We start from the raw sequence: 72,089 nt of genomic DNA, 5'->3' as shown, positions 1-72,089 counted from the left end.
TGCTTTGACGCTGGGTGCCGCCAGTCTGCAAAACCGAGCGGAGAAATTGCGTACATCAAGGTATGAGTTACCGTGGAAATGTGCGTGGCTTTACGGCAAGTTTAGGTTTTATGCATCGTGATTTGAGCGTGGAAACGGGAGTACGCAACATTTCCAGCAGACCCCCGTAACCCTGTGTTCGGATTCAGCGGGTTGGAAAATGGATGGATGGAAATATCGATCTTTCTTTTGCTAGCTCACATTTTTGAAAGTTGTACTTTTCTCTTCCATGGATTGAAATTTTGTTTTTTCATTCTTTGATAAATAATGAAAATTTCATAGATAGATAGATAGATAGATAGATAGATAAATTTGAGTGTTGTTAGAGATGCATTCAAAATTTGACCATGAGTTATGTAAAATCTTATAAATGAATGTTTTTTTGTTTTGTTGGCTTATAAGAACTTATTTTATAAAATATGTTTGTACCTAAATTAAAGGGTACATATTATGATATTGCTGTCAATACTGATGAACTGAGTTGTGTGTTTGGCTAAGACAAACTAAAAAAATCCTAATTGTGCATTTATAGAAGGATCAACAGAGCTTCAGGCTACCGTAATGTTCTCCATTCCTAGCAACTCTGCAATGGTTACAACAAATGTGAAAATGAGTGGATGGAAAGATGGCATTATGTGAGAGCGGACTCTATAGCCATTATACATTACAAAAAGTTGGGGTGCCTCTTAAGGATAGAAACCCATCTATTGACTGGTAAATACGAGGTTGAGGTGTATTCTTTAGTACACTTCAGGCAGTGACTATTGCACTGGAGAAATTCTCATCTGGTCACACACAGACAGTCAGGAGCTGAAAATCAGGTATTTTTAAGTTGCAGTGGTGAACAGAGTTATGTTGAGATTATAGTTCTTCTAATTCTTGGTTGGAAGGGCCATAATATTGACAAAACAAATGCAACATTTTTTTCATACCAGATATACCCAATCCTGTTTCCCATTATTATAGTCACCATAAATATACCCAAACAGTCATACTCCTGGCAACATCAAAAAAATATTTAGATGCAAATATATGATCTCTCCTACTGGCTTTGGAATGAACTGTTTTCATGATTATGATTTTAGTACATTTGAAATATTAATAATTACTCTATTACTACATAGTATGAGCATTAAAAAGGCATTGTTTGCATGTGTGTTGTTTAGAGGTGCATTCAAAATATGGACCGTAGTTTGTATATCTGACAGTGAAACCTAATTTGGGCTCCATCCAAAAATCATTTAGACACTCTCAACCCTTTTCATACATTAAACATTTCTCACAGATTCAAAGTATCACTTGAAAGTGTTTTCTAATAACAATTTGAATTATTCAGCACACATGGAAACTTATTTTTAGAAAAACTATGAGGTGACTTATTTAATAATTTTGTTTTTTAGATAAAAGGCTATGTATCCAATTAAAGACTTCTAATGGAGAAACGGCTCTCCCCAAACAATATATTCAAAATAAGTAGATGCTAAAATATTTATAAATATGGTCAAACAGAAATTGTCCTATGGGGAAGAGTTTTATCGTGTTTCACTCTGGAGGCAAAACTGGAAAGATGTTAATTTCACTACTCAAGAAATTATTAATGCTGTGTAATCCAAATAAATCTGAACACTTCATTTTTACTTACAATGCTTCTTCTATTCTCAGAGATTGCAGTCAAGCTGATATGCTTTTTGATCTCAGTTGATGTCAATGTTGGTAAGCTAAGCTTTAAAAAATTTCGTTTCAGTGCTTAATGGTGCCTGAGGCACTGCACTATAGAAGCGATGTCAGATGGGAAAAGGCTGAAGTGCTTTTATCTGACATGTAAATTGTATATGTTTTTGAACTGGACAAGATTCAAACCTCGTGGTTCAGTATAGAAAACCTTATATTATTATCAAATTTCATTTTTCAGTTTTTATTATTTTAGATACCCCGTCAAGCATTAAAAGCTCAATGTGGTGGATCAGCCTTACTACATTCTAGTAAACCTCAGAAATATGTTTTCAGAATCACTATTGCTCTGGTTAAGCTGTGGTGAATACGTCTGAAATTAATATCATTCTGAGTAAAGTTCTAAACAGAGTTACCACCGTACAATAGTTTCCAAAAACAATGATAAATACCAAATGGATATGCTTCGGTTTAAAAAAAACAGATGTAAATACACAAGCCTTGAAGAAATAAATCATACAGAACATAAAGAAATCTTAATCTATCCCCTTCGGCTTAATATCCAGACTTTGTATAATTAGTCAAGTGGCTTGACTATTTGTCCACTACTTCATTGACACTCTGCTATTCAGCACTTTGTACTAACTCACTTATAAGGTTAGGAACAAAGGACAATGTCTAGAACATTAAAAACTCCATTGGCAGGTTCTTCATGGCAAATCCTATAGCCATTATACATTATATATAAGTTCCTTCTGTCAGCCATAGAATTTTCTATATCCTGGTAAGACATGACATAGACTCCTTCCACAACTTCAATACTGCTGTGAAAATAAAGACAAAATGTTTGTGGACCAAATTTAGATTTCCTGTTTACTGCCATTAAAGCAAAGATATGCAATACGAAAAAATTTGGATGTGAGCATCAGTAGGCTTTGCGCCCTAGGAACCAAGTTACATAAACTATTCTATAACATTTCAGTAATTATTTACCACTCTGATGCTGATCTTTCTGTTCATAAAATTGGTCATTATGATAGCAATTGACCAGAAGAATTCATAATTTATTGCAGAATTACGGTATTTGAGGGTTCTTCTAAAGTGCTGCTTTCTCTTGCACAATTTGGCTCAAAAACTAAATGGCACATCGTCATCTCATAACAGCACCTAAATGCTATAAGAACAGTCTGTCCTCCCCCAACCCTAAACTGGATTAGACAGAATGTAAAATGTTGTGCTATTTTCCATATATACATTAATGGATAAATTAATTTTCTCTACAGTTTCAAAAGTAGGGGTTCGTTCTATTCCTTTCTTTGTAGAATAAGCACAAACACAGTACTAAAAGTAAATATTCAATACAGGTACGGTAGGCAAATCCATAACAGGTACTGTAGGCAAACTTTTACAGGGATTTTAATCAGGCATGTAATGTTATTATTTTAGCACGTGGATGCAGATTCAGATTTTTATACCAAAAGTGAAATTATCAGTTGTGTTGGTTGGTCAGTACTTGAGTGACACAGGAATGTCACCTCTCACTCCCTCTTTGACTATCTAACTTTCCTTTTCTACCTATAATTTCTTTGTCTTTTCCATCTTCTATGTGTCCAATCCAGGATATTCCTTATGCAGACTTGATAGACAATATTTTGTTCTTCCAGTTTTCTGTTAGTAACCTTTATAAAACTATCAATACTAGTGCATACATTTAAATTAAAATAATAATCCTTATTTCAACTATTGAACCTTATCCTGATACTGGCAGATTTACCCAGCACTGCCTGCATTAGAATAAAGTGCAAGTGTGGTCACTAAGTAAATTCCCCAGCATTCAGCTTTATTATGAGACTTCTCAATTTTCCGTTGTACCTACTGGTGAACCATTTCTAAAGTGGCCATATACCATGGAGTCATTAGTAGTCTTATAATTTATCAACACACACATTGTTTAATATTAAACATATATTTGAGCAGGAGGGCTGATCGCACCCCTAGAGGATACTGAAGCTCCTCTAAAAAATGCTGAAAGACATACCTTCATATTGTTCCCTTACTTGCTGGGCTTACTTGCAGCTGCTCTGTCACGCGATATGCTTCCCGCGCGGTACTTCCCATATTTAAAAGTCTGAACAGCGCCTATTGGTTTTTGATTGATTGCTTTTCTCTCTCTCTTTCTCTCTCTCTCTGACATTCTCTGCTCCTGACGCGCACTCCTTTGAAGAGGGAGATATGTTTGCATTCTTTTAATTGTGAGACGAATCTGTCATCTCTGTCTTGTCATGGAGCATGTTTAAACTTTTGAAAAAGTGACAAATGTTCGTTTGCAGTGTTTGAATGAAGTTCCTGTCTCTACACCTCCTGTATTTCTGTGCAAATCTGTGACCCAAGCGTGACAATATATACACCAACTGCATGTAATGACCGAGGGAGAGAGCATTGGCAGGGCAATACCTTCCCCGGGACATTTGTGGGCAGCTCTGCTGGTCGGCTGTGGCACCATGGATTCCTGCAGGGTATGCTGGGAATTGTAGTATGACACAGCCCTGTTGGGTCCCATGGGGGCCACCTGGGGGAGTTGCAGAGCCCTACATTGGACCCTCACCACATCTGGGAATGATTCCTGGTCTGATTAATGAGCCACTTGGAACACTCCCAGGGCCATCATAAAAGGATCCACCTCACTCTATTCAGAGAGCCAGAGTCGGGAGGAGGTGGATGAAGCTTGCCTGGAGGAGTGGAGGGGAAGGACAAAGAGAGGAAGAGAGAGAAGAGAGAAGATGTGCTCCGTGCTTTGTTACTGTGCTGTGGGGAGTAGAGAAAAGCACTCTCCAGCTGCAAATAATACGTGTGCTAGACTGGAACTTGTGTCTCCCTGTCTGTGTTGGGTTAGGGTGGCTGTATACACCCCGGTAGTCCACAAAATTATATATATTGTCATGCTTGGGTTACAAAATTGCACAGAAGACCAGAGGAAGTTGAAGAGACTGGAATTTTATTCAAACACTGCAAACAAACATCTTTTAAAAGGGTTTTCAAACGTGCTCCTTGAAAAGAGTTAACTCCTCTGCTTGTCATTTAAAGGCAACCAAGGACTTCTTCGGAGGAGGAGGAATACGAGCCAGGAGCAGGAGAGGTCTGAGAGAGAGAAAGAAGCAGATAATCAATTTAACAAACTGAAAGAAGCCTGTGCAGGCTTTTTGAGAAGGCGGAGCACTGTGCGAGAGGCATATTACATGACAGAGCCGGCCAGAAGGGAAAGGAGAAATGTGAAGGTAGTCTGTCTATGTTTCCTAGGGGTTTTCCCAGGGGCGTCTGTATCTTTTGGGGGTACGATTAGCTTCTCAGCTCACACCCCCTCCCTCAGCTTTATTCACGTTTTCGTGAATCAAGCGATTCTCCAGACCAGGTTCAAACAGACGTGACAGGACATCAGCATTAATGTGCTCAGAGCCAGGTCGATGCCTGACTTCAAAACTGTAAGGTTGTAATCCTAAGAACAACCTCATGAGACGGGAGTTTGTATCTTTTTGACGGTATAACCATTGAAGTGGAGCATGATCAGTTACTAATGTGAACTTTCGTCCCCATAAGTAATAGCGTAGTGCTTCTATAGCCCATTTAATCGCCAAACATTCTTTCTCAATAGTTGAATAATTGCGTTCTCTGGGGAGTAATTTCCTACTCAAGTATGTGATAGGGTGTTCTTCACCATCAAATACCTGGGAAAGGACCGCGCCGACTCCGAATACACTAGCATCTGTTTGTAGAATAAAATCTTTAGAGAAATCGGGATTTCGTAGCACTGGATAAGAAGACAAAGCTTTTTTTAAATCTGAAAAGGAACGTTCACAAGGTTCTGTCCATATAATAGGGTGGATTTTTCTTCCTTTAGTAAGCTCTGAGAGAGGAGCAGCCCTATTTGCGATGTCAGGGATGAATCTTCTGTAGTAACCAGCTAGTCCTAGAAAAGCGCGCACCTGTTTTTGCGTTTTAGGATGTGGATAAGCGAGCACCTCCTGTATTTTCCTTAGTTGTGGATGAAGTAAACCCCTGCCCATGGAGTAACCTAGATAATGAGTCTCAGACATACCTAGTTTACATTTCTTAGGGTTAGCAGTTAATCCAGCTTGTTTCAGGCTATCAAGTACAGCCTGGAGACGCTTTAAATGCGAATGTTAATCATTGCTGAAAATCACCACGTCATCAAGATACGCCCCAGAATATTCAGAATGTGGACGCAGTATCTGATCCATCATTCGCTGAAACGTTAATGGGGCCCCATGAAGACCAAACGGGAGTCTTGTAAATTCATAAAGTCCATCAGGAGTTGCAAATGCTGTTTTCTCACAACTGTTAGCCTCTAGAGGCACCTGCCAATAACCCTTTATGAGGTCTAGGGTGGAAATATAGGTCGCCTGACCCAGTTTTTCCAAGAGTTCGTCTACCCAGGGCATTGGGTAAGCATCGAATTTAGACACCTTATTCAAGCTCCTAAAATCAATACAAAAGTGAACCGAACCGTCCGGCTTGGGAACTAACACGACCGTCCTCCAAGTGTCCAACCTCCGACTGTCCGACGAAGAGATACCCAACAGTATGTTCAGCCTCCAAGAGCTACTCCAATCCCTCAACGGTATGTTCCGCCTCCACCACCACCGACTCCTGCACAAGTTGCTAGACAAGTTGTTCCTCTGCCTCCGCTTCCGGTAAATGCCAAGAATGTGCTGACGAAGATGGGTCCGTCTGATGACCAGGAGATGTTTCTTTTGGCTTTTGAACAAGTGGCGACTTTGTTAGGATGGGACAAACGTCATTGGGCTGTTATCGTCACCCCGTTCTTATCCGGTGATGCCCTTCTTTCATTATGAAATGTACCTGCCAAAAAGCTTGGCGATTATAGTTTTTTGAAGGATCAAATTGTTTTGCGGAAAGCCACGACCTTTTTGTCGAAAGGTTTTGCACTTTACAACTGGAGGCTGGATATGGACAGTTCCATCCGTGCACAAATACAAGATTTGATTCATAAAGTGCATTGCTGGTTTGAGGGAGATAAGATAGAGCGCATCGTGGAAAAGGTTGTTATGAACATAGTGCTGTTTGGAATACCTGCACCCATCCGGGATGAGTTTCTTCGTCACAACCTTGAATCACTGGATGCTATTTTCCAATGTTTAGAAGGCTCGCAGACCGCTTTGAGAACAAGCGGTGGCTTCGGTACTCCGTATCCTGTATTACAACCTATAAGGGATCGCTGAGATTATCCTCGTCAACTTGACCGTGGACCGGAACATCGTCAACCATCAGCAACTGATTATCGGATGTTGTCGGCTAGGCCTCCAGGGAACGCAGTTGGTGCAATCACAAATCAGATGCCTGCTTCTGGAGAAAGAGGTCGTGGTCGTGGACGTTGCCGACTCAGTGGCCGACCACTTCTGGTACCACTTGTCACGCTTGGGTTACAAAATTGCACAGAAGACCACAGGAAGTTGAAGAGACTGGAATTTTATTCAAACACTGCAAACAAACATTTATCTTTTAAAAGGGTTTTCAAACGTGCTCCTTGAAAAGAGTTAACGCCTCCGCTTGTCATTTTAAAGCAACCAAGGACTTCTTCTTTGGAGGAGGAATACGAGCCAGGAGCAGGAGAGGTCTGAGAGAGAGAAAGAAGCAGATAATCAATTTAACAAACTGAAAGAAGCCCGTGCAGGCTTTTTGAGAAGGCGGAGCACCGCGCGAGAGGCACATTACGCGACAGAGCCGGCCAGAAGGGAAAGGAGAAATGTCTATGTTTCCTAGGGGTTTCCTAGGGGTTTTCCCAGGGGCGTCTGTATCTTTTGGGGGTACGATTAGCTTCGCAGCTCACAATATATATATATATATATGTACAGTATATGTTTACATATGGTGGGCTGGCGTCCTGCCCGGGGTTTGTTTCCTGCCTTGCGCCCTGTGTTGGCTGGGATTGGTTCCAGCAGACCCCTGTGACCCTGTAGTTAGCATATAGCGGGTTGGATAATGGATGGATGGATGTTAACATATCAATGCAAATAAAGTGCAAATGTAAATTTTATTACTGGCTATCAAATGATGATGCATCTCTAGTTGAATATTGTTACATAGCTAAAACAATAGACTGGTTATCCAGTTTTTTTAAGTACTCCTACTCTATTCACTTAATTGACTGCTCTGTTAATTTGTAATGATTGGAAACATTTTAAACATTTTCTCAGCAATAATCCCATTCACTTCCTCACTTTTTCTTCCTGTTGTTGTTTTTTAATATGTGGAATTCATTTCTATGATGTAGTTTTTATTTTGAAATCATTATCTTACCTCAGCACCATTGTGTGACAGGTTTGTGCACTGTTCTTAAAGTCGTTTTGCCATAGTACAACCAGTGTGTGATATCACTGAGGTTGTGATATAAAGTTGAACTTCGCAGACTTCCTGGTTGTCCAAGTTTCTGAATAAACTGATCAAAACTTCTTGTGCAGTGATGTGTGTATAGTGATTCTAAAGCTGCAAATTGTGTGAGTGTACTACGGTTTCTGATTCTTGAGTTGCATTTTGGGCTTGGTAGTTTGGTTTTCTTTAACTTTGTTAATGATGCCTCAAACATTTTTTGATTTTTGGTCAGAACATGTTTACAGTATATACAGAGGTATATCATAATACAGAGGCTATTGTATGTAGCAAATTTATATCATTGGGAAAACAAGACTGTGTGATAATAAGCAACAGTGAGGAAAAGAAGTGCTGGACACTGAAGGGTTGAAAAAACATTATCTAATCTTATGAATAATGTTAAATAATTCTAATGGACTAACCAGGATCTTGCAAAAGAACTCCTAGTGTAATCTCATCGGGGTACATTAAAACCAGTAATGGTGCAGTTCCGAAAGTCTGCTACACTTGATCACCCCAGCAACACTAAACTGAATTAAACTTGATGAATGGACATTGGGTCACTCGATAAACATAGAATCACATTTAAATAACAAAGAGCATCTGAACATCATTGATGACGAGGTGCATAATGTACCAAAATTTGCTTGGTGAATAACATGTTCCTACAGATGTTTGCATGTAGAGATCAGTAGTCACTGTATCTCGACCTGTTGATTTTTTGCCACTTGTTTATTGTTTTTGAAATACTGAATATAAGAGAAAGAAAACAAGTCTTCAAATGCTGTCAGCATATCACTTGATGTGTTGCCAATATGGTAATGTATTCAATAAGAATAACTAAAATATTCTATAGAACAGATGTAACAAGCTGCAGAGACTTTAAACAACTTTCCTTTTAGATAAAGCAGAAGAGTCATCAAGGACATTAGCAATGTTGTTGTACTCCTTACATTTTTTATATTTCACCATATTAAAAGGACAAACCAAACTTGAAGTTAAAACAAAACTCCATTCAAAGCCCATGCTCTTTTTCCCAAGGGTTTTCCACATTACAATACAGTCTATATTCCTCAAAACAAACTTTGTTTCAAGATTGACAAAATTCAAAACTACTAATATGTTTTTTTTTTGGATTATTTGAATGCAGAGTTTCTCATGAAGGTCTTTACATACTTTGATCTAAGCTTTGCAATGCAGTGCCATCTTTTGTAGCCCAACCTGTCAGTGTCTCTTATCATGCCACACTGATCAGCAATGCACCGCATCTGAAACAACAAAATGACACCAACCAGAGTAAAACACAGAAAAACAGAAACAGTAAAAAGTAGTACTTTGCATATCAGACAGGGCAAAATGTCACAAAATTAATACAACCGGTTTCCATATGTACTGCAGACTGCAAAGCAAGGTGGTAGAAACTGCTTACTGAAAAAACTGTCATGGTGCCTAATGAAAAAAATTTTTTAAAAACCCAGCCAAAGCTCAGAGAAGACTTGACTAGCATTTGCAGAATGCATGTGAGATGTTGTAAACAAACTTTTTTTAACATAAAGCACAGTGGTGGAAGCATCATACTGTGGGTTTACTCTAAATCAGCGACTAGGAAACTTGTATAGAAAATGTAGAAGTAGAAAAAGTTGGATAAAAAAACAAAAAAGCAATGTTCTACAGTGAGCCATTTCATTCTTAGGCCTCATTCTAATTGAGAATATGTGGCAGGAGTTCGCAAACTATGGACCAGGGCACCAAAAGCCCTGAGCACAGATACACAGTGTATGGTTATGAGGACAACTTAATCCAGCTATTATGAATTTTTATGTAAACTAGCCCCCTGCTCGCTTTGCTGGCTAAGCCCCCCAGCCTGCGCTATGCGCCAGCCACTTCGCGTCTCTGCCGCTGGCGTATGTGGATTTCACCTTCACCAAACAACAAATCTTTTAATTCTCATGGATACGCCTCTTCATTGGGAAGAAACACTACTTTTCCCTGATGACAACATGAATTAGACAATCTACAAGTCTCTGACTTAAAGTTTAAATTCAAACAATATATTCGATCGCTTTTGGCCGAAGAAGAAGAAGTGGGTGAAGACGTGTCCAGAGGCAGGAGGAGAGGAGGAAAGTAAAGAGAGTGGACCTGAGGGTAGGAACTTTGAATGCTGGCGGTATGACTGGTAAGGGGAGAGAGTTAGTAGATATGATGGAGAGAAGGAAGTTTGATACATTGTGTGTGCAAGAGACTAAATGGAAGGGGAGTAAGGCCAGGTGGATTGGAGGTGGATTCAAATTGTTCTATCGTGGTGTGGATGGGAGGAGAAATGGGGTAGGAGTTATTCTGAAGGAACAGTATGTCAAGAGTGTTTTGGAGGTGAAAAGAGTTTCAGGCAGAGTAATGATTATGAAGCTGGAAATTGGAGGTGTGATGATGAATGTTGTTAGTGCATATGCACTACAAGTTGGGTGTGCAATGGGTGAGAAAGAAGATTTTTGGAGTGAGTTGGATGAAGTGATGAACAGTGTACCCAAGGGACAGAAAGTGGTGATTGGAGCGGATTTCAATGGGCATGTTAGTGAAGGGAACAGATGAGACGAGGAGGTGATGGGTAGGTATGGTGTCAAGGAGAGGAATGAAGAAGGTCAGAGGATAGTGGATTTTGCCAAAAGGATGGACATGAATGTGATGAATATGTATTTTAAGAAGAGTGAGGAACATAGGGTTACATACAAGAGTGAAGGAAGATGCACACAGGTAGATTACATCCTATGCAGAAGAGTTGATCTGAAGGAGATTGAAGACTGCAAAGTGGTGGCAGGGGAAATTGTAGTTAAGTAGCATAGGATGCTGGTCTGTAGGATGATGTTGGAGATCAAGAAGAGGAAGAGAGTGAGGACAGAGCCAAGGATCAAATGGTGGAAGTTGAAAAAGGAAGACTGCAAGGTTGAGTTTAGGGAGGAGGTGAGACAGGCACTGGGTGGCAGTGAAGAGTTACCAGACAGCTGGGAAACTACAGCAGATGTAGTAAGGGTGACAGCAAGAAGGGTGCTTGGCGTGACATCTGGAAAGAGGAAGGAGGAAAAGGAAACCTGTTGGTGGAATGAGGAAATACAGGAGAGTATACAGAGGAAGAGGATGGCAAAGAAGAAGTGGGATAGTCAGAGAGATGCATAAAGTAGACAAGAGTACAAGGAGATAAGGCGCAAGGTGAAGAGAGAGGTGGTGAAGGCTAAGGAAAAGGCGTATGATAAGTTGTATGAGAGGTTGGACACTAAGGAGAGAGAATAGGACCTGTACCGATTGGCTAGACAGAGGGACCAAGCTGTGAAAGATGTGCAGCAGGTTAGGGTGATAAAGGATAAAGATGGAAACGTACTCACAAGTGAGGAGAGTGTGTTGAGCAGATGGAAAGAGTACTTTGAGAGGCTGATGAATGAAGAGAATGAGAGAGAGAAGAGGTTGGATGATGTGGAGACAGTGAATCAGGAAGTGCAATGGATTAGCAAGGAGGAAGTAAGGACAGCTATAAAGAGGATAAAAAATGGAAAGTTGGTCCAGATGACATACCTGTGGAAGCATGCAGGTGTTTAGGAGAGATGGCAGTGAAGTTTTTATCAAGATTGTTAATTGGAATCTTGGAAAGTGAGAGGATGCATGAGGAGTGGAGAAAAAGTGTACTGGTGCCGATATTTAAGAATAAGGGGAATGTGCAGGACTGCAGTAACTACAGAGGAATAAAATTGATGAGCCACAGCATAAAGTTATGGGAAAGAGTAGTGGAAGCTAGGTTAAGAAATGAGGTGATGATTAGTGAGCAGGAGTATGGTTTCATGCTAAGAAAGACCACCACAGATGCAATGTTTGCTCTGAGGATGTTGATTGAGAAGTTTAGAGAAGGCCAGAAGGAGTTGCATTGCGTCTTTGTGGACCTGGAGAAAGCATATGACAGGGTGCCTCGAGAGGAGCTGTGGTATTGTATGAGGAAGTCGGGAGTGGCAAAGAAGTACGTAAGAGTTGTACAGGATATGTATGAGGGAAGTGTGACAGTGGTGAGGTCTGCGGTAGGAGCGATGGATGCATTCAACGTGGATGTGGGATTACATCAGGGATCAGCTCTGAGCCCTTTCTTATTTGCAATGGTGATGGACAGGTTGACAGACGAGATTAGACAGAAATCTCCGTGGACTATGATGTTTGCTGATGACATTGTGATCTGTAGCGATAGTAGGGAGCAAGTTGAGGAGACCCTGGAGAGGTGGGGATATGCTCCAGAGAGGAGAGGAATGAAGGTCAGTAGGAACAAGACAGAATACATGTGTGTAAATGAGAGGGAGGTCAGTGGAAGGATGAGGATTCAAGGAGTAGAGCTGGCGAAGGTGGATGAGTTTAAATACTTGGGATCAAGAGTACAGAGTAATGGGGATTGTGGAAGAGAGGTGAAAAGGAGAGTGCAGGCAGGGTGCAATGGGTGGAGAAGAGTGTCAGGAGTAATTTGTGACAGACGGGTATCAGCAAGAGTGAAAGAGACGGTCTAAAGGACGGTAGTGAGACCAGCTATGTTACATGGGTTGGAGATGGTGGCACTGACCAAAAATCAGGAGACAGAGCTGGAGGTAGCAGAGTTAAAGATGCTAAGATTTGCACTGGGTGTGACGAGGATGGATAGGATTTGAAATGAGTACATTAGAGGGTCAGCTCAAGTAGGACGGTTGGGAGACAAAGTCAGAGAGGCGAGATTGCGTTGGTTTGGACATGTGCAGAGGAGAGATGCTGGGTATATTGGAAGAAGGATGCTAAGGATAGAGCTGCCAGGGAAGAGGAAAAGAGGAAGGCCTAAGCGAAGGTTTACGGATGTGGTGAGAGAGGACATGCAGGTGATGGGTTCAACAGAGCAAGATGCAGATGACAGAAAGATATGGAAGAAGATGATTCGCTGTGGCAACCCCTAACGGGAGCAGCCAAAAGAAGAAGAAGATATTCGATCTCTTTTCACTGTTCCGTTATTTCACCGAGTAATAATTTCCGTTTGTGTGTGCTAATGCGATCTTTACTATCATTTTTTAAGACTTTCGGATTTTAGTACTTTCATTATCTCTAACCTGCTCTGCATGTGTATCATGCCAACATTTTTGAATTCTTTATGATGTTCTACTTTGTCATCTACTCTTTGTCTTTTATTTCCGACCCCGGGCATGGTTAAATCTCTTGTCACAAAGTCTCGTCTTGCAGGACATTAAAGTGTCTCTCTTCAAAAGATCATGTCTCATCCCATGCTAAAAAGTCTCATCTTGTTCCAGGATTTTTCTGTTATAATAGAGAGATATAGGATGACATTAACTTATTATTGTACATGTAGTTTGTGATAGTTTTGCCAGTATTTCATCCCTGGCTTTAATCTTCTTAATCTTTGTTTATTTAGATGTTTTTTGTGCATTACTTTAATAGATTTTTAATGAAAGAACCACACCATTCTGGTTTCTAAGCTCACTTAATCCTGAGCAGAGGAGCAGAAGGCTAGAGCCTATCCCAGCAAGCATAGTGCACAAGGCAAGACCAATCTCTGGACAGGGTGCTAGGGTCATCACAGGGTGAACACACACACATGCACACACGCACACACCCCAACATGTTTATGATGATTTCTTTCTTTTGGTGTTTACTTTTTAAAGTAATTATACTTTAGTAATGTTTATTAATGTGGATGTCTGCCCCTTTTTCTGTATGTGGAGCCTAAAGGGGCACCCTGATTAAGTTCCTGTGCTTTGTACATGGCGGAGTGGTGGCTCTGAGGTTAGGGGTCTGCACTGACAATCAGAAGGTTGCAGGTTCAAATTCCATAAATGCCAGAAGTGATTCCACTCTGTTAGGCCCTTGAGTAAGGCCCTTAACCTGTAATTGCTCCATCCTGGGTATGACATTAACCTTAATCCAGCCCTGCAGGCAGGTTCTCCAGTTTGCAGGGAGAACTTGGGGGTTGGTGGCAGGACTGACACTCCAGACACTGTAAAAAAACTTACGCTGTTCAATTCCATTCGAAGTGTGACCTGCTGCACGGCTGTGCTTGGTAGATAGTGATCCTGAGGTAGTTTGTTGTGTGGTGGGAGCAGCAATGTGCTGGTTTAATGACATCCTGCCGCGGTCACTCATGGCTTCTGGTAGAGCTAGAGGAAATAATAATCGTAGCAAGGTTTCTGTAATTGAACCTGCAGAAGAGCCTCAAGAGATGAGAGTTGAGGGCTGGTGTGTCTGCCCAACCCTGTCTGCCGCCCTTCACTCCTCCCCTCAAGCTGGCATCCTGTCCAAACCTAACTCCATTTTTCTCATTGCTTCAGTATCTGAGTTTCCATATATCTCAGGGCTTTTCAAGAAGATAGCCCACACAGATAATTAGAACTGCAGATTACCTGCATTGTGAAGCTCCAGAAATAATGCTGGGAAACACAGAATTGTGAACTTGGACAGCAGCAGAAAATAATACACAAAAAAACTGTCAGACAAATTTATGAGAATCTGATATGTACACAAATCTCATAAAGCACTGAAGCTGTCATAACAAACAGAAATATGTACATAGAAAAATAACATCTTGTTAGAAAGAGATAAGAATGTATTTTGTCATAAAAGCAAGCACAATACTAGAAAACAGACTAAGCACAAGAAATGTGAAAGAAGTGCAGAGCAGCTGCGAAAATGACCAAAAGCAACAATGTGACAAGATTTAGGGAAGTGGTAACAGTTTACTTCAGATGTGTAAGAAAAAGTAGATAGTGCACTGCATGAACTGTTGCTAAGCAATGAAAAACTGCAGCAGGGGCACAAGTGGCACAGAGCATTACAGACAGGCACCTTGCTACTTCAACCTGAAGCAGTTCAGATCTCTAATGTCAACAAACATCCTGTCATCGGGTATTTCAAGTTTTGAGATTTTTTTTCCATTTGTTAAATATTGATGTTTTCCATTCTATAGCTTTCATTTGGTAATTTTTCAAACCATTAACACATGGAATTTTTTGGGAAGCAAGCTCAATTTTACATGCAATGTTTTTAGGAGGAACAATAATAACTTCTGGGTGCGCAATGATTTTCCCTGTGCATTTCAGACACTTACTTATGACACACATTGGCAAAATATAATAAAGAAAGAAAGAAAGAAAGAAAGAAAGAAAGAAAGAAAGAAAGAGTACTGCCTGATGAATTCATAATAAGAAAAAGCCCACCAGCTGCTTCTTTTCTTCTGTCTCCAACTTAAAAGCACATATCTGCGTGAAGCTCCCATTAGTGAGAGCTAAAAGAAGTAATGCAGTGAAAAGAAAATCCTGCTGAGGTAAGGGTCTCAGCAGCTGCATAGCAGCAGCAATTCGTCTTGAAAATTTTTGGATTTCACTTTTACTAATCTGATGAATTAATACTCTTTCAATCATTTTAATCATATGCACATAATAATCTATAAAAACTATACATAAACAAATCTTACTTTTTATATTCTAAAAAATATGCCTTTATTGATAATAGTTCCAGCAGGGGTGATATTTTACCCAAGGTCAAATGGTATAGGACAACTTTTTCTGTGTTTAAAAGACTATATTTGAACAGACAGTGAAGGAGTTTGGGAAGTGTTTCCATAAAATACAGATGGATTGTGATTTTTTTCTAAACAGACTTAGCTGCCATGAAAGTAAAGTAATGTAATTAATTCTGCTAAGTGATCTTAGTTAACATTGTGAGAGTGGGGTTAACATGAAGTCAGGTGATTTTGTTATCTTTCTTAACCCTTACAGTAGCATTAAAAAGAGAGGCTAGTTGAGTGACCTTATTGTCCTTATAGTAAGTGTTAGCACTGTCTTACCCAACGATCTCCTTATGAATAAGGAAAGGCGCCACAATGAAGAGAAACAGGAGTCAAAGTGAAACAGAAAAACAAGCAAAAGACGCAGGAGCACAAAAAAAGAAAGAAGCTCAAAATATAATGCACATAGTGTGCCCACAGAGAGGGCAATTTTGATATATCTTCTTCTTCTTCTTCTTCTTTCGGCTGCTCCCGTTAGGGGTCGCAACAGCGGATCATCTTCTTCCATATCTTTCTGTCCTCTGCATCTTGTTCTGTTACACCCAACACCTGCATGTTCTCTCTCACCACATCCATAAACCTTCTCTTAGGCCTTCATCTTTTTCTCTTCCCTGGAAGTTTTATCCTTAGAATCCTTTTCCCAATATACCCAGCATCTCTCCTCTGAACATGTTCAAAAACAACGCAATCTCGCCTCTCTGACTTTGTCTCCCAACAGTCCACCCTGAGCTGACCCTCTAATGTACTCATTTCTAATCCTATCCGTCCTTGTCACACCCAATGCAAATCTTAGCATCTTTAACTCTGCTACCTCCAGTTCTGTCTCCTGCTTTCTGGTCAGTGCAGCCCTCTCCAACCCATAAAACATAGCTGGTCTCACTACCGTCCTGTAGACCTTCCCTGAAATCCGTCTGTCACAAATCACTTCTGACACTCTTCTCCACCCATTCCACCCTGTCTGCACTCTCTTTTTCACCTCTCTTCCACAATCCCCATTATTCTGTACTGTTGATCCCAAGTATTTAAACTCATCCACCTTCGGCAACTCTACTCCTTGTATACTCAACATTCGACCGACCTCCCTCACATTTACACACATGTATTCTGTCGTGTTCCTACTGACCTTCATTCCTCTCCTCTCTAGACCATATCTCCACCCTCAGAGCAAACATCACATATGTGGTGCTCTTTCTTGGCATGAAACCATACAGCTACTCACTAATCATCACCTCACTTCTTAACCCAGCTTCCAATACTCTTTTCCATAACTTCAGGCTGTGGCTCATCAATTTTATCCCCCTGTAGATACTGCAGTCCTGCACATCCCCCTTATTCTTAAATATCGGCACCAGTACACCTCTTCTCCACTCCTCAGGCACTCCTCTCACTTTCCAAGATTCAATCTGGTTAAAATTTCCACTGCCATCTCTCCTAAACACCTCCATGCTTCCACAGGTATGTCATCTGGACCAACGGCTTTTCCATTCTTCATCCTCTTCATAGCTTATCCTTACTTCCTCCTTGCTAATCCGTTGCACTTCCTGATTCACTATCTCCACATCATCCAACCTCTTCTCTCTCTGGTTCTCTTTATTCATCAGCCTCTCCAAGTACTCTTTCCATCTTCTCAACACACTCTCCTCGCTTGTGAGTACATTTCCATCTTTATCCTTTATCACCCTAACCTGCTGCACATCTTTTCCTAGCTCGGTCTGTCTGTCTAGCTAATCGGTACAGGTCCTTTTCCCCTCCTTAGTGTCCAACCTCTCATACAACTCATCATACGCCTTTTCTTTAGCCTTCGCCACCTTTCTTTTCACCTTGTGCCTTATCTCCTTGTACTCTTATCTACTTTCTGCATCTCTCTGACTATCCCACTTCTTCGCCATCCTCTTCCTCTCTATACTCTCCTGTATTTCCCCATTCCACCACCAGGTTTCCTTTTCCTCTTTCCTCTGTCCAGATGTCACTCCAAGCACCCTTCTTGCTGTCACCCTTACTAGATCTGCTGCAGTTTCCCAACTGTCTGGTAATTCTTAACTATCACCCAGTGCCTGTCTCACCTTCTCCCTAAACTCAACCTTGCAGACTTCCTTTGTCAAATTCCACCATTTGATCCTTGGCTCTGCCCTCAATCTCTTCCTCTTCTTGATCTCCAACGTCATCCTAACAACATTCATAATCACACCTTCAATTTCCAGCTTCATAATCATTACTCTGTTTTGATATATCAAATGTCTAATAGACAAGATTCTGTTATCTAAAGAAATCATAAAAGCTGATAATTACTATATATTTTCAAGCTTATTTAATGAGGAAAGCACCCATGATCAGGGCACATGTATGCTCACTCTCTAAGCACATTCACACATTGTCACAACAATACCACCACCTTTGCATTTCTGGGCACTGGGTACTGTAAACCAGATGAAATGGGAGAAAGAAAAAAATACAAAAACAATTATGTTACAAAAAAATGATACAAAAACATTTATGAGCATGATGACTGTTGAATGAGCCATTTCCGAGATCAAGGGCCAAACTGTGGCATGCCAGTCTTCATCACAATAAAATATTCAGAAGAACAGAAAAATGGAGCCAAGTTTACAAACTGGAGAGACTGGCTTAATCTACAAAAGAATATATTTTTGCCAAGAGTAAGATAAGCCTCTTCATCAGTGTGAAGGGGTAGACGTTTAAGCCTGTAACCTTGAAGGAAGTTGGAACCATCCCTAAGATTTTTTCCATTTCCATGCTCAATGCTGTAGCATTCCATAACATTTCCCCTTATTGCCCAGACTTTTTCCTGTTTTTCTCTAATAAAATTTAAGTCTCTCTTTACTACTCTTGGCCCTTTACTTACAGTATGCCCTTCAGGGGAGGGATGGTGCTTTGTTTTATATATTCCCAAAAATTCTTTAATGTTAAATCCTTGTCTAATAAAATTGTATTACAAAAAATGATGTAAGCATAAAAATAAGTATTTCCCTCCTTTGACATAATATACTGCAAGAAGAAAGAAAATAGCTACATCCCAGAAATACAAAATTTTGTTTGCAGCTAAATTAACATCTCTAAATGTTCTTCAAAAGAAGTCATGCTTTACAAATTCTTACAATTTTTTTTTAGATTTTCAAAAGGGCCATATTTATTTGTCTAGCACCATCTCTGGATAACTGACAAACCATAATTCTATTTTTCCTGTGGATAATTTAAAATTACATTTCTGTACATATAGAAGGAGATGTTTTAAATGAGTTGTTGTCCACAAGGAATCTTGTCCAGATGGAGTTTCAGGATGTTTTATTAGCTGATGTCTTCAGTGACAAGACAGAGAATCTATTGTTTCAGCAGAACAACAATTATTCCTGTGTCTAAGAAAACAAAAGTGGGCTATCTGAATGACTAAAGGCCGGTGGCACTCACTCCAGTCATTATGAAGTGATTTAAGAGGCCAGTGCTGAGACACATCAAACTGAATATTTCAATAAGTCATGGTCATCTCCAGTGGGCAAATCCTCAGAATCAGTCCACAGAGGATACCATATCCCTTGCACGTTACACCATCCAGACATCCTGGATAATAACTATTATACTAAAGTCATTTTTATAGACTACAGCTCAGCATTTAACACTATTGAAACCAGGAAAGCAGACCACCAGATTCCTCAATTTGGAAATTAGCACCACTTTCTGCAACTGGATTTTGGACTTCCTAACCTACAGACCTCAGTTTACTCTGATTCGTAGTATCACATCCTCCTGGCTGATGTTCAACCCAGGCAGTATGAGGAGCGTCCTTCAGCATCTCTTATTCACCTCTGACTGTGTGGCTAGACACAGTTCCATCTCTATTTTTAAATCAACATCATAGGCCTGATCACCAACAATAACAAGAGAGATGATAAAGAAGAGATCTTACCTGGTGACTCAGTGATGCCAGAACAACAACCAGAGGGGATACTATTGCAAGAATCAGTAGCTATAAATTTCTTGGAATGACTACCACTGACAAATTGAAGTGGGCACACCATTTCATCTCTTGTCAAAAGGGCTCACCAACCCTTCTATTCCACAGACCTCTGAGACAGCTTGGATTTCATTATCTGTTTTCATGAACTCCGACAGGTGCACAGTAGAGTCAATCCTCACTGGCTGCATCACATCCTTTTACAGCACTTGCTTGGCTTATTATTGTAAAGCATTGTAGAAGGGTAACAAAGGCAGCACAGAATTTTACCAGGAACCAAGAGCCATCTAGTTAGGACATATATAATGCTCACTGAAAGAACTGTTAGACCTCATTGAATGATTTCCTTCAACCCTGTATCTTCAATTACTTTTTAGAGATCTTCAGTATGATATGATCCATTGTACAACGGCAGTTAATGCCACAAATTTTGTTTGTTATGGATATAAGTTGTCATAGAAGACAAGGGTTAGCTGCCATCCCTATCGGGATGCCTTGGTAATATAAATGTGGGAGGACCCCCTCCACCCAGGGCCATGTGCTTCCCCAATCCAACAGGTGACAGCAGCGTGGGTCTCCAATGTACATACAGTACCCACAGGGCTTCATGGGATTTGGAGTTCCAATGGGCAGCCCTGCTGAGTCTCATGGGAGCCACCACAGGCAGCTGTGGGGAGGATGGCTTCCTCCTATTGCAAAGTTTCCACCTGACCCTGAAGTACTTCCTGGATGCAATGTGGTAGCACCAGAAATACTCCTGGGTCCGGTATAAAGGAAGCCACTCCACCTCACTCAGCGAGTCAGAGTCAGGGTGAAGAGGACGAAGCTCACTGAGGAGAGAGAGAGAGAAGGAAAGAAGAGGGAAAAAGAGAAGAGAAGGGTTTATTGTATTTAATGGAGAAACCTGTACTATAGAGGTATTTGTACAATAAATCATTTGTTTGCATAGGAGCTTGTGTTTGCTCTGGTCACAGAGTAAGGTTGTATTGTAGTCTACTGCTTAATGTTAGTGTTTTTAACAGCCACCACTGTTTATAAACCACCATTAATGGAATTGCTTAAATTAGGGGTTCTTGAACTCTAAGTGACCAAAATTTTCCCAAAATGTTGTAGCATCTGGTCAGAGACCCCACTGATGTAAAGCCAAACTTTGGATCTCAATTTCTGCTAACAGGAGTCACACTGCATGACTTTGCATAATAGTAGACCTATTAATTAAAGCAAATGTTTAACAACATCAGACTGTTGACATATATGTGATTAAATGTCACGAGGTATCCCTCGGCTAGGGTTTTCCACTTTTACCTTGCACACCACCTCCAAGAATTGAAATATTTTAAAATATGCCCATTTTCATTTAGTCTTTAGTGTTAAGTACTGAGCTCTTATTAGGCACAACTAAAACTGAAATTTCTTAACTTTCACCCCTCCATATTTTACTTGGGGATTTCAACAAGGGATTACATAGAGTTTTTTGTATGGTTGCGTGTGTCTTTTAGTTTTTCTAATGCTTTTTAAATGAATCGTTTTTTTAATGTGAGAACAGTAGCACGGTTTGATTAGAAATAAAAATTAGCGTAAAATTTCCATTTTTTAATTTACAAAAATTATACAGTTACATATTAATCCAAATTAAAATAAGCAGTATTACCTGGCTTCGCTTGGGAAATTTAGTAATAGAAAGGGCCTCAATTATAATGCTGTCAGTTAATTGGATGTATGAAAAGTACTATTTAATTAAGTACTTTTGTATATACAATATTTGTATTTTTTATTGGCATATTATTGACAGCTAGTGTGGTATAGTGGTTAAGGCTTTGAAGTTCAGACTTCAAACCCTGAGGCGGTGGGTACAGATTACACTACTGACACCGTGTGACCATGAGTATGCCCCTAGACCTGCCTGTGGTCAAATTTTAAAATCAAAAGAAATGTAAGTAAATGTTACAAATGTTGTAAGTTGTGTTGGTTAAAGATGTCAGTCAAGTAACATTATTCGGTCACTGGAGGTACGTACAATTGAACATGCTCTATATATTGTTTATGATATACATCTCAGTAAAAAATATTTGAGTTCAAGACGTTTTGTCAGGGAAAGCAAAATTTAAGGCTGGCATTCTTGGGGGGGCGCCTTTTCAAACTCCATAGATGTTTAGTTCAACGGAGTAGCTTGTAGTAGTCCTGAAAAGTTTAAACAGATGCTATTGGTTCTGCTTCAGTTGGATCTTAGGACAAAACTTTTGCTTAGGCTTCTTCTTACCTTCCTTTTTAGTTGAAGATAAGTAACTCCAAAGTTCACAGCCACAGCTACTGGCACCTGCACTGAAGCTTCAAAGCACTCTTGCTAAGTACATACTGTATTGTCTGATGTTTACTGGCCTTTCTCCTTACATCTGACACCTCATATTCCATGCGAAATGTGATGTAGTCTCTTTTTTCCTGACCAGCATGCCTGTTTTCACTCATCACCACACTGTTAATCAGTGGTGATGTTTATGTGGCATGTTGATTGTTTCTGCAGCACCCATTAATATAAAATCCTCTCCCAGCACAGTGCCATAAATGAACGTTAGCACAGCTACAGTTTTTACCCTGGAATAGTGATATATCGTTTTAAACATTTGGCTTGGGACATAGTCTACTGTCTTCCCCTGACCAAATAAGGGAGCTGTATAAATTTTGGCAGAGATTGGTCCAACAGTGTAGCACAAAGGCACAAAAGGTAAAGTGTTCAAAATAGGCAATCAAAAAGCAAAGCAAAAGTCCAAATACGAAATCCAAATATTGGTTAAAAAATCCAGTAATTCACCAATAATCAAATAAGAAATAATATACTAGATAGAGACCAGATTTTAACTGAATTGTCTACAAATAGGTCTCACACCAGGGGAGTGTGTTCATAGGAGATTGGGAGGCTTCAGGACTGTCTAGGCCTCAAAATAGAGAACAGGCTTCTAATGTTCAAAATTCAAAAGACAGTCTTAAATATCTCAAAATATGTCTCACAAGAGGGAGTACCACAAAATTCTGGCTTGAACAGAGACAAGTCCCACCAGAATCTTCATAAAAGAAGATCTAATAATAAAAATTGCAAAAAAAAAATACTCATAAAATATCAAAAAAAGAGGCAAAAGAGTTTAGTCTAAAAGGCAATCTTCAGCAAACAAGTTCCAACAGACAAAAATGAAATCAGAATCCTTAAAACAGAAGTAAAATCACAAAACCTAGTCAATAAAAAGAAGCAAATAAGCAAAATGAGAATCTAAAATGAGTAATGTGATACTGTATTTTCCGTAAGTCTTTATAGGGCTGGGATTTTGATGGGAATCACCCACAAAATACAAAGAACATCAGATGACATATTCTCACTTAGAAACGGCATAAAACTAAATAGAATAACATTAACAAATATTGCATAGTTACAAAAATAAACAAAAAGAACAATATTAGAAAAATAACAAGAAACAATGAAAAAAACACATGAAGACAAAAAGAAATACTTTAAACAGAGGCTGGAAAAGTATACTGGCTTGAACATAACATGGTGATTGCCATGCAGCCCACCTCTTGGGGGACTACCCACAAAACATAAGGAACATAACAGAAGATACATAAACAATAAAGAAAAGTGTTGACAATGTTAACAATAAAAATTAAAAACAAAGTGATAAAATGGACATTTGAATACAATCCGGGGAGATCCCTGGCTGAAACACAACAATAACAAAATCAATATTACATACGTGTATTTGACTGTTAAATTTAATATTTTTCTTCATTATATTTTCTTCTGTACTTGTCTGCCAATTTCTAAATCTGTTTGTTTACACTATAGTTTAGGTACTGTAAAAATGCATTTATTACTTATTTACTCATTTTGTAACAAGCCCTTAACAAAAGCTTCTTTTGGTCTTTATAACACTTAAAACATCAGTAGATGGGTTATTCATCTCTGGACAGTGTGGCATATTAGGACCCTTTGATATGCTGGTAAAATTACTTGTTAGAATGAATGACTCAAAGGTTTATACTAAAGAATGCAATATCAAGAGAAATATATCTCACTTAAGCCTCCTTGGACCTTTCCAAAGTGGAGTTATTTTAGTAGTTTGCATTGCACAGATGTATAAACACTTTATTGATGCTTTTGTAAGTGTTTTAATTTCTGAAGAAACCTTTGTTAAGGTTTTGTTGTATAAGAGTAAATGAGTAGTAGTTACATTTTTGCAGTACCTAAACTAAAGTGTTTTCAGTTATTCTAAAAATGATGGTACACCAAACAAGTTCAGCAAAACTAAAAATCTTTTAACATTAGAGTACAGGTCCCGAATAAGACACAGGTACACTGTGCAGGCTGCACGTGCAGGTGGAGAATGTAGGAAATAGAAAACTCATATGAGATGCTCTTTGGTCTAGGTGTGCGGTTCCCAAGCAATCTCCATCCTGGAATGGATCAGGTCAAAGAGGTATTGAAGCAAGTGGAAAATTTTCCCTCTGAGCCAATGTGGACACAGGGAGACTTCAAACTAATGTGGGTGGTGGACATGGACAAGGAGAATAAGGTATGTGAGACACGAATACCATCTTACATAAGTAGCACCATGAAAATGATCAGTGGAATCGAACCATGGCTGTTCAAAGACTCGGTTTGACTATGTACTTTTTCCCATTTTTTTTTTTTGTTTTGTTCACTTGTGTATCACCTGTCAGTTGTTTGCACACCACAGAAGTTCAGGACTGCTGCTCTTGTGTATATCTACACTGATATTCGACTATGTGACAGCTAAAGAACATTTTTAGCTACCTATATGTTTTTTTTAAAAAAAACTAGGCAATTTTAAGACAATCTTTAAAATTGGTATTGATTTTTTTTTTAAATGACAACGTACCTGGGGCCTTGGGTTTAGATAGCAAGTAATGTTTAACAGCATGATTAATGAAATTTGATGCATTAACTTTCACAACTGGAAACCTTAAGAGGTACCTGCCAGTTCCCTTTTGTAAGACTTAGCATAGAGATATATGAGGCTTGACCTAGTTTCTCCAGTAATTCATCAATACATGGCATTGGATAAGCACCAAATCTGGAAACCTTATTTAAGCAACTAAAATCAATACATAACTGAATCGAACCATCCAGTTTTGGGACTAATACAATCGTGCTCTGCCAATCGCTTTTTGCTTTGCGGATTACACCTAATTCGAGTAAATGTTCCATCTCGTTGTGCACCACATTGTTTTTCGCCTCTGGTAACCGATACGGGCGCATTTGGGGTCCGTTCAAATTTTATGTTCCGCACGTTTAGTCAGGCCAGGGAACAAGAAAATGACTTCAGTGTTTCTTCTGATCCAAGACAGCAACTCCATTTTCTGAGTGCCCGTCAAATCTTCACTAATAGTAATGTCAGTCTTGGAGACTGCAGCTGCAGATATTAACACCTTGTCCGGTGTTAACACCTTGTCCGATTCATACCATTCTTTTGAGAAATTAACATGTAAAATTTGAACTACGAGGACACCGGTCACAATATATACAGTATATGTATATATGTGGAATGCTATATATTTTTTTATTTATATAATTTATCATTTGGTATTGAACTTGAGTCAGCTGTTTTACGGAGACATGCAAGTAAGAAGTTCATTGCAATAATGCCAATAAACAAGACTTGACTATTCAATGAAGTGATGAAGCACTCCACATGGATAAAGACGGACCATGAGATTCAAACCCAGGATGCTGTATCTGTGAAGCAGCAGAGCTAACTACTGCACCCCTGTTCACTCCAATTAGATACAGAAACAATATTGAATATTTAAGATAATCAGATTTGCAATGATCTGGATGGCAAATTTAAAATCAAATTAAACTAACAAAATGTAATTATTTTCTACCTTTACAATTCTGTTTGGGTATTAGTGTTCAGTGATTTGAGCATACTTTTATATGAATAGATCATGTTACAGTAATATCAAAGACTATAAGACAAGTAAGTAAAAATATTATCCTTGTACAGTTCAAACATGAATAAAACAGTTCAACTTTTAACTCTTTTCAAAAATATAACAGAAAACGACAGTAAGTGACTAAAATGTCCAGATAGTCACTTACTGCTGCAAGAGAAACTGATGACATTTTTTTCTACAATTTACTCTCCCAGTCCGAACAAGCATAAAATAAATAAGCAAAATGAATTATTAAATTATATAAAGTACCTTTTTTATACCTAATATCTCACTGTTATGAATTAGTATAAACCTAAAATATTCATTTTGTATTTTCCTTATGCAATAAAATGTTTAAAATGTAGAAATCAAAGGTTAAATCATTCAAGATATGTAAGTCTGAAAAAGTCTAACAAACTGTTTGTATAATTAATTTGTTTAAATTGTAAGGAACAGTGTGCATTTCTTATAATGCATTATTGGAATGTTGCCACTAATATGTTAATTTTTTTCACTCTCCCACAATCTTCATGTTTAATATTATAAATCATTTTTAAAAGTTTCGCTTCAATTAAAAAATTGGAATCTTTTAACATGTGAATAATACAGGGAGCTTTTTTAATTCCACAAAACATTTTACTTTAATCTTTTTATCTCTCTGAACTGTTTAAAGTATGTCATTGCAAACTGTAGATGATTTTTTTTCTTTTTCATAACTTATAATTAATAAAGAGACGCATAACATACTATAATGCCTTACCTTCTTTTAAACTGTGGTGAGAATCAGCATGAATTCATCATTAACAAATACAAGTGCTATAATGTTATGATTATTTCTTTTCATATTTCTGCCCTTTTTTGTAGATCAGTCAGTGTATGTGGCAGATGCATGTGAAGATGATAAATTAAAATAATTTATGTGATATACATACTATTTAAGGCTAGATATTAGGCAGGTTAAGTGACTTACTCAGGGGGACCTAATGAACTGGTAACCTTGTAATTTACATCTCAAAAGCCCAGTCACTGCACCACATCGTCTCTCCAATGAGAATAAGTGAAAACAGCAGGGCCAAGCTGAGATATATCCTAGTTCCTTTTTTGAAGATGTTAGCAAATGCCTTGGGTTTTTAGGCTAAGAAGACCAAGTAAAGGAATAATGTCATGCCTACCCATGCATCTACTGAGGAGTTGTTTTACCTGTGACTAATGTCAAGTAAAACGATTCTATGGCCTAATGGGTGAATATTCTGTAGAAAAGCGAAATGAGAGCAAAATTCCCATGATACCACCATTTCCTCCACATCTGTAATAAGCCTTAGAAAAAGGAAAGATCAAGCAACTGTGATGAATGGGATTCATTTTAATAAGTGACACAGCTGTGGACCACTTATCAAATGAGTACATAAAAGCACATTTAGCCTTGGAACATGAAAAGTTTTATTATTCAGCTTAAAAAAAAGATACAGTATCAAGTGACAAGGGCTAGCTATGTTAGAAGAGTTCATTTGACAGGAAAGGAAACCCAGAAGATAAATGGGAAAGAGTAGATTCTGAAAGAAATCTACAGCAAGTTTTTTATGACAAGGAGAGTATGGGATTGCAATCTTTTGGTTTGGGGTTTCTAAGATGCTATGAAGTCTGAAAACAATTAAAGACGGGATCTTGAGTTGCCAATAAAGAACCTGGCACTGGGAAATGGTAAAATGGTGGGCTGTAGAGTTTAACTTTTGCAAATGAAAAAATTGAAATTCACAACTAATCTCACGGAAGATATCTACTTTGGCAATTACAATAAGCATACAACAATAAATATCAGTTATTTTTTAATTAAATACTGAAATTGTTAGTGGTTTGGAAACTGTTGAATAATTTATTTGAAGAATTGCTACTACTGTATATATGACTTTTGCTGTTATTGTCGGGCGGTGAAAGGACAGACTGGAAGCAAATGAAAGTTTGGGACGCCAACCAGTGTCGCCCCTTTTAATCGTTGTGAGATGAAACAAATAAAAATAAAAAGTAATGAAAAATGCGTCAATGCACTGTTCCCGATCAGGGATTCCTCCTTCTTTGAGGTTTACAAGAGTCATGTGGTTGTTCAGGTCTTCCAGCAAAAGATGCCTCCGGAAGGGGCAGGGTTAAGTGCCCTTATTGGACGGCTTCTCTGCACTGTGAGGGAAGAAGAAAAACAGGACAAAGTCAGCGGTAGCCCCCTCTCTCGTCTGGGAGGGTTATTGCATACCTTTCCCTAGCCCTTAAAGGAGTCCTCCGACACCCATGCGTGACACTGTTCAATAAACCCAGACCAGGACTGTACTTGTTTCAGGCTATGTATACTATATAACTCACATATAGACTTGACGTAAAAAATGAATCAATGTTTATGTACACTTTTAGGGCACTTTTAAATCAAGAGAAGAATACATTTCCAAATGACAAGATAAAATATAAGATCTTCAACACATATTTAAATCACTAGACATGTTAAAATATACAAAAGATGAGCCTTAGTTATAATAACATTGTAAGATTAGTATGTACAGTAATCCAAACTGACTCATTCAAATTACAGAATGCAGAAAGAAGAGGTTATGCTTTAATCCCAATATCAATATATCTGTTGATGAATCCTCACAGATATACATACAGATACGGTACATATGGTAAAGAGTTCCAGAGACTAGGAAGCCACTGAGTGAAATGAGCATTCGCTTAGAGTTCTTTGAAATAAATCAATTTTTGCTTTAGTTAGAAGACCATTTCACTAGTTAGAAAGATGGAAGAAATGATGACAAGTACTTTAGCTGTTTGAAATTAACCCCCGTGACCCTATGTTCGGATTCAGCGGGTTGGAAAATGGATGGATGGATGGATGGAAATTAACAATAGGAGAATTCTGATAATAATATGATATTTAAGGGGAAACCGATTGAGAAATGATGTGTTTATAATGTTTGGCCCTTAGTAGAACTCTGGAATCATCCTTTCAAACTCATCATAATGAGTTGATACATTAAACAAGAAGACCATTGCAAAGTGGCTTTCAGTAATCTAGTCAAGATGGTTATAACCATCTTCCTTTTTTAAATTTTCTTGGTTTTCCTTGGGCTTTTATCAAAAGTTCTATGTGTAGAACAAAGTTTTGAAGCCCAAAGGATCTATTTATGACAATTAATTTTTTGTTTCAAATGAACTTTTATAATGTTGACATTTTTTTGCATTCTTCCATGATGCCATTTTGTTTTCCATTGGGTGCCGCTATTTTGATGAGGTTTTGCTGATGGTTACTATGAGTCAAGTGTGTGGGCATTGGAGACAGCTTAAGGGCTCTGGTAATAGTAATTACCCACTGAACTATGGGTTGGTGAGCTGTTCTGATGTATTCTCTCTTTCTCCCCCTGCAGAAAAGAAGACTGATGGTCGTTCTACCACTGACATCAATTCCATTATCCGCTCTCTGCCCCTTCTGACCTGGAACCCATATGACCAAAAGTTCAGCCATTTTGAGCTGAGTTCAATTTTGAGCTCCTGTCTGAGAGGACATTATCCACAACCTGTTGCATGTTTTCCTTGCTTTCTTATTTCTGTTACATGGGGGGTCAACCAGGGTCATGCCCCCAACACTTTAACACTGTTTTTTCTCCTCTTTATCCATGCCATTGTTAAGCAAAGCGAACTGTAAATGTGCAGTGTGTGATATCACAAGTGTTATCAAAGGTATTATGGTCAACATTGTACAGTTTCTGGTTGTCTGACATTGTCTGTTCACTGACAAAGAATATTGGTTTAGTGCTTAGTGTAAGATGTCACAGTTTATTTGTACTTTGGTAGCAAACTTTTGTACTTAGCATTTTGACTACTTTTCATCTCTTGATATTGCATTAAAAAATATATCAGTCTTTATTAGTCTTTACCTTCAGGTGGCAGAACAAAGAAGTGGCGAAACTATTTTGATTTTAGCATCAGTGGAGGAGAAGAAGGTTTAGACATTGTCAGTGGTCTGTAATCAGCTGGAAAATGTTTTGACAGCAAGCAGAGATGAGGTTTTCACAGCTCAGGGTTCTGTCAAGCCTGACTAAGATATTTGAGAGTGGATGATGAAAATTCCAATCCATGGTACAAATAAAATCTTAAGGCATTCATATGCATAGCAAAAGATCCTTTCAATAAGAAATAAATGACAATGCATTAGTATTTTTTACATCAGCTGTTCATGAACTGTTAATATTTACACAATTAAAGTATGTATATCTGATTACTGATCTTTCATTTTATTAAACTGTGCTTTTCTGTACATCACTATCATAGAAACCGTTTGGTTTATTCATCTTCCAAAGATTTTTGCCTATTGATTAGCAAATAGAAGCACAGTGGTGGAAGCAACAACAATGAAAATAACAAGTATATGACTGAAGAATGAAAGGAAACCAGGGTATACTGGAAAAGATCATTTAAACACAGGTTGAAAGCACAAATACCACAAAGACAATAACTGGTCTGAGAATTTAACTCAGGAATGTAAGTTGAGAGGCGATTGTGTCTGTTATTGTCTAAGAAGTGTTTTACTTCAAAGATCACATCACACTTTTCTAGGCAGATGACAACATTCCCCCTGCCTACATACTCTGTGTAACAGAGAGTGTAATACAGAGGCAATGCAGTTTAAAAAATGAACAGCTAGTAATACTGCATAATGTATTAGTAAAACACTTAGGAAAACAAGTTTCAAAAAAGAAACACCAATTAGCAGCATTTTAAAAGAAGAATAAAAAACACATACAAAAAGAATTCTGTTCAGATTCAATAAAGGAGAGACCAAATAATCCTGATGAAACCATGATTAAACTCTTTCTAGGCCTAACGCCTGGAAGATGACCAGCCACCACTCATCACCTGTGCAATACCATTCCAGCCGTGAAGCATGGTGGTGGAAGTAAGGTGCTGTGAATTACGAACTTAGTGGCTAGTGAGGATTGAGGGAAGCTGAATGAGCCAAGTACAGAGATATCCTTAATGATCCTTAATGGGTCTCATACTGGACCAAAGGTTTACCATCCAACATGACAATGACTCTAAGAGCAAAGAAAGACAACCAGGAGTGTCTTAGGGACAACTCTAGGAATATCGCTGAGAGGCCCAGCCTGAAACCAGACGTTAAACCAACTGACCATCTCTAGAAAGACCTGAAAATAGCTGTCTACTGACAGTCTCCATCCAACCTGACATAGCTTAAGAGGATCATATATATATGATATATGACACAAACAGACAGACACCGGCAGTTCTACAAAACACACACATTTATTCCATAATGTCCAGAACACAAGTCCTGCGCACACACACAGTGCTCCAGCACCAAGCACCCTTTAGTTCCTGGGCCTCTCAATGGTCCTCCTTGTGCTGCCTTTCCTCCTCACTCTCTCTCCGGCTCTCTGATCGTAGGCAGGCAGTACCCTTTTATCCCCCCCCAGACCCCCCCCACCCCCCACTCCCGCACCGGACGTGATCCAGGTGTCACTAATTGGTGGCCCTTATAATACACAATAATAATGATATGGAAAGACATAAAAATAGTATTATTAAATCAATGTTAAATTGATGAGTAACCCACATTTCAGTAGCAGAATTGGAATCTGCATGTTTCAAGACAAAAAGAAAAGAAAAACAACATAAAACATGTAAAACAAGATTTAAAAAAATGAAGATGAGACCAATTTACAACAGAGCTTAAAAATGACCGCTGTTATATTAATATTTCTGTACTGACTCAGAACGAGACAGTGAGGATTTTTATGAAAGGAATCAGGAGATCAAAATTTATTGGGGAGTTGTTATCATAAGAATGAACAATGCAAATTTGAATATCAGGAAGTCTTTTAGCTAGAAATAGATTCTCACACCAACACAGTTTTTATCCAGAACTCATACACTCACTTTTTTATGGCCGCTTCAGTGATGTCACATGCTGATTACCTGATGGTTTTGGAATAGATTGCCATGGCAAAAGCCAACTCGATTGCTCCAATATGGTGTTATTCAAGACGAAATAAACATGGCATTGCTGCAATATGATAAGTATTTTTCACTTTTTCAATTGCCATAAAATGTAAAAAAATTATTATTTTTGGAGTCTTAGATGTTGAAAAATGCTAAATGCGTGCACATGTATTGAAAATTCTTCCAGGGAACCCTGCAAAAAATTAATGGAGACTGTAAATCATAACAACTTCAAAGTCTATATTTGAAAAATAATATGTTCCCATATCCATCCATCCATCCATTTTCCAACCCGCTGAATCTGAACACAGGGTCACGGGGGCACAAGGCAGGAACCAATCCTGGGCAGGGTGCCAACCCACTGCAGGACACACACAAACACACCCACACACCAAGCACACACTAGGGCCAATTTAGAATCGCCAATCCACCTAACCTGCATGTCTTTGGACTGTGGGAGGAAACCGGAGCACCCGGAGGAAACCCACGCAGACACGGGGAGAACATGCAAACTCCACGCAGGGAGGACCTGGGAAGCAAACCCAGGTCCCCAGATCTCCCAACTGCGAGGCAGCAGTGCTACCCACTGCGCCACCGTGCTGCACTAATATGTTCCCATATATACAATTTCAAGAATTATTTTACCAAAGGAAATTCAGCTATGTAGTGTAAAAGTTCCAAAAAACTTTTATTTCTAACCTGAAATAATGTAGCTTATTATGAATTACGAATTATGCAATTAATAAAGTTTTTTTCCTGACCTACATGTCCATATTAAACATAATATAGCCCCAAAAAGGCAAGGAAAAATAAATTCCACAGTGCTGAAGAATGAATATAGGCAAAAACCTTAAGCAAACAAACGAGAAAAGCACAAAACAAAATATGCTAATACAAATGTTAAAGATGTATATGTGCTGAAAGAATGGGCACAGATTTATAAACTTTCACAAACATGATGCACAGAGTTTGGCAGTTTCAAAAAAGATCAAATGAGCTGACAAATCTTGCTTCTCTGCAGGCCAGCTTTTATATTAGTTTTCATGCTCACAATAATCATGTCACTCTGCACTCTGCATGGTCATCTTAGATACCTTAAACAATTTAAGATAACCATCGATACAACAGAAAAATGACAAACCACAGAGATGAATGATAAAGCACACAACAATAGAATGAAACTGAACCTGCCTATTATAAATTTCTAAATAAGAGAACAAATCCCTTTTTACTTTGCTTACCTTCTGAATGCTTCATTAATTTGCATCAAGACAGTCATTTCTCTAATAAACCAATACCCAATTAAAACAAGTTGGGGCAAAGCTGATTGTCTGTAAAGACAGATTATTTGGGCAGTGATTCCCCGTTAAGTATAATCTATCAAGCATCCTGCACTGTACAAGGGTATGATTTTAATAAAACCGTAAACAAAGTAGAACAGCAGGGTTTTGTATTCATTTTTTTTTATATAATCTGATATATTTCTAGAGTGACAGGTTGATGTAGAGAATGGCAGAATGGCAGATAAATGAAAGAACATTATTTAATGAGAAACAAAATTGAGGTAACAGAAAAATAGTACATACGTCATCATGACTGTTATTCTTTGCTATGGATCATTGTTACATACCAATGTCTCTTTCTTCTGTTGTTTGATTGCTTTCATTGTTATGACAACAAGATCAATACAGTACCATTTTGTGTTTTCGTGTTTGTGTTTTGTCTCGAATGAGACAGAGTAAGATTTTAATAAAAAGGACTGGGAGAAAAAGATGTAGTCAAAAGTATCACACCAAGGTCATTACCAAGCCACTAAACCGATCTGTTCTCAGAACCCTAAACGTTAACCATGAATTAAATTTCTTAATAACAAAGCCGGGGTTCAAAAGACTAGAAAACAGTAAACATAATAAATTGCACGTAAAGTTGTTTGTATCCCAAACATCATTGATTCGGGATTATTCATGACACTTTGATGATGTCAGGGGTTACACACTTCTTGAGGATCATGGGTAGTTTGTCATAACAACAAGCATGCTATAACTTAAAAATGTTGGAGCGCATAAGAAAACAAAATGGTGTTGCACTATAACAAACTTGAAACTTTTAAACAAAGAATGACAGAAAAAAATGACAACAGAAATGTATTCTCTGAGCTAAAAAAGCAAAAAAGGATACAATCCCAAAATGCCTCAGAAAATTAAATGAAAATTAAAAGACAATGATAATAAATAGGCAGGGAGCAATGATGTAGCGCATCACCTGATTGCTACATCGCATGATGAGAACGGAGCATATCAAACACATTAGATGGCTAATTAGACTTGTAGGCATACAATAACAGAATAGCTGTTAACTACGCCCTACTCACGTGCTATTGATCAATTCAGGGACTTTTTAAGCCCCCCAAAACAATCGTTTACATTAGCAAACTAGGGAACTCCTAGTGCTCTCTACTAGAGTGCCGAAACCCCAAGGAAACACTGTGAGGAGGAAAAAGACACCGACAAGGGGACTAGGACCCTAGAAATACTTGAATACTTGAAGACTGAATTTCTGCTTTTGCGTTTAGCCACCTGGAACCAGGAACCATGAAGTCCTCCCACAAACTCTATCAGACATCATGTGTATAAGGGATGAAGTTACCCAAAATTAAAGCAAGATGACTATAAATTAACCATTCATTGATTATTTGATGCTACACCTTGGAAGACCCAGCAAACCTACAGCAACTAAACTAATACATAGTTTAAGGAGCTGGTATTTTGAAATCATGATCCTGCATATATCGAGCTGAACCTTTACTCCCAACTTACCCAGTTTATTAACTAACGAGATGAAGGACCACACCACCCTTTACTGCCCCAAACTTGAACATTCATGTTGATCTTCATGTCTTAGTCAAAAAGAATCTGCAATAGCCTACTAGTAAACTCAGAAATAATCTGTGCTAATAAAACATTGCATTGTAGGAGCAAACAGTTTTAGAAGTTACAAATACAATTTTCAGTATAATATTTGACAAGAAATCAGGGTAAGCAAGCCAAGTTAGGGAAAATGTGTAATAATACTTGTTTCCATGTTACGAATATTTAGTCTCTGAAATTCAAGTTAAACCTTTACTGTCACTGTGGTAACGTGCCTACCCATACATTTCCAAAGAAAGAAAAAAGAAAGCTTTTAAGTATCTGCATTGTCAAATAGAGAACAAATAAGAGAAAATTGCATTTACCTTTCTTGTTCAGTAGACAAGAAGGCAAGATGAGACTTACAGTAGCATTTCAGCATTGCTTCAGAGGTGCAACGCAGTGGACCGCTGGCAGTCTGGCTGTGCATTGCCATGAAGGTCTACGTGGCTTCACATGTAGCCTGGTTCCTTACTAGTGACTTGCCACCACCCACCTCTGAAGTAAAAAAAAAAAAAGAGGTGCAAAGCATTTAGTTTAGTTTACTTAGCTGTAGTTTTAGAAAGAAAGCTATTAACTTATCTTTGATACAGAATCAGAAAGTGCTTAAGCCTGATCCCTGTGGGTGTGTGTACGCATGTAAGGCTTCCTGTATTTTAATAGAGGCCTTGCAGAGACAGCAGATGCAACTTGACATAGGAATGTGCCTGCTTCTCCCTCTGTAAAACAGAGAAGAGTATGAAAGCACTTCCGGTCTACAGGGGATATCTTTTGACCTAGTCGTAGTAGTGAGTGTTTGGTGTAGTTTGATGTCTTTAAAGTACATCAAGAATAGTGGCTTGTAGCTTATTTTTGTATATATATATATTTTTTGATTGTATATATATACAGTATATACAGTATATAAACTGCATATATAAATATCTCTTAGTAACTGTATAGTTTTGGTGGAGGTATTTTTATGAATCGGGTTTGTAGTACACTTTTTGTACACTATATACACTGATTTTTCTCTTTGTACATATTTTTTGTGGATCAATATATTGGAAGGACTGTGTTTTTGTGTAATATCTTCCTAGCTGCATTTTTATTGAGGAAAAGTGTATACAGTATATATATATTGTCACAATATATTATACTTGTCACAAAAGGACTCCAGACAGTCAGAAAGGTTTGGGGCAGCCACCCGTATATTATGATCCTGGTTGCAAAAGGTTGAAAATTGATCGAGTAGTTTACAAGACTGAGTCCAAAAAAGAACTGAATATGTGGATGTAAGATGGCAGTTTTAAGGGCTGGTGGAGGAGATAATGTCATCTATACCGGAGCGGTGACATCATCAGGTTTGCCAGAGCTTACTCCAGCCCTTAGCTGTCTCCTAAGCACATGTTTGACAGTATATATATATATATATATGGACATTGCTTCTTCATGTTTTGTGTGTCAGTTGCGGTGAGGACTGTGTAAAAAGACTGGCTGACACAATATGACGTGCACTGGCAAATAAAAACCCTCTTTTGTTTTGAAATGCAACCTTTTTTGCCTGTGCCTCCTCCTCTAACATCTGTCATTTCTGATCCCAATTGGTCCCGAACTACAAGGCTCCCAAGTGTGTAGTCTGGTGTCTTCTTTTCCAATACATGGGGTGTCACAGTCACGTCCACATAGTACAAAGAAATCCCTACTTGCGTGTCCTCCACAGACTAGTTACTGTAATACAACATCATACATTAAACTCTGCCTAAAATGATATATGTAAGAAACATTTGTGCACTTGTCTGTATGAGTGGCTATTGCATAGTCGTATATCCTGTGGATAAGAACTATTCCTGAATCTAGTGGTCCAAGCACTAATGATCACATAACTGACTTAATTTCTTATGCTGTTAGTTTTAAGTTTAGTTTTTGACAATGTTAACAATAGTTTTATTATTCTTGAAAATGTTATTGAACTCTCAGATGCTTTTCCTCCAAAACGTAATTCATGCAGAAAAGTTGCACTTCATTATGTGCAGAAATGTGATGATAGTAACTAATGTTTTGTTCTGCCACTCTCTTTATACAGTACAGAGACCTCAACTGTTATCACTTTACAAGTTACTGCTAGGACATGCAGGAACCTAAAAACTCAATATAATATGCTACTGACCTATATGTTTCCTACACTGGATATTTAATGAATTTCTTAATGAATTAAACATTGAATAGGTGATACTTGTGTTGAAATAACAACAACCAGAAAAACTGTTAATTGCTGTGAATGCTAGGCACAGTAACAAGGTATAGTATTGTCACTTTTTAACTCACAAGGTTTAAATGGTAGTTTGGTGTATCAACCTGCAACCTAAGTATTATCTTTGACATCAGTCTATAATTTACCATAAACTTTAATACATTATTGAAACCCAGCTTTCTCTAGCTATAATATATAGGACAAATAAGAAGCTATCGTAGTAAGCAGGGTATAGAGAAATTAATCTATACATTTCTTTCTATTAGAACTGACTACTGCTGCAATTTCACTGGTTGCTCAAATTATTCAGTTTGTAGCTTTCAGTTATTTCAAAATGCTGCTGCAAGGGTCATTAGTACAGCTAGAAAATTGACCCGTTAACTCCACTTCTTAAATCTTTACACTGGCTTTACATTTGGCTAACAACACTTTGAGCTTTAAATGGCATGGAGCTTGTCTACGTAACAGAACTTTTAAATGCATACAGCCTAAAGTTCATGTTACAATCTCTGGTTTCTGGTATTCTAAAAGTACCAAAATGGAAGCATTAAGGGAGACTGAGCCTTTAGCTTGATGATCTCCAAACTGTGCCATGATTTTCCTACTAGTGTAAGTGATGCCCAGTCAATTTTGCCATGTAAAGCCAGGCTAGAGGCTCACTACTTTAGACTAGCATAGCCTGTTGTTAATTACCCACTTCAATTCCTGGTATTCTTTTGTGGCACTTGGTTTCCTTGCTGTTTTGAGCAAGATACTGCTCCATCTCAATTAGTAAGATATCACAGTGATGGAAATATTGGATTCAACAGTTATTGATATAACAACAGGACTTCACATTTTATTTCAGTTTATACATTTGTGGATTTCACCTTATTTTTATAATATTGTTTACAGAATTCACAGATGAACTATGAACTAACATTCTAATTATTTTCTTAAGTAGTAATTGATTAGTTTATACTCCTAGTTAACTTCATCAAATTTATTTGCTATTTAAGACTCGGACCCTTTAAGTCAGGACTGAGCAACATTGGTCTTGGAGGGCTGCAGTGGCTTCAGGATTTTGTTCCAACCCAATTGCTTCATGAGGAATCATTCATTGCTGATGAAGCACTTATTGCTCAAGTGACATTTTTCTGCTTCATTTTAGTTGTCTTACTTGCTAAGAGTTTGAACCCTTTCTCAATTGCTTATTTTAGTCTTAAACAGCCTTATTCATTGTTTTAACTGCTCCTTACTAGCAATAAGATGCAAATGACAAAGGATCCAGCAGTTCTACATCTAGCTTGTCTCCATTTCCACCCATGTGTATTCATCATTGTTGTCTCAGAAATAAAAGTAAAATATGGGTTAAAGTGTTAGGTTGAATCTTTTCAAACAGGAGTTTGGATGGGATTGCCAAAGATCTCACTTCTTTCAGTTAAGACTGTTTCTGGCAGGAAGAGGTGGGTCTAGGTGAATGGACACCAAAATTGATGTCAGCGGTGGAAAACTGTCTATCTTCTAGCCGGTTAGGAGAAAGAGAAAAAGAAGTGTGTTATCATAGAGTGCCAACCCCTGGAGCTAAAACAGTTATTTTTCATTCTGCACACAGAGGCCAGGGCCAATATTTGTGTCCTGGTTCACTGATGGACCAACAAGAGGCAGTACAAAACACATGACACAGCCTGAATTAATACCACTCTACCAGGTGACTTCGCACACTGTAAAGCAGTCCAAGTTTGTATTAAGGAATCCCTTACATATCAAAAAGATTTTCATCAAGTTATACAGTACTCTTAATACATTATTCTTAAAGGGGACCTATTGTTCCAGGTGGATCTCAGGGTTGGAAAGAGTGGTGGCTCTGAGGCTAAGGATCTTCTCTGGTATCCAGAAGGTTGCTGGTTTAAATCCTTGTCACTGCTAAAACAGATCCTACTCTGCTGGGCCCTTGAGCAAGGCCCTTAACCTATAAGTGCTCCAGAAGTGCTGTACAATGGCTGACTTTGACCCCAAGGGGTATGCGAAAATGAACAAATTCCAAATACAAGGAATTGTATAAGGTGAAATAAAGGAGGCTGTACCTACCCTATCAGACTGATTATCCCATCCAGTACTGATTTTTAAAATTAAATGATACATATGTACTTCTTTTTTTTTTTGGATTGATAAGTGCCTTTCTCACTACCATGATTACAGTTCTAGCCCAGATTGATTTCCTTGGTGCTAGAGGTAACTCATATCTGAAAAGTCACTAAAGTAGATCTTTGAGAATTACATGGAAGACAGCATAACTTTCCAAAACTCATATTATTGTTATTAGAAAGTGTGTAAAACCACCCCCACTACTTGAGACTCTTCCACCCAATCCGTTATTTTAGCAGAAAACCCCCACATTGATGGTGATGGAATTTAGCTAACAAGTGGTAGGAAGAGGACTTGGACTAAATCTTGTACTTGAAGGACACAAAAAACTCAGTCAGACAATATTAAAAGACACAAAAGTACACTATGGATGATGTGGGAGCAGACAAATTTAAACAAAGTTATGCTGAACACAAAGTCAGGAAGCTCCACATGTGGTGAGTTGTCCTTTATGTGCATCTCTGCTTTGTTCCATGTTTGTGCATCTTGTATTTACTGTGAGATTTGTATTGTTTTTACTATGCATACAAGTTTTGTCTGCCATGGTGGTGCTCTCAAGTGTTTAATATAGTTTGTGACGTTTGCTTAATATAATATTTGGTTAACAAGTTAGCAATCAGTAGATGCAGTGGAGTTAGCCACCTGATTGACCACAAACTATCTAACAGGATCTGGATGGATGAGCCAGTTTATGGAAGGGCAGCCATGGTCAGATGGTGGTAAGAAGCTCTGAAGATTCAAATGTAGGAGAGAGGATCACATCTGTTGTGTATTGTGGAGTAAACAATATATACACCTGTTTGTCAGAGTGATCAAATTTCTCATTACAATATGTTGTCAGACACTTGTGAATAGGGAGCAACCACAAGGCTTTGATAATACTGGTAATACCACACTAAATGTGTGAGGATAGTGTTGTTAACTCTGTCTCATATTTTATCTCTAGGAAAGACCAGATGCTATGCTAATAGTGTTACACCCTCCACCATCCCAGCAGAAACACCACCCCTTTCAACTTGGATAGGATATAAATATCACCGATGCCAGAAGTCGATATTCAGTTGTATACTACGACTCCTTGATAGTAACTAAGTGCCTTTCTTAATGATCACTTCAGCCTGTATAGTCACTGACTGTTATTATTGTTTCATTTTTTTCTTCTTTTCATTTCATCATTACGTGGGCCATGTCCTCGCATTACCCCTGCCCTTCTTCCTGTGTTTTCTTATTTATCTACAATATATAGCAGTATGCTTACAGTATCTGCTATGGTGTTCAAAATGCTAAATGAGTTTATTATCTGTTTCTATTTTTGTTCTGATCTTTAGTTGTCCCTAGTGTGATTTGTGAATATAAGATCTGTTCTGTTCATGTTAGTTCGTCTGCTTGAGTGTAGGATATCAACCTGTTGTGGCACTGCTTGTTACAAACCATCTCTACAATCTTGTATCTATTGATTGCATCATTACTGTCGCTGTCATTAGTTTTATTAAAATTATTTTGACATGAATGGATTATTAGAACAGTTCTCATAAACTAGACTTAATTAAGAATTAAACTCGGTATCTTAGTAGAAATTCATTTTGACATGTGACCCCAACAAAGAAATTCAAATGGCTACCTTAAGATTTGGTTTGGGTGATGGGTCTGAATAAATACCTTAGCAAATATACTGTATATATCCTCAAATGTAATCCTGTGAAGAGGACATTTTCTGAATACTAAGGCATCATAATTAATTAGCTTCGAGTTTTTCAACAAAAAATAAACAAAACCAAAAGATAAGATGCCACATATGTTGTCCCCCCCAAAGAAAAAAATTATCAGGGATGTGAAGTGTCAAAATAATGTTTATGTAAGTTGAGCTGGAGATATCATTTGAAAAGTTTGGTGGCTATTTATAGGTTTATAAATTAATTCTGTTAAATATTTTATTATCTGTTATATTATGAATAAAGATGTCATGGGTGATATACTAATTGCGTAACCCATTATCTGCTGCTGAAGATGAAATAATTAGTTTATGTGGTTATTCTTCTTACAATTTGGTCAGAATGCCAGAACTTACAATTATGTGTTTGCTCTGTGAAAGAGGCGCTCTTGGTAAGGTGTTTTCCCCAAGGCTTGCGGAGAGTGTATGATCAGGAGTAGGCTGCCTTTGGTATATGTCATGACCCTTCTGATTCAGTATTAGCATTTTGGACTGAATATTAGACAACTCTGATTATAAGATGATCTCCCTTTTCCTTGAAAAAAAGTTTTTTTAGAATAAAAAATCTTTATAAACAAAAATTGTTTTATTTGGCAAGATAATTCAGAAATTTAATTTTCTCACTGTGAAAAAGTAACAACAAGAAATTGTATTAAGTTTTGTGTATTAAACAGCAAAAATTCTAATAAATAAATGTATTATTCAGTCTGATTAATTTTTGACTAATACCAAAAGGCAATAAGTATGGATCTGCAGTATTTTGCAATTTTAATAAGTACATTAATCTATAAACATACAATGTAGTCTGATTCATCTACAAAACAACATTAATTGGAACATATTGTAATAAAGCTTTAACTAGTCTTCAGAAAAGTCTTGCACATCAGTAAGTTCACTGTTGCTTTTGTCGCTCAGAACCTCTTGTTTAAAAGGCTCCTCCAACATCTTTACTACCATCCAAAACAGCCCTTATGCAGCATTTCTTGAATCTGTGGATGATACCCTCTGGGCAAATTACATCTCATGCCTGGAGAATCAGTTTACAGAGCACACAAACGTTGAGCTTGTGAGTTTTTCCTGTGGGTGACATTGCATGATCACCTGAGAGTGCACCTTTTCTTTAGACTATCTTTGAATGGCTTGTTGACTACTATATCCAATACTTCTAGCTGGGATGTCAAACCTCCTAGTACGATAACCAGATCACCATTCATGCTCCATGCTTCATTTTTCATGGATTCAGTTAAGTGTCCATGGAACGAGTATGTTCTCCTATTTTTTGTCTACCCCCACCATCTTTCCCACATGACCTATAGCTAGTCCACTATCCTTATTGCTTACATCATTCACAACTAGCATTATATCTTTAGTTGCAGCCTTGCAATTAAAAACTACATACATAGGTAGCTTACTTCTGTCTGCTAAGCATACTAAATGACAGTAACTCTTCTTGATACCAGTTGACTTCTTCACAATGAGATTTTTCACATTTCTTAGGTACATTGAAAGAAATTGGCATGTTAAAAAAAACACAGGCGTTTGATCTGCATTGCTTATCTTATCAACATGCTTCTCTGTAAAGTGTGACAGCAAACACTGGGCAGGGATTGTTCTGTGTCACAGTGACAGGCCATTATGGCCTGTCATTCTTTTACAACAGCCAAGTCTCACATTGAACTTAGCTGTAGACATGTTCAGGTCTTTGGTAATTTCCATCTGTTTTATGACTCTGGTAATGATCATTCGTTAATTCCTTTCATCAGTTACATATTCCAGAACTCTTCTCTGGAGTTCTTGGAAGCGGTCACTTTTGGGACTGCAGGAGGATTTTCTCTGCTTGTTTACATTTTAAAGATGGTCTTTTAGGGCTTTCCATCTTTGAGCATGGGATTCTGCTACATTATATTTGTTGGCTGCTTGTGAGTGGGTTGATAACTGTGACTCATTAGTCACTATAATCTTAAAATGTGGATCACAATTCTCTCAGTTCTTGGTTAACTTGGCTCATCTTGAAACCAGTTTTTTCAACCCCTCTCATTTTTTCCTATTGTTCTCTATAACTCACTTTATTGCTGAATTAACACCATCTTCTGTTACATGTGTATGATAGCATTTAAATTCTAGTCCTTGAAAAGAATATGATCCAACTTTTAGAGGTAATTAGAAAAAAAACACAGTCTTATATTCGGACCAAAATGGTATATATCTTGTGGTGCAACAATGGTATTGTGAAGTGAACCATAAAAAACTTTTCTTTAACATCAACACTTATCATTTACAAGAAACATTGCTCAACTAATAAATATACATTTTATCTCAATATCTCTAGTCACAATACCAGACTATCTGGAAAACATCATATTCAGGATCTAGTCTTCACAGAGAGACTTGTGACTATACAATTATTGTGTAATACAAATAAATCGTCAATAAACTTATATAGTATGGAACCATCTAGTCTATGAGCATATCATTAAAGAAGACATGGAAGAGAACACTGAATTTTACATTTCTGCACCATGATTTATTTCCTCATTTATTTTTAAGAACCTGATTTCGACTAAATGTTCAGTTGACTGCTTGTGTCGATAGCCATTTGGATTTTGAAAGTCTGCAGATTCTGATGGAGTGTGCTGTGTGTTGATGAGCTACACCAAAGCAATGAAGGCTAAATCTTGATTTGAGCTGAACTTTCTCCACATAATTACATTACTTTGACTTCTGAAAGATGGAAAGTTATATGAGTAATGGCAGCTTGCTGTTGTAAGGATGACTAATAGCAGCCAGCTTTGTAGTAATTTGTCACATCACCAAGTAGGTTTAAAGAATTCAAACACTAATTGTAATGTAGCTTATATTATTAAGCAGATTTCAGCACAGTTAAGCAATTTCGGGGTCTTTGTTTAGTCCAACGACTACAAAGAGCACTTCTAATAATAGACACATTTTTTTCTCATTTAACATTGAAGAAGACAGGAGAAAAACAAGCCACTGTTCTCATTTAATTATGGTTTACAGTATTCACCAGTATTCAGCAATTTACGTTTCCTTGCTTTTGTTAATAGATGCATTTTCTAAGGCTTTATATAAATAAACCCCAAATAAAAATTTTCTAAAGTTTATACTTTCCAAAGTTCCTTTTGACAGCATTTGTATATTTACTTACAAAGCTGCCTCATGTAGTAGTTTCTGCCTCATAGTTAATAGGGTCTGACATTCATTTCTTGGCTCAATTACAGTCCTGATGCAGGTTGCACATTCACCTATTGTCAGCATCGGGTTTTTCCAGGTACTCTGGTTTGCTCTTATATTTCAAGCACAATGTTTTAGGATAACTAGTCACTTCACATTGAATAGAGTGAATGTTAACATATGTTTCTTGCAGTGCCCTAGCATTTCATTCAGGTTTGGTTTCCAGCATTCACTTGATATCATTAGATTAGATTACAGCTCCAGAACCCAATCTAATAAACAAAGCCACTTCATAAAATGGTTTCATAAAATACAATTGTATTCTTCAATAATTAAAAAAATATTTGAAAAGTTGGAAAATATTTTAAAAAGAACAGGGCATCAGTTCCTGTTTACCCAAAGTTTGTAAAAGATTTGTTTGCCCCTGAAGTATTACTGATTACTGCTTTATAGCAGGATATGTTTAATGCTGACTTTAAACTGGCATGGTGTGACTAATCTTTCAAGAACCTGGGCCTTGTCATGGCTTGGTTTTCTGTTTTGTGTGTAGCACTGCTGCTACAGCTACATCCCTCTCCACAACCCTAGTGGATCCACCATTATTAAGCTTCAGTTCTCCCCAGAACCCTATTATACTAGGATAGACATTTAGCTTCATGAAATTAGATTTAAAGTTAGCATCTCAATATGATAAAGTAAGAACTGTATACATTTATTTGGCTTTTTTGTAAAAAGGCAGACTGGGAGAATTTTATCTGTTTATGCAAGTGACAAAGGATTTTTTTTCTCTTTGAATACAGCATTTGCACGCATTTTTGAGCAGTACATCCTTCATGGTGTCATGGGCTAACTTAAGGAAAATGACTGCCCTGGAATGACCACTTTAATGGAAATAGAGGAAGAACAGAAACCTGATGGTATCAGATGGACCTACATATTAATGATGAGAACTAAACGACCCAGCGTTTTGGGATTGCTTTGGCAGATTCACCGCACTTTGCTAAAATATCAGAAAGCATGGAAGCTTATCTTTACAAAATGGAAACAAATGGTAATAATATGCTCTGTCACACACCCGCGTCAGAGAGTTACCCTCTGAGTTCCTCTCAGGTATGTAATACCACCTCGGACGAAGAGGGGGTACTACTGCTAACTATCCTGTTTACTTCTTCCTACACAGTACAAAGAAACCCCCTGCATTATCGTAGTATTGCCCTCTACTGACCCTTTACCTGTTTTTCTTCAAGGGTAAGTGTACTCGTCAAGTTCACTATCGGGTTGGTCTACTGTTGCACTTTAAGATTAACACACACATACATAGCTATACGCTTACACACAGACCCTAACCACAACAGTGCCCCATGAATGACACACATACACTGATTAACTTTTAGCACTTTAAACCACACAAGTGCCTTAGGAATAACACAGCCTGTCACTCTCTCAGCATTTCAAGAGACTTACTTATTATCGGCACGAACAACATATGATGTTTTAATGATATCTCAGACCTAAATATTTCTTTTGGTCTACAAGAATATATTTAAACATACAAAGGATCAGCATCTTTGACTATAGGCCATTTATCAGCCAAGAATGCCTTACTTTACGTACTGTTGCCTACTTAAAAGAAGTGGTGAGGCGGCCTTCTGCTGTTATGCACCTAAAATCTGGAATAGCCTGCCAGTAGGAATTCGCCAGGCTAATACAGTGGAGCACTTCAAAAAACTACTGAAAACACATTATTTTAACATGGCCTTCTCATAACTTCACTGTAATTTAATCCTGATACTCTGTATATCTAATTCATTATAATAACTATTCATTCAAAATTTGTACTAACCCCTACTCTCTCTTCTTTTTCCTTTTCCGGTGTCCTGTTGGTGGTGGCGTGCGCCACCACCATCTACCCAAAGCACCATGATGTTCCAACAATGATGGATGGATTAAAAGCCAGAAGTCTATATGACCATCAGCATCAAGTGACTCCGTGAAAAACCCGAACTATAAAGAGGACTATTTCATTTATGTTAGGTAGAATGCCCAGAGGGGACTGGGCGGTCTCGTGGCCTGGAACCCCTACAGATTTTATTTTTTTCTCCAGCCTTCTGGAGTTTTTTTTTGTTTTTTCTGTCTACCCTGGCCATCGGACCTTACTCCTTTCTATGTTAATTAATGTTGTCTTATTTTAATTTCTTATTTTGTCTTTTATTTTTCTTCTCTTCATTATGTAAAGCACTTTGAGCTACTTTTTGTATGAAAATGTGCTATATAAATAAATGTTGTTGTTGTTGTTGTTATTGAGTGGAGCTCTCACCCTCAGCCCTTAATAAACCTCGCAGCACAGAAGTAATGGCAAATCTCCGGCCGCACCAGGTGCTCAAAGAAATCTAACTTATTACTTCAATCACTCTATAGACATTAAGACAAAGCATAGAAAGTTAAAAGCAGCATGGTATTTATTACAGGAATAATAATACCAGTAGAACAAAGAATAATAGAAAATAGAACTGATAGAAAAGTCTGGATATATATAGTCTTTAGAAAAAGCTTACGAAAAAGTTTCAGATGACAAGGATGAATGTCGTAGGTGGCTTGTGATCTAGCACTCATAGTTGCTCATGATGCTTTTCTGACGACCAGATGGAAAGGCTTCACGTTGACATCGCTCTGTCCTCCTCTGACGTCTTCGTCCCTTCTTCTCCCCCCCCCCTTCCTTACTTCCTTACTCAATATATCACTCCTCAGACGAGGTATATTTATTCTAAAATTGTACTGGGGGGTTTTTCAAGATGTGATTGTTAGATATTCTGATTGGCTGGCTGTCAATATGATGAATGAATTCACTGTCCATTTTCCCAAAGAATAAAACTTCTTATGTTCTCTGAGGTGTCACTATGTCTTCCTTCCCCAGGCTGTAAAATAATTAGATGTCCATCCTTTCTCAGGTTATAAAGTAATTGAGCCACCAGCATGTCTTCCTTTCTATATTGGAACAGCTGTTTTAAAAGTGAGATATAACTGGGAAGAAGACATGCTTTGATTTGTCTTGAATGTAATTCATCTGTTGTCTTGTCTTGAACAAAATATAATGGAAATATAAACCAAAATGTACAGATTTTGTACCCCACAACACCCCCAATGAAGGCAACTGACTCTGCCCCTTCTGGTCCCTGGGACAAAAAGGCAAGACCACCTGGAAGGAGGCATCACTTCTTACCCAAGCAACCACAGCAAAGGCGCTCCACTCTCAGCTAATGACAAACGATGCCACTGAAATTTATTTGCCCACATTTTTGTGGTGCCAGAATTTTGTGTTTGCTTATTATGCCATTGTGTGTTATTTTTATTTAAAAAAAAACCTTAAGTAAACTGGAATGGCACCCCCAAAATTTACCTGTTTATGAGCCTGTCAGTTCCTCAGATGACCACAGCTCCTAGAAACTTCAGAAGTTATATTGTCCAACAGAGCAAATCACTGTGAAAAAACGCATTTTTCAGGACTGTAGAGTTCACTGACTTTCAACATGTCTTCCTATATCCATAACATTACATTTTATTTTAGCTCTCGGAGCATCTTACTTATGCCCCTGAGTGGAAACTGTTGTGGTCATGCTTTGCTTTGCTTTCAAGATGAAAACAGTTGTGTATTCTCATGTTACCTTACATCGTTACATGCTTGTGTCAGCTCTTTGTTCTTTAATGGTGCTCTTCCTTTACTCAGATTGTTACAACAGTTCAATAGCACTTTGTAGTATTCAGTCGGGAGCTAAATGTAATTTCTTCAACAGCCGTTTGTCCTATGTGCCTGTCACAAGTGATTTATGTCTCAGCTAACTATATACTGTTTTTCCTTTTGCTCATGTGTCTGTGACTGTATTGTGCTCTTTCATACATTTTGGTATCTTTATGTAAGAAGTTGTTCAACTTGCAAATATATGATCACCCTCATTTCAGTGATTATTGATTATAAACATACTGAACAGTGTCAAATCAAGTAAGCAGTAATAAAGTTTCGGGTTCCAGTGGGAAACCCCCTTTTAATGATGGTAATTAAATAATAATCTACAATCAAGTAACAAAAACAACCAGTAGTTGCAGTCAGCAGACAGCTTTCTCACCGTGATGAACTAACAGGTACAGACTTAACAGACAGAAATGTGAGTTTCCCATACTTTATCACAACCTTCTCTTGTGATCCCCTGTGCTCATGTGAATAAATATGCCCTTAATGATTCTTATTCCACTTATTTTCCTAAGTGATAAATATGAATGATAACCTGCATATTTTCTCCCCAAATTCCTGTCACCAACATGGTCACCAATCCTGGCAACTGAAATTACTGTACATGTTGCCATACTTATTTACTTCTGAGACTTAATAGAACTCAACTGCTGGAACCACTGAAGTGAATTGTATTAAAATAAAATATACATACAGTGTTAATCCACAATGCATAGTAATACATTGAGATATATAGTATTAGTTCTTCATTTAATAACAGCTCAAAATCTAAATCACTGGGATCTTATTTAGATTGCTTTCATTCAGTGTCAGTTTTTGCTTTTTTGTACAATTCTACCAGTACTGGAGACCCTGGATTCAGAAAATGAATGAATGAATAGAGTATACTGTAATACTTCTGACCACTGGACCACATTTTAGTAGAATGGAATTTTGTCTTTCTATTTTCCTTTACCAATTGCATTTAGATTAATATATTTATATTGTTATTTTTTACTTTTATTTTACTTCATTTTTATTAAACCATTTTTCTAAATACACTTATCTCAATAAAAGGACATGAGGAGCTTGATCTTATCCAAAGAGCTTCTGCTGAAAGATAAAACAGAATGTCAGTCCATTGTTCAGTACATTCACTTACACCTTTTTCAATTTAGCATTGGAAGATGGAGGGAACAGAGAGAAAAGCATTAAGGAGAACAGTAAACTTCACCCAGACAAGATCCAGAATGGAATTTGAAACCAGGGCGCCCTGTCTGGTCGGGACACCAATGTTGTGGAAGGTCCGGGACCTAGGGAGTGGTCAGGGCATTATCTCCCTCAGATTGCTAGGTGGCAGCCCCCCTGGGTTGCTGCTGTGCCATAGATTCCCGCAAGGCTTCATGGGAGTTCGCTGCAGCCCTGTCAGGGGGAGATGTGGAGGTTGCAGAGCCCTTCTACAGTGGGCTTACACCGCAAATGGGTGTGATTCCAGACCTCGCTAACAAGCCACCTGGAGTACTCCAAGGAACAGAATAAAAGGAGTGAGCTGCAACTACTCCTGGAGACAGGGTCGGGAGGAAGTGGACAAAGGTTACGAGAGGAGGAGTGGAGGAAGAGAGAGAGAGAAAGAAGGAAGAAAGGACTGTGTTTATTTGCACATTTGGTGCTTTTGTACTGTGCTGCTTTCGAGAGCGAGGGAAAAGTGCTTCCCACTTAGATAAAATGAGTGTGCTGTGTGCAAAACTTGTGCCTGGTGTCTGCTTGTGTCATGTTTGGGCATCTGGAGAGCCCCCATCTGGTCTATATATACATATATATATATATATATATATATATATAGTCACGCATGTGTGAGTAGGGGGAAGTTGTATGGACTAAGTGAGGGTAATTCGACGCCAGGCCAGGGGGTGGCGGGGTGCGCTAAAACTTCTTCTATTGTCTCTACACACCAGACGCAGGAAAACCTGTCTGACTCATCCCTGAAGACGTCACTTCCAGTTCCGGCGCCTAGGAGAACAGCACTTCCGGTTATGATGCCAGAAGAAGGCCACGTCCGGTTCCCATATGTCACTTCCGGTCTTGGCATTTAAAGCCGTAATTTTTACAACCTGTATCCACTGAAGACACTTCAGTCTGATTTTCAAAACCCATTGCAGCCAGGGATAATACACGGGTGGCTGCCTCAAACCTTTTTGATCGTGTCGAATCTGATCATTTCACAATCATACCGCCATACTTTTTCATATCCTTTGAATTAATAACCAAAGAGCTCAACCTTTTTTCTTAGACACAACACATGTAGAGTAATTAATTTGGCCTGTGCTGCATATTGAGCCAATAGTTGTATACCCTGCAGTTTACATCCTAATTCCTTGGCCACTACACTTGCCAGAGATAATTAGAATAGATATTAAGATAAATGTGAATAGGGATCCCATATGGACTACCAACAAGAATTCTTCGTTCTGCATCATCTATGTTCCAAAATTCATTTACTCATTTGACAATAAAGTACAAATCAGACAGAAGAAATGTGAGTTCAGCACATGAACACAACCTTTTTTTTTCAATTAAGGGCCACTTTCAATTCACTTGAGGAGGACTGCATTAGTTTTAATTACTTCTTGGCACATTTGTGTCACTTGCTGCAATAATCTATGATTTTCTAAAAATAAACATAAAATCTCAGCTGAAAATGTAATTATGTTGTGCTCTAGCTCTGTAAAGAGCATCTCTGCCCTGCAGGTAATGGATTTCACTTCCAATCTGCTTCGCCGTGAAAGCACAGGAGCCCTGGAGATGAAGTTTAAGACAGTGTGGAATGGTAAATAGATCAGAGTAATCAATCATACACTGAAATGCTCTTAAAAAGTGAGCAGAACTCAATATATAGACATTTCACTTTGGTGGCTACCTCCTTTGCAATGTATGCTATACATTTCTCTTAAAATAACCATATTTGTAATCTATAGTAGGAAAACGTATACATCAAAGCTGTGCCATTGATAAGCATTGAAAGGATTTGATTTAGTCTCATACTTTTTCATCATTCTTACAGTACTAAATGATTTGAGGATAAAGGAAAAAAGTGTAGTATTCAAAAGTTTTAGTAGGATTTGGCTTAGTCTCACATGCTTTTCTCATGCTTAAAAACTGGTAATAATATGATTTTAATTCATTTTAAATACTATAAATAATAGTACCACTTTTTCATACGAGCTGTAACCAAAATTACAGTATGACTTTGAATTTTTCTGTCAATCCATCCATTAATTTCTCAAATATGAACACTTTAATTAAGCATTACCAAGGTATCACATTTTATTTCTTAATCTGAACAATAAAAATCTGAATAATATTTTAAATATTTAACACCACCAGTTATCTTTAAATATAGACTTAATAAAATGTCAGTAACAAGTTACCATAGTATGCTTAATAAAGGTGTAACTGTTGTCATGTATCATCATTCTGTGAACATTTTACTGAGTATTATGTTTAATAGATTTCTTAGTACAAATTTGTAACAGAGGATATATCGAATTCTTTTACTCAGGTATTCTAGCTTGCATACTATAAGACCACTGTGGATGGATTAGACAATATTAAACAGTATTTAGCTAACTCTCAGAGAAAGGAAGCATCCAGAAAAGCTACAGAGACTACATGAGCACTAGAAATTTATAAGCAAGTGTGACTGGGACCAGAGCCAGTCCCCGAAACACTGGTCCAAGGCAGTAACCTATAAGTATAATTTGCAATACTGTTGATTCTTCTGGGTGGCCTTACACATCCTATGCCCAGTCATTGCCTATGTGGAGTTTGCATTTGCTCCCAATGTCAGAATCCATTTTTCCTCTGGGTACTACAGTCACCTACTACCAGCAAAGCCGAACAGCACATGTGATAACTTAAATGATGATTTTAAACTGGCCCTGTGTGGGTGTTTATGGGCTCTGCGATGCGCTGACTCTCTTTGGTTGATTTCCATCAAATGGTGAGTGCTGCCAGGATAGTCTTCAGTATTGTATCATGCAGCTTTACAAATATAATACTTATTTTAACTATATTTGTAAATATGTAAAATTATCGATTGAATTTATATTGCCTTACAGTGGTTTCTGGTAATTTCATTCATTCATTTTTGGCTTGATGACAAATTGCATTGAGTTCTTGGCTTTCAGACATGGCTTTGATTTTTGACTGCATCAGTTCTCCTTGTTGCAGTCTTAAACAATTCTGCTAGTTTTTCCCTGGCGGTACAAAAATGAAATGGAAGGGATTCAAACCTGGATCTCTTGGTTGAAAGGCAAGTATGTTAACCACCACACTGTGCATGGTGCTTAATGTCTGTTGGAGTATTTCATACCACTCACTCTTTTGAAAATGCGTCTCTCTTTTCTAGCATTTCTTGGGGATTATTTCAAAACTGTGCTATTGTTGTAAATTGGGAAAAGAAATGATTGTGCTAAGACTAAATATGATTGGTGATCCCAAATTTGTTAAGAGATAAGAGTCAGCTGTGGAGTTACAATCACTCCAGCCCAGAGCTGCCCAGAGAACAAGGCGGTAAGTTATACGAGAAGATACATTAAAATTCCCCAAAACAGTCAATAGCATGAAAGTATGGTTTTGTTATTGAATTTGCTGCTAGGTATCGTATACCTACAGTTTGCTTCATCAGTCCAATGAGTGACATCATGTTGAGTTGAATAAGTATTTTTGGCATTTTCACTAGAATTGTTTGACATTGATGAACTTGTTCATAAACAGTTTGTTCCCTATCGATGGACTGCTAATCAGACACATTATACTGAACTTCTAAGGTGGCTACAGGAAAGAATCAGGGGAAAAAAACATCCGGAGAAGAGGTGCACCTAAAACTGGATTTTAAACCATGACAGTGTAATTGCACATATCGAATTGTCAGTCAAAGAGTTTTTGACCAAAAATAATGTGGTTGTTGTTTTGCACCACATTTATTCACCACATTTCACTTCCTTTCATTGCGAAATAAAAATCAAGACTGAAAAAAAGAAGATTTGCTATCGTGGAAAAAATCCAGTAAAAAAGGCTTTAAATATGGTAACAAAATGATTACTGGTAATGTTTCCAGGAATGGGAGGAACACTGGGAGAAGTGTGTTGCATCTCAAGGAGAGTATATTAAAGGTAGTTAAAAGGAAATAGCTGTAAGCTTTATAATACAGATTTTTTTTAAATTTCAAGGAGTTTCTGGGTTCCCCTCATATGTTAAAAACCTGACATATGGTACTTGTACTTGTGTGTAAATTGACAAGCAAACGAACTATCACAGAATGTGTTTCATAGATAGAGAGATTTTAATGTCCAGAAATATTAAACAGCTCATTCAAATTGGAATAGCTCTCTTACTGTGCTTCATACTTATCAGCATTCTCTTTATAAATCTTAGAAACCTATCATACTTTTTGGGTTACAACTTCTATGTCAAGTTATCTTATCCTGTTGAGTACAACTATAGTCTTCAATTATTCCTTGAAGTTTCCTTTTTTACCCTACTTAAATCGTTGAATCTGCCAGGCACCAATATTTTTTGGAAGTTACAATCACATACAACATCTGTTCTGTATATGACTGAGGATGTTTGAGTGTCAGAGGAAAAGAAACAGCATGGGAGAAGAAAAACTAGCAAAGGAGAAGATATGCAGAAGGAGTTCAGAAGTGTAGTATTCCCAAGGTTTTTACTTTCTCGCACACATCTATTGCACTTTCATACATACTATGGAAACTAGGATCTAAAGATGAAAAGAAATTTATTTTAAAAAAAAATCAAAAAAGTAATTTAGTTTCATGCTGGAAGGCATCAGCATTCATATTTTTATTCATGTTCTGTTTTAAATGAGCTTCACCCCTGCTGATAAATACTCAAAATGCTGAAGGTTTTCATAGTATCATGGCTGTTTAATATTATGGAGTTGTCGTTAGTCACTCCATTTTTTGCTCATGTATTAAATAGTTTGTAATGGAGAATCACAGACCTAACCTTACTGTTTAATGTATTCATTAATATTTATTTCCTCATTTTAAAAATTCATTACAAGTACAGCTTCTGAACTATAAGCATATTTTGTTTGTAATGATCTTCATCTTATCTTTTCAATGCACCACAGACTCCACAGAATGCACCATGACATGCTGTACGCGCTACTTACCTTCTGCTGCTCTAATAGGACCGGGGGGTTTAAACAGAGGATTGGGCATGTTGCTTATTGTTATGATTCTGATTATTCACAATTTCTATAACATCTTTTTAAAATAGATTATAAAAATTGTATCAAAATATAAGGAAATTAATTTAAAAATAAGTTAGGTGTCTTTAATAAACCTGTTTAACTAAATAAACAACTCAATCAAGCAGGATGTCCAGTAATAACGGAATGCTGAAAATACCAATTAATAACAAATAAAAACCAGCCACTAGTTGTCCTCTAGAAATACAGTCAAATGTCTTGAAGTAATTATCCTTTCTCCTAAACTATTTTATTAAATTCATATTGATCAACAGTTAATCTAAATAACATGTTCAGCATAGCCAGGAGCCGTACTACCTGTACTGTAGAACAGGTCATCCACCTGAAGCTAAGCAGGTTTGGGCCCTGTCAGTACTTGGATGGCAGACTAACCAGGAAAGCTGGGGTTGCTGCTAGAAGAGGTGTTGGTGAGGCCAGTGGTGTGAGTGTGGATCCTAAAGGGCAGTGACAGGGACACGGTGTTGTAAAATTTGGTATTGTCCTTTCAGATGAGAAATAAAACCAAGGTCCTGACTCTCTGTGGTCCCCCAAAGTCCTACTTAAATTGCCTAACACATCCATTCCGGCCCACTAATAATCCCCTGCTTCTGTCTAGTAATCTCTCCCACCACTTCATCACCTAATTGCTAATGTGCGCTGAGCATACTGGTGCAGGAATGGCTGCGCATTGGTGGCGGTTGAAGTAGCTCCCCATTGTCTTTGTTTTGTTAAAAGCACAATATCCAGAGGTTAACACCTAATACAAACATAGGAACCATGTGCAAACTGGGCCGTAAAGCCTGTCTCCTGGAGCTGTAAAGTTAACCACTCTGTGACCATGCTGACCTCTGGAAATTGCATTTCAAATAATTTTTAAATAATGTAAATAACAGATGTACTAAAGAATAATGAACGTTTTTCTGCAGAGGTCATGGAACAGCGCTTGCCTACATGTCCTTGGGGAATGAGGGGAGAGTAAAGATCAATTTAAATATTGGTATGTTTATGCTCAGAAAACCCTGTAGGTTTCAGGGTTGAAAACTGCTTTGTGTTTATTTTTAGATTGTGTGGTCCCCAGGGGCCACTGCAGCTCCTTAAATTCCTGACACAAAGGCTCAAGCATACCATAAGTTCACAATGAATAAAAGGTTTAATCATGTGAAACTCTTAAAAAGAAGTGTTTCCCACACCACCACCACCACAACTCTAATTCTCTATAAATGTTGTCTGTCCTCTGCTCCCCCAGCAAGCTTTGTTTTCCTCCTCCTGACTGTGGCTCCCTGTGTCGAGGTGGACAGATCCTTTCATATAAAACCCCGATGTCCCACAACTGTGGCTCAGGAGTTCTTCTGGGTGATGCTGGATCCTGACAAAGTAGGGCTCGCTAGCCCCTTCTGCGCTCCCTGAGGGCACCAACTGAACCCAACACAGCTGAACCAACAAACTGCAGTTTTCAATGTTCCCTGAACGAATCCATTGAGGTGCCGTAACCCAGGGAGGATATCAACTAGTGCCTCAGGGGAGACAATGGCCTAAGAAAACTGTATTCCCCTGCCCTTCCATGCCATTGGCGTAAGTATCCCAGCAGAGCTCAGGCCAGTATGCCAGTCCCTGTGTGGCATCTTTCATAATTGTTACTAGTCAAACAAATAGTTTGAAAAGTTTAAATACATAGGGACAAACCTGACTAAATTTTACATATGTTTTTCAACTTCACAAAGAAGCTCTGATTACTAGAGGCAAATTCATTAGTCAAGGTCAACTGCCTCACATTTATATGTCAGTAGACGGCACTGTACATGATCCCTCTCTGTTGCCTTATAGTTAGTAGTCACATGGAACCAGATTTGAGAACACATGTCTGGGGACAAATCACTAAAAGGTTTGTAGTGAATAGCAGCAACGTCTGCTGCTGCTGAAAAGGCTCCACCCACTGGATTTCTCCTTAAAAACCTAATCCCAAATTTACTCCAGTAAGTGCACTTAAAATGCTTGGGGTTGCAGTTCTCCCAATGTATAGGACAAATACGTAAAATAACTATGGAAAGAAACGGAGAGAGAAAAAGAAACTGAACAAAAACTTGATGCTGAGAGAAACTGCTGTTGTCAATTCAAGAGCACAGTACCTGATGTTTAACAATTATGTAATTTATTATCATTTTGACTATTGCATCACTTCATGGTATCGCAGCAGGAAATAATGCTTAGAGAAGAACTGTAATCTTATGTATATATATTGTGTATATATATGTATTGTCACACACGTGCGCATGGGAGGCAGCTAAAGGGCTTGAGGAAGGGCAGTTCCGAATCATACTGGGATGTGGCAGAGTGCACTGACTCTTCTTCTCCCTTGCCTGCAGACCATTCACGGGAGATTTCTCCTGGCTTTCTTGACATCACTTCCGGGGCCGAGCCTATGGAAGAATACCTTGCCGGCTCCAGCCCCTTTGATGTCACGTTCGGGCTCGAACCTATGGCTGAAGACCTTCCTGAGCCCGACCCCTTTGATCTCACTTCCTGTCTTCCCCTTTAAAAGCCTCCACCTTTACTCTATTCCCTCAGTTCTGTTTTGCACTCGGTTTTGTGCACAGCAGTGCTATCATTTCAAAAGACAATTTGCAGCCAGGAAACCAAATATACCCAAACCTTGCTATGGCTCTTTGTGGCTTTTGTGACAGTGGCGTAGTCAGCAGGATGGAGAAGTCCCGGAAGAGCAGGGCACAGGACCTGCAGTGTATCCAGGTGGGAGCGTACCGGGGCCGAGTTTTCAGGTGGGGTGGGTGTCCAGTGGTTCGGTGTGGAGCGGTGGTTCCGCTCCCAGCACACTTAACTTGGCAACCTAGAGAGGCCAGGGAGTGTGCGAGAGGGGCTCACAGAGTTGGTCCCTGTCCAGTCCCATTGGTCCCTGGTCCAGTCCCAATGTATTGGTCGCTAAGCCTGACAAGAGTTGAAGGTTTTGCAATGACTTCCGTCGACTTAATCAAGTCTCCCAGTTTGATCCTTATCCATTGTCACGAGTGGATGACCTCCTCAAGAGGCTTGGACAGGCTCAATATTTGACCACCCTCAACATGACAAAGGGGTACTGGCAGGTTCCTTTGACAGACTCCGTGAAGGTTAAAACCGTGTTTAGCACCCCTAGCGGACACTGGCAGTATCGTGTCTTTCCATTTGGGTTACACAGGGCTCCGGCAACCTTCCAGCATCTGGTGGACAAAGTACTCAGGCCTCATAACAAATACAGTGCTGCCTACCTGGATGACATGGTCATCTATTCCAGCACATGGACGGAACACCTACCGCAATTAAAAGCGGAATTGCAGACACTTGGTGAGGCCGGACTTCGGATTAATCCCAAGAAATGTTTCTTTGGATTGAGCGAAGCCAAATATTTAGGCTACCTAGTGGGTCGGGGTACCGTGAAGTCACAGTGCTCCAAAGTAGACGCCATTTTGAAATGGCCCTGTCCGCAAACCAAGCGGCAGGTCCAAGCCTTTCTCGGGTTAGCGGGGTACTACTGCCGGTTTGAGAGAGCGGCGCCCTTGACTGATTTGACAAAGAAATGGGGCCCCAAACATTGTATTATGGACTGAAAAGACAGGCGCTGCATTTAGTGACTTGAAGTATGCGCTTACATCCGCACCTATTTTGAAAGCACCTAACTTTTCTTTACCTTTCATCATCCAGATGGATGCTTCGGACATAGGCCTGGGGGCCATGCTGAGCCAAAGCGTCGATGGTGTGGAACACCCCATCATGTTCCTGAGCCAGAAACTGTTGGACCGGGAGACCAGGTATGCGTCGGTGGAGAGGGAGGCTTTGGCGATTACTCAGCAGAGGTACTACCTGTTGGAATTCACCCTTGTCATGGACCATGCACCTTTACAGTGTCACCAGGTGGTTTCTTGACCTCCAGCCATACAAGGTTTTGCTCATTCATCGTTGGGGCACTCTTCACGCCAACGCAGACACTCTTTCTTGGGTTCACGACCTCTCGGCCAGGGTCGTCCGACCCGACGGGTCTGGGCTGAGGGGCGGCCTTGACACATACGTGTACATGGGAAGCAGCTTCCTGAGCCGGACCCCTTTGATCTCACTTCCTGTCTTCCCCTTTAAAAGCCTCCACCTTTACCCTATTCCCTCAGTTCTGTTTTGCACTCGGTTTTGTGCACAGCAGTGCTATCATTTCAAACGACAATTTGCAGCCAAGAAACCAATTATATGTGTGGCTGCCCCAAACCTTGCTATGGCTCTTTGTGGCTTTTGTGACAGTGGTGTAGTCGGCAGTCTGATGGAGAAGTCCCGGAAGAGAAGGTATATATATACATATATATATATATATATATATATATATATATATATATATATATATATATATATATACATATATTGTAGAAAAGGCACTATATAGGCACCTGACCGGGCACAGAAGGACACAGAGGCACGTATAAAGCACAAGGACTTTTATTTTTCTCTTCACCCGTGGGCGCACGTCTTCCCCGTGACCCACAGGCACCACACAATACCAACAGTTTCTCCCTTTTACCACCACTCCTCCTCAAGCTTCATCTCCTTCCTCCCAACTCTCGCTCTCTGAGTGGTGGTGGCTGGCCCTTTTTATAACCCACCTGGAAGCATTCCAGATGCTTGACCACCTGGTTCTAATTGCACTTCCAGGTGGGGCTGAAGATTCGACCAGCCAGGCTGCAGACTCCATGCAGCTCCCCCTGGTGGCCATCCGAGCCCCCAACCAGGCTGTGGAGGACTTCATCTCCCATGGAGCCATGCACCAGGTTGGGGAATCATCGTCTGCCAGGGAGGCTGCCACCAAGCGTCCCTGGGGAGGTATTGAACTGTCCATGGCTGCTCCCCCAGAACAGATGCAGCAGGGGCGTCCCTGCTGGGCATGGGACCCAGCTGTCCATTACAATATATATATATATATATAAATTCACTATATGGACAAAAGTATTGGTACATACCACTTAATTATTGAATTCAGGTGGTTTCAATCATATCCATTGCCACAGGTGTATAAAATCAAGCACCTAGCCATGCAGTCTCCATTTACAAACATTTGTGAAACAAAATGGGTCATTCTGAAGAGCTCAGTGACTTCAAGCATGGTACTGTGATAGGACCCCACCTTTGCAATAAATTTCATCCCTGTTGGATATTCCATGGTCAACTGTAAGTGGTGATATTGGAAAGTGGAAGCATTTAGGGACAACAGCAACTCAGCCACGAAACAGAAGACCACGTAAAGTCACACAGTGGGATCAATGACAGTAAATATGCATGTTTTGTTAAAGTCACCAACACTCTGCTGATTCCATAGCTGAAGAGTTTCAGACTTCTACTGGCATTAATGTAAGCACAACAACTTCATGGAATGGGTTTCCATGGCCAAGCAGCTGCATGCTAGATTCACATTGCCAAGTTCAATGCCAAGCATTGGATGGAGTGTTGTAAAGTACACTGCCACTGGACTGAGGAGCAGTGGAACCATGTTCTATGGAGTGACGAATCACGCTGCTCTGTTTGGCACTCAGGTGGGTAATCCTGAGTTTGGCGGATGATGGGAGAATGTTACTTGCCTGCCAGTATTGTGCCAACTGTGAAGTTTGGTGGAGGAAGGATAATGGTGTGGGGCTGTTTTTCAGGGTTTGAGCTAGACCCCTTACTTCCAATGAAGGGCAGTCTTAATGCTTCAGCATACCAAGGCAACGTCAGGCTTTCTCATCCAACCTCAGTGCCTGACCTCATAAATGCTCTACAAAATGAATAGGCACAAATTCCCACAGAAACACTCCAAAATCTTATGGAAAGCCTTCCAAGAAGAGTAGAATCTGTTATAGCTGCAAAGGGGAGACCAACTCCATATTAAAGTCTATGTATTTGAATGCAATGTCATTAAAGTCCCTGTTGGTGTAATGGTCATTCGTCTCAATACTATTGTCCATATAGTGTTGTCGTACATGGCTGGGGGTCAGACCCGGCTGGGACGCCTGGAGGGACTGGGAGGTGGCATATTTGTCCTCCGGGCCACGAGGGGGCAACCGCCCTGGAGCAGAAGAGGGCCACGGAAGGGGAGCAGGGAGGCTCAAGTCCGTGGAGGCCTGTATCCACCGCCAGGGGGTGCCCTGAGCCTCATGGAGCTTGGGACTTATTTACTTCCGCCACACCCATGGAGGACGATCCTTCCAGGGTCACCTGGAGTGCTTCCGGGTGCTCTCCTGATGCTTCCGCCACACCAGGACGTGATGTCAGGTAGAGCACCTGGAGCTCATCCGGGTGAGGATAAGAGGGGCCGCCTCCCTCCAATCACCGAGCTGGAGTCAGGGGCAGGAGCAGGACGAAGCTCGACGAAGCTCCTGGAGAGAGAAATAACAGGTGGGCCAGGGACGAGGAGAGAGAAGGCCCAGGAGAAGGGTGACTGGGGCTAGAGGCACTGTGAGTTGTGCGGGACTGTGTTGTGTTGTGGAGAAGAAAATAAAGAGTATATTTGTATAAAGATGTGGTCTCCGACTGGTGGTGTCCGGGCAAATATCACAGTGTATATACTGTGTCTTAAAATCATAAAATTATATTCTGGTATAGCATGTTTGACATTTCCAGTTAGACAGTAATGTTAACTTAGTTTAGTCATTTGTTTAGATGTGTAGTGAGACATTAGGGGCTGTGCAGCCCTGTCCGTGGTCGTGTCAGTGTTTATTTATTGTTTTGAATGGACTGAGGCCTGAAAATGGCATCTTTGTGGCTCTTCTTTAATAACTTGGTAATGACAGAACTTTTAACCTGCTGTTAACATATCATTTAGTCTATCCATCCATCCATTGTCTTAACTTGACTATTCAAGGCAGGTTTGCAGGACAACTGGGGCCTATCCCAAAAATGACTGGGCACAAGGCAGGAACACCACCTAGGTATCATGCCAGTGTGACGATGCGGGTTCGGCTCCATGCTCCCATCGGTTGTTAGGGAGCCCTTGAACCCATCACCGTCGGTAATGTCACCGATGAGCTAGACATGGGACTCCCTCCCACGGCCAAGGCTCTCACATGGAGGACACCCTATCCCATGTCAAGACTCCCGCTGACATCCACGGAGAATCTTCTGCCTTCCTGTCACTCCCGTCCTTCAAACAAAACTCTGCGGGAGCGACAACAACTACTACGCACGGGGTGTCGGCCTAACACCCATGCTGCCATCCCAGCTGCTGTGAGCCTTTGCTCGCTCGTTTTCCTGCACTGGCGCACGCTCTCTCCCGCTTCCTCCCATAACCTCCATCTTTCTTTTACCTCGTTCACCTTTCCTTCTTCTCTCAGTTAAACTACCCTTAACCGGCTCGCGCTTCCCTTTATACCGAGGGACATAGCAGCTGTAGCATATTAGCCACAGGAGCAATCACGGATGTGGGCAGTCTCTCACCTGTGCACTTAGGTGAGAAACGCCCACACCGCAGATCGCCCTGTGGCTCGCTACAACCACCACGCCCCCTCCTAAGCCGCGAGCGCGGCGATTATTTATTTAAAATAAAAACGGCCTTTGATGGAGAGCTGTGGACCCATAACACCATAGCCAGTCACACCATTTTACTGTTCATCCTTTTGTAAACACAGTTGCCACTTCTTTCAGCCTCACACTGACTGCTGCAGTATTGTCAAAACTGACAGTGGCAGAGACTACATATAGCGGGTGACAGTGCATCTTTTACTTTTACCACCAGCTCACTGATGTCTTTGAATGCTAAAATATAATCTGGTTTAACAGAAACCTATTTTTTTGTAACAAGTTGTTTATTTTTTACAAATGTAATGTATTCTTTGCACACACAACACACATTTATATGTTTAACAGGCTTTTCAACCATAGAAGTTTACCCAATGTCACTACAGTCTTTCTTTCTTTTGTCCCAGGTTAACAAACACTCTGTTACTCTTTGCTGTTTAAAGCACAGTCTTTATTCCAACTTCCAACTTCACGAGGCCCTGGATTAGTTTAGAAATTTCAAACTAAATGAATTGCCTAATTATTCCTACCCACATTTAATCCAAATTCAGTCATATGTATTATACATCTGGCTCTGTGAGACTATACGGATGGTGAACCTATACTTAATGTCTTCTGGATAAGCTTAGTTGGTGTATGTTGGTCAACCAACTTTCTCATGTTTACTGCCAAGCATCACCCTCAGGTCTGTTTCTCAGTGTGCTTTTTTCAGGTGGGGTGCTTGATATAAACTATAACGGAAGTCATGCTTTGTCTGGCTTCAAGAGTTGCCTAAGCAGAAGCAATAAGGTTCCTGAGTGCAAATTTCTTAAGCTCAGTGGGTTCATAAAAGCCCCACTACTGTATTAAACTCTTCACCACTCCTGCCCCACCCAGTCTGAGTTCAGATGCATTTGTGCAGATTGCCAATATGGGTGTAACTGGCATACACGTTGGCAGTAGAGACATTTTTCAAGAAAATAATGTCTGTAAACTGTTTTTCTCTGAAAACTTTGCTAACTTCTCTGGGGCTGAACTTTACCATTTCAATACTGCTTATATTTGCAACCTATTTTATTTTCTTATTCATCATTAAAGACTGCTTGTGAATGGCTCAGTTTTATTTCTACAGCATTAAGACAAAGAGTGTTATGAATTTATTAGAGCATCCCGTGTTGTGAGCAGTTTTGCTCTGGGCTCTCTTTAGTTATACTTGACTAAGGAATGGGATGCCAGCATCCCTGTATCTGCTTATTCTCATCTTATTTATTTCACTAACAGTAGTGCCAGAAGCAATCTTAATGGCAATAAACCAGATTAGACTGAGACTGCTAACACTTTGTAACATAAAACAGACCTCTCACAAAAAGCAAAAAAACACTCTGGATCTAGGTTCATAAATTGAATGACATTAGCTTGATATGAATTCTGTCAGTGATTTGATTCTCTGAACAACCTCTCTGTATACACTGCTGGTAAATAACGTGAAATGTACAGATTGAAAAATACACTGTGTAACAAATTATAAGATAATGAAACAGCCAGAGATCACAGGAGTTTGTCTTACACAAATTATTTTGCACATTCTGATTTGCAATTGTAATATAATCTTGCCTGCGGTGGGCAGGCGCCCTGCCTGGGGTTGGTTTCCTGCCTTGCGCCCTGTGTTGGCTGGGATTGGCTCCAGCAGACCCTCGTGACCCTGTAGTTAGGATATAGCTGGTTGGATAATGGATGGATATAATCTTGCAGTTTCCGAAAATATCTTATTACACAATAAATATATGTAGTTGCAAAGGAGGAAGCACCATGGTGCCAACAATAATAAGACAGCTTACAAAGAAGACCTATGCTTTCTGACACTGAAGAGTCTGTCTTCCATGGCTGCATATCTTTCTGGTACTGTAATCACTTTGCTCAAAGTGATTGCGGTACCACAAAGCAGAGGGTGATAAAGTCAGCAAGAAAGTTACTGCCTCACATGTGCCTTCTGTTCAAAATATATACAGTATAACCCATGCTGCCTTACAATGGCTAAAATTATTATAAAAGACTGCACATTAACTCTTCTCCTTCCTCAGTTTTGGCATATGGTTCAGGATATTATAACTTGCACCACAACATTTAGGGACAGGTCATAAATAACAATCGTAAACCTCTATTTTATAAACAGAAGCAGCTTCATAAATAAGGATTTATTAACACAAGAAGTGAAAAATGAAAGAGAACACTCAAACGATCAAAAAGAGGCAAAAATGATTTGTCTAATAAGGCAATCCAAGGTGAAAAAGTACAAAATCACAATCTAGTAATTGAAAGTTCACAGAACAGGAGTGAGTAAAAACCTGAAAATCAAAAAACTAAAAGAAAATCAAAACAAAATAGTAATGCATAAACAAGGACTCCTTGACAAACACCATGATCTGTTACCTGTGCTTCCTCATCTTGCACCTTAAACAACCAGGAGAAGGGCTCAGGAGTGGTGATGTCAGAGTGGCTCTGCCTCCTGGGGCTCCACCCACAAAACTTATTGAATGAAGGTACACTTAAAGTTACTTAGCAACTTCTCCAGTCTGCAGAAACAATAAACAATGAAACACTGACCCCCAAATGCCAAGGAATAGTTTCTCCTGCTCAACATCCAGCCCAACACATCCCTGAACTGAATCAGGACTTCAGTAGCTAGAAAATGGAGAGTGGTTCGAGTTGATAGAATGGCAACAGTAACTTAAATAACCACTCGTTACAACAGAAGAGCATCTCTGAATGCATAACACATCAAACATTAAAGCAAATGCACTACAACGGCAGGAGACCACACTGGGTGCCACTCCTGTCAGCTAAGAACAGGCAACTCAGGTTACACAGGCTCACCAAAATTGGGCAATAAAAGACTGGAAAAACGTTGCATAGTCAGATGAGTCTCGATTTCTGCTGTGACATTCAGATGGTAGGGTCAGAATTTGGTATCAACAACATGAAAGCATGGATCCATCCTGCCTTGTATCAACGGTTCAGACTGGTCGTGGTGGTGTAACGATGTGGGGGATATTTTCCCAGCACACTTTGGGCCCCTTAGTGCTAACTGAGTATCATTTTAATGCCACAGCCTACCTGAGTATTATTGCTGGCTACTTCCAATAGGATAACGCGCCATGTCACAAAGCGAATTACCTGTTCCATCACACTCCAAAGGTGCTCTATAGGAGTCAAATCTGGTGACTGTGGAGGCCATTTGAGTAAAGAGAACTCATTGTCATAGTCAAGAAACCAGATTGAGATGATCTGAGCTTTGATTTGAGTGGCCCACTGTACTGTATTATCCTTTTAGTAGAATTGGGCTGAAAATATGCAAGAAACAGCCAAGAAAATATCTGGGATTTCAAATATTTTAGATGATAGTAGTGCTTAGCAGTTTTTGGCACTTATTTATGGCATGGTCGGATTAGCACAGATAGCAGATTAAAACCTGTTTTTTGCAGATGATGCAGAATATTTTGTATTGCAGTTTTTAAGGGTTTTAATGCAAAAATGTAAGCTTTGCTATTTTGACTTTTGAAGAAATTATACTATAGGTTTGTAATGAAGTAAAGCTTTTCTGGTGTTTTTAAGTTATTCTTTAATCATGCCTTACTTTATGTACAAATAGAAAAATCTGACATAATGAAATACTTTTTCCAGATTCCCTTTTGAGTTTAAACCTCTAATTTAAATTGATCTATGGCCCACTTCAAAACAGTGTCACATATGACATCTACTTACTTTAAATAAAATGCAGCTTGAATTAAATATGAGAACCTCAGACGGCATCTTTCATTTATTTTGTATATATTTTAAAAAGCAAGTACAGAAGGAGGGGTTGCTGCCAAAGCTGAACTTGTTAAAATGTACTGTAAAGTAAACCTGAATATAAATCCACATATATTTATAGTGGATAAACAAAAAAAAGCAATGGTAGAAACCAAAGATACCTTTGTGCTAAAGAATTTAATGTACATGATAAAATATTATACAATAAAAAGCAAGGATTGCTGAATTTGGAATAAAGTGTGCATTTTAAGCTTTGAAAAATTGATTTCATATAGAATAAACTGCATTGCTAGCATAATTCAGTTTAATTAAATAACATTAGTATACAGTGAAAAAAATTGTTTTGATTATTTCATGTGATTTTAATATAATTTTTTCTCCATCAAATAATATTTTTTATGAAAATGCTGGGTGATTCATAGGGATGCATTAGAAAAAGTGTGCACATGATGTGCCACTAAACAAAGTTTATCAAAAAACAGTTATGTTCAAGTCAATGGTTATGCATTGTCATTTTCATTACATATATGTTAACAAATATTAGATTGACTAAATAGTTTCATGTTAATTTGTTTTAGCACAATATTGTTATCACACACATGCACTTGGGGAACAACTTAAGGGCTTGGTTAATTATATTACTCCCCTGGAACACATGAGGATGCTAAGCAATAACAATTTCTCTTCTCCTTTCCCTTCTGCAGAAAGAAAGATTGACATGCCTCCAACCATGACATCACTTCCAGAGTCACTCCACTTGGACCTGCCTCTTCCTCCCAGAAGCCATCAAAACTGGAAATGTAGCCATATTGTCCAGACTCCGTTGAATTCATCAATAAGTCTCAACAACTGCGCTTAACACACGTTTTTCTTTGTGCCTTTTTTAGCTTTTTCAAAATACCGGGTTCGCCTTTGAAGTGCCCCAGACCCTTTATAATTGTCTGTCTTGTCTTTACAATTGTAAGCATGAATAAATTGTGTAATTTGTTAAATTTTAATTTTGTTCCTATGAATTACTTAGGAATTCTCTGAAATCACTTTTTTGTCCAGCACCTCCTGACTCACTAGTAGGTGAAAACCCCCATATGACATATCATTCAACTTCTCTTGATGTCTAGTTATGCAAGACATCAAGACAAGCTTTTTGGCCCTGTAGACCAAACAGAACACTGAACTCTTAGAACATTTTTGGACCATATTTTGTGCAGGAAATTACACCCTTATGGTAAAGAGTAAACCAATATATGTATTCAGCAAAAATGATAAGAAGGACTTGAAGTTGTGCATGCCACATCCACCGATCCCAGAAATTCAACTCCTAATGGGATACAAGGGGTCAAAGTTACACCTTTTCACAAAACTTGGAAAAAAGTGGAATCAGTAATACAGGCATTTGGAGTGTTGTTTTAAGCTATTTCACAGCTGCTGATCACGAATATGATAATAATTTTGATATTTGATTCTTTACCGGTGGTTGTAAACCTCAAAGAGACACTCCCTGAAGGTTAAAAGTGACACATTTCAATCATAAGCGTGTGGGTATCTATTGAGACTATTTCAAAGTCAGTGATTACAAATATATTATTTTTTCTATTGCAATCAAAAATATTTAGATCGTTAGAGCAATCCAGATGAGAACAGGCCATTCAGCTCAACAAAGCTCACCAGTCCTATCCACTTAATTCTTTCAAAAACCATCAAGTTGAGTTTTGAAAGCCCCTAAATTTGAAAGTCCTACTGTCTACCACACTCATTAGTTGCTTATTCCATGCATCTATTGTTCTCTGTGTGAAGAAAAACTTCCTGTTTGTGTGAAATTTACCTTTAACAAGTTTCCAACTGTGTCCCTGTGTTCTTGTTGAACTCATTTTAAAATAACAGTCTTGATCCAGTGGACTAATTCCCTTCATAATTTTAAACACTTCAGTCATGTCACCTCTTAATCTTCTTTTGCTTAAACTGAAAAGAGTCCGCTCTTTTAATAATTCATTGCCTGTAGCCCTGGAATCAGCTTAGTCGCTTCTTCTCTGGACTTTTTCCAGTGCTGCTAGACTTTAAACATTTAAACTGAAGCACACATTTTAATATTTCAGATATCTGATGCAACTATTCTTGTTTATTTATGTACTTCTACCTCATTAAGTAAATCATTACATTTCATATGAGCACCCCAAATTTGGACGGCTTACACTAACACAAACCTTTTCAATTTCTTTTCAATTTTGTACTTAAATATAATGTGATGGAAACATTCTAATTATTTGTTTGTGTTTGTGAATGCAAATAAAAATAACTATCCACAACTAAAACATTTCTGTATGAGTTTAATTTAGCAGACTTGTGTAATTAATATAGACAATGCATATTACTAGGGTGAGATTTTGTCTTCTTCAGAGTGACAGAGCTCTTTGTTTTATACTGTGATCTCTGATTCACCCCGTTGTCACACTCCCGTAGAGCTGCAGCCTGAGCCTTTGACCTGGTCTCCGCCATCAAGGAATACATTAGTCTCTGATTCTACAGTGAGTCCACCGCAGACTGGCAGAGGCCTTGGGAATTCATTCAAGGTCAGTGATTATGAATATAATGTTATTTTTGATTTTTTTCCATTATGATCAAAAATATTTAGACTTTAAATATTTAAACTGAAGCACACATTTAATTATTTTAAATATTTGATGCAACAATTCTTGTTTATTTTGTACTTCTACCTCTTGAAGTAAATCATTACATTTCTTATGAACACATTGAAGTGAGGTGAATTACGCTAACTCAGACTTTCTCATTATTTTCATAGTTTCTTAACATTTTTATGTTCTGTGTTTTGCAGGCCGATGATAGTATAAAGAAGCAGTGTGTGCTGCACCCATATACCACCAACACGTGTCTTTCTTTACATGCTCTTTTGCATGTGATGTCATGGGCATTGTTTGAATATACATGCAGGATTTCCAGGAAACATGTAAAAGAAGACTCTGATTAAGACATAGCTTGTTTTTGGGAACAACTCAGGATTTTCCTCTGATTTAGAACTTTAGTGATTTTTATCTTTCGTAACATTTTTGTCTGCAATTTCCTTTTGTGGTTACATTTATTTTTATCTAAATCTCTATTATTTTACAAATTACTAATTTCATATTTAACAGACATTTTTTTATAGATCATTCTCTTTGGTCATTAACTGCAAACACATAAATTTCTTTTTGCCATGTAAATGTGTTTTAATACAAAATCGAGACAGCAAACATTTCAGCTGTGTTTAGTTTTCTTTTAGAAATATTTATTTTTTTGTTCATGTTTTCCCACTCTGATAGTTTCTGATCTGTTTATTTATTCTCACTTTCTTACTCTTTTTAGAATTAGAGCTGTTACGTACTCTGCTTTAGATTCACCAGTGATTTAGGTATTAATTTAGTTTTGTGACAGATGGGTTTTTACTTAGGCCTGTACTAACTGAAAATTAAAAAGCTGAACTTCCTTTTAAAACAGTGATTCCCGGACACAGTCACGGAGAACACCTGTGGTTGCAGGTTTTTGTTCCAACCAGATTTACAATCAGTGATAATAATCAAAAACTGATCAAATTTAATTAGCTGGTAGCTGGTCTTTTTTGTCTTATTCTGCATTTGGAGAAGCACAACAGTATGTTTTTTACATTTATAAGACAGTTAGAAATATTGCATTTTTTTCTAAAGCTATACATACTTAACTCCCTTGTGTTGTTTTCCTGTTATTTTCCCCTTTTCCTTTGTAGTTTGCTCACTTCTTTTAAGCCTAACAGTGAAAATTAACAAGAAGCAGAGCAGACAACCAGGATGATGAAGGCTGCAATGACTTCAGAGTCAGACCCACTAATTATTAAATAATCAATTAAATAACCAGAACACCTGGAAAAGCAGAAAGAAAATTAGGATGAAAATACTGTTAACGACTTAAAATAAAACAATATATTCCCTATGTAACAGCTTAGTACATTTTAATAAAAATCTACCAAATTTAGTTTTGGAATTTCTGCATTGACTTCAAAACACAGAAACTGGTCCAATGAAAAACAAAGGTGGTTGGAACAAAAACCTGCAGTCACAGGGGGTCCCCAGGACAGAGTTTGGGCACCGCTGTTCTAAAAGATGTACATAAATATAAACAAAAGACTTGTGTGTGTGTGTGGAGCACTACTCTGCTCACGCTCAACCACAGTGACAAGAGTTGGCGTGAATTTTGTAGATGTAGAAGCTTTTACAAGTATGACTTGCACTTGGTGAGATGGCACATGCATGCAATTTTAAATTACTTTTGTGCTTGCATGCACCTCACTTCGTACTCAGCCCAAGCAGACAAACTCAGATGTGTGGTACATACAGTGCATCCAGAAAGTATTCACAGCGCATCACTTTTTCCACATTTTGTTATGTTACAGCCTTATTCCAAAATGGATTAAATTCATTTTTTTCCTCAGAATTCTACACACAACACCCCATAATGACAACGTGAAAAAAGTTTACTTGAGGTTTTGCAAATTTATTAAAAATAAAAAAACTGAGAAATCCCATGTACATAAGTAATCACAGCCTTTGCTCAATACTTTGTCGATGCACCTTTGGCAGCAATTACAGCCTCAAGTCTTTTTGAATATGATGCCACAAGCTTGGCACACCTATCCTTGGCCAGTTTCGCCCATTCCTCTTTGCAGCACCTCTCAAGCTCCTTTAGGTTGGATGGGAAGCGTCGGTGCACAGCCATTTTAAGATCTCTCCAGAGATGTTCAATCGGATTGAAGTCTGGGCTCTGGCTGGGCCACTCAAGGACATTCACAGAGTTGTCCTGAAGCCACTCCTTTGATATCTTGGCTGTGTACTTAGGGTTGTTGTCTTGATGAAAGATGAACTGTCACCCCAGTCTGAGGTCAAGAGCGCTCTGGAGCAGGTTTTCATCCAGGATGTCTCTGTACATTGCTGCAGTCATCTTTCCCTTTATCCTGACTAGTCTCCCAGTCCCTGCCACTGAAAAACATCCCCACAGCATGATGCTACCACCACCATGCTTCACTGTAGGGATGGTACCAGGTTTCCTCCAAACGTGACGCCTGGCATTCACACCAAAGAGTTCAATCTTTGTCTCATCAGACCAGAGAATTTTCGTTCTCATGGTCTGAAAGTCCTTCAGGTGCCTTTTGGCAAACTCCAGGCGGGCTGCCATGTGCCTTTTACTAAGGAGTGGCTTCCGTCTGGCCACTCTGCCATACAGGCCTGATTGGTGGATTGCTGCAGAGATGGTTGTCCTTCTGGAAGGTTCTCCTCTCTCCACAGATGACCTCTGGAGCTCTGACAGAGTGACCATCGGTTCTTGGTCACCTCCCTGACTAAGGCCCTTCTCCCCCGATCGCTCAGTTTAGATGGCCGGCCAGCTCTAGGAAGAGTCCTGGTGGTTTCAGACTTCTTCCACTTAAAGATGATGGAGGCCACTGTGCTCATTGGGACCTTCAAAGCAGCAGAAATTTTTCTGTAATCCCCAGATTTGTGCCTCGAGACAATCCTGTCTCGGAGGTCTCCAGACAATTCCTTTGACTTCATGCTTGGTTTGTGCTCTGACATGAACTGTCAACTGTGGGACCTTATATAGACAGGTGTCTGCCTTTCCAAATCATGTCCAATCAACTGAATTTACCACAGGTGGACTCCAATTAAGCTGCAGAAACATCTCAAGGATGATCAGGTGAAACAGGATGCACCTGAGCTCAATTTTGAGCTTCACGGCAAAGGCTGTGAATACTTATGTACATGTGCTTTCTCAATTTTTTTATTTTTAATAAATTTGCAAAAATCTCAAGTAAACTTTTTCACGTTGTCATTATAGGGTGTTGTGTGTAGAATTCTGAGGAAAAAAATGAATTTAATCCATTTTGGAATAAGGCTGTAACATAACAAAATGTGGAAAAAGTGATGCGCTGTGAATACTTTCCGGATGCACTGTACACATTGTACATTCACACATCGAGCTACCATATGTTTGCATGAGACAGGTTCCAGCCTGTCCTGCTCAATTTGTTCCACAGCTGCACTTGACTACACATCCGCCTCAGACAAGATATGACCAGTCCCGGCCCAATTAGCTGACCCCCCCTGCAATTTCACCAATATAGTAAAACTGCAAGGGAGTCTTCAGGTTGTTGTTTGTGCTGAAGACCACACGCAGCTAGTTACACATAAATGACCTCTACAGAGTGGTTTTCAAGAGTTATTTAATTAAAAATGCTTAGATTTAGTTTAAGAATATACAACATTGTCGTCTAAATGTAAAAATACTTAGATTTAGTTTAATAAGGAATATATAGCATTGCTATCTAAATGTTTGTTTCTTAGTTTCCTTTCCAGGCAGAAGTACTTAAACATTTTTTCTCCTGAAAGTACTGTAGATGTTATAAAGATTCACTATGACTGATTATTTCAGTATCCATACCTCTGACTTTGAGCTCTCTTAACTACAAGAGTACCGACAAAAACTTAATCCAACTCGGAATCCAACAGGCATTTAGTAAATAAAATGAGTTAAGTAGTTGAAAATGCAAACATAAAAATTTTTGTAAAAACAGAAAAAAGTAAAGTTGTGTGAAGTTGTTTTTGATGTCATAAGTGGAGTTCTGCTTACATCACTGTGTTGGACTCTATCTATCTACTTTTTTTGCAAAAGTTATATTTTTAAAGAGTGTCACCATAGCCCCTTTGATGATTCTTTGAAGAGCACAAAGGGTGGGGATTTGAAGCTCACTTTTGCCCACTGTAAAACCACTGACCCACAAGTATGACCACCAAAATGTAATCAAAACCCAGTCTACTGTCCTAAATATATAAAATGTAAAACCGTCAACAGGCAGTCAGAAGAGGGACACAAGATGGTTTCCATACCAGAAAATAAAGAGAAAGAGAGAATGTAAGAGATGATGAGGAGTTATTTATAAACTGAACTGTGATCTCTTGAATAACCACACAGAAACATTTGCTTCATTAAGCGCCAGTTTCCTTT

Source organism: Erpetoichthys calabaricus, chromosome 4 (genome assembly GCF_900747795.2).
Source record: "Erpetoichthys calabaricus chromosome 4, fErpCal1.3, whole genome shotgun sequence".
Classification (NCBI taxonomy): domain Eukaryota; kingdom Metazoa; phylum Chordata; class Cladistia; order Polypteriformes; family Polypteridae; genus Erpetoichthys; species Erpetoichthys calabaricus.
Note: the sequence above shows the minus strand (reverse complement) of the source record.